General features: G+C 37.4%; 2 protein-coding genes across 4 annotated transcripts; both read right to left on the reverse strand.

Moving 5' to 3' along the window:
- Positions 1-25,700: 25,700 nt before the first annotated feature.
- Positions 25,701-29,834, reverse strand: LOC107769194 (transmembrane 9 superfamily member 3-like). Its single transcript, XM_016588395.2, has 7 exons — positions 29,549-29,834; positions 29,074-29,114; positions 27,884-28,475; positions 27,637-27,774; positions 27,386-27,542; positions 26,665-27,149; positions 25,701-26,166 (listed from the first exon to the last, which is right to left on the reverse strand). The coding sequence occupies exons 1-7, from the start codon at positions 29,704-29,706 to the stop codon at positions 25,941-25,943; spliced, it is 1,797 nt and encodes a 598-aa protein (XP_016443881.2). The 5' UTR covers positions 29,707-29,834; the 3' UTR covers positions 25,701-25,940.
- A 14,135-nt stretch (positions 29,835-43,969) lies between these two features.
- On the reverse strand, positions 43,970-49,309 carry LOC107790777 (protein KINASE OF THE OUTER CHLOROPLAST MEMBRANE 1-like). Of its 3 annotated transcripts, none has more exons than XM_075221771.1 (6): positions 49,072-49,309; positions 48,521-48,575; positions 46,231-46,611; positions 46,045-46,136; positions 45,483-45,956; positions 43,970-45,086 (listed from the first exon to the last, which is right to left on the reverse strand). In XM_075221771.1, the coding sequence occupies exons 3-6, from the start codon at positions 46,600-46,602 to the stop codon at positions 44,126-44,128; spliced, it is 1,899 nt and encodes a 632-aa protein (XP_075077872.1). In that variant the 5' UTR covers positions 46,603-46,611; positions 48,521-48,575; positions 49,072-49,309; the 3' UTR covers positions 43,970-44,125. The 3 variants fall into 3 exon arrangements, with proteins under 3 accessions (XP_075077872.1, XP_075077873.1, XP_075077871.1); XM_075221772.1 differs by having other exon boundaries at positions 48,541-48,575; positions 49,072-49,228; XM_075221770.1 differs by lacking the exon at positions 48,521-48,575 and having other exon boundaries at positions 49,072-49,291.
- Positions 49,310-72,089: the final 22,780 nt, after the last annotated feature.

Consider the following 72,089-nt stretch of genomic DNA (forward strand, 5'->3'; position numbering starts at 1 on the left):
GAGCGAGAACTTGGTCCTTTAGAATTTGTTTTTATTTTTTAAGTGATATTTTTCATGCATTTTTACTTACTTCTAGGTCTTTGCTGTCAAACTAAAGAGAGGCATATTTATTTATGAATTGTTCCTTTTAAGCACAACTACTATAATATACATCAATTTCTTTTTAGAATTAGTTGTAATGACTCGACCGGTCATTTTGAGCTCTAATATATTTTTTAGCTATTTGAAACCGTAAGTATCTTCACTTTATGTAGTTGGTTTTGATTTTTGAGAAGTCCGGAGTTTATTTGAAAGAATAATTCTCAATTCGCAAGCTTTAAGTTTGAAGAGTTGATCAAGGTTGGACCTTTGAGTAAATGATCTCGGAATCAAGATTTCAAGCTTCATATAGGTTTGTAAGGTGATTTTGGACTTGGTCATATATTCGGATTGTATATCGGGTGGTCAGGGAGTGATTCGGCGCTTATTATCAAAATTTTGTATTTTGGAAGGTTTTGAACTAGCTAAATTTAACTTAGTGTGGACTTTGGTATTATCGAACTTCGGTTAGTATTCTGGGACCTTGTATAGGTTTACTTATTTGATTAAAACTTGTGTTTGAAGTTTGGTCGTGATCTGGAATATCTAAGTGTGATTCGAATGCATTCGGCGAAGTTTGAAGGTTTGAAAGTTAAAAGAAAGATTCTGATCGTCGATTCATAGTTTTGATGTTATTGTTGGCGTTTCGAGCCTTTGGATAAGTTTGGATAAGGTATGGAGACTGGTTGAAATTATTGGATGGGGTTCTGGGGCTTCGGGTGTGTTTCGCGGTGATTTCGAACCAACTTGGTGTGTTTTGCTTCTCCTGCTTGCGGGTGCTGGAGTTGTGCTTCGCGAACGCGGTAGAGTCACGTGTTTGCGATGAAGGAATTATGGGCTGCTACTTTGTGCATCGCGATCGCAACAATGGAGTCGCGAACTCAGAGAAATAACCATAGGCCAGAGATTTTTCCCTACACGAACACGACATAAGGGTCGCAAACATAAGGAATAAGGGACTGGGCAGATTGCCCTTCGCGAACGTGGAAAGGAGACCGTGAACGCAAAAGAAGGGTTCGTGGCTGAGGATGCTTGGTCATCGCAAACACGAGGGGTTATACGTGAAGACGTAGCAATAGGCAGGTAGGCCTCCGCGAACGCGGCCAGTGGCCCGCGAATGCGATGAAGGGCCTGGCAGAAGCTTATATTAGTGAGCTCGGGGGTGAGCTCATTTTATTTAATTTCTCTCTTGTTGAGGAAATTTGGGGCGATTTTGAAAAGGCGTTTTTATCACCCATAATAAGGTAAGTGATTCTCACTTGATATGAGTTAAATATATGGATTTAAACTTGAAACTGGTAGAAATTGTGAAAGTTTTGAAGAAAACCTATAAACGATATTTTTGAGTTTTGACCATGAAATTGGACATATAATTGGGAATAAATTATACATTTGAGTTCGTGGTATTATGGGCGGTATTTATCTTCAAGAAATTTTTGAATCTGGGGGTGTGGGCCGAAGGGTTGACTTTTCATGTGGAGTTGGAAGTTATTTTTAATTGTTAAATTACGAGTCTTCGGGTATATTTTGATTGGTTTGTACGTTCTTTGACTAGTTTCGGATTGTTTGGCATTGGTTTGAGGTGTTAGAGAGGCGTTGGAGCCTGTTATCGGATTTTGGAGTGAGATAAGTTTCTTATCTAACCTTGTAAGATGGAATTTACACTGTAGGTGCTATATTTGTTATGTTTTACGTGATATGGGCGCTTCGCATGTACGAGGCAACGAGTGCCAGTGCATATGCTAGATTCTTGATTATGTCCGAGTAGACATACACTTACACCATGTTTTAATTTTACTACTTGAGTTATTCTTACATGTTTAAATGCTTTAATTTATTCTTTAGCCTTAGACCAGAATTGCGTAAGGTATTGAACTTTGTTATTCGCTTTACTTGATTAGCCGTGGGAATTATACTTTTGTTACAGATTTCTCCCGCATGGTAAGTATTGTTCTGAAAGTTTCTTGAATTTTATAACTCACACATATATTCATGAGTTGAGCCAGTGACCCGTCAAAGTCTCACTATTCCTATGGGATTGGGCAGAATGCCTTAGTAGTACTATTATGGATCGGGTTGTACAACCTGAGCAGTATTATGAGATGCATCAATGGATCGGGTCGTATGACCTCGGTAGTGTACACTATTTTATGGATCGGGCCGAACGACCTACGCAGAATCGTGCATAATATTCGATAGGGAGTCAGCGCACCTATGAGTCTTCCTGACTTGAGATTTGACATCTTATTTGTTATTGACCATTATGTATTCCATTCGAGGTAGTATCCAGTATTTGAGGATTTTGCATTTACTCTTCTGTCGAGGATAGTGTTATGCACATATATATGTTTCGTTACTTTTGTCTGATATAATATCGACCCCTCGTTACTACTTCTTCGAGGTTAGGATAGATACTTATTAGGTACGCGTTGATTTACGTCATACTACACTTCTACAATAATTGTACAGGTATTGAGACAGGTACATTTGGTGGTCATCTTGGCGCATTGGCGCAGCTGTTGAGGAGACTTTGTGGTGAGCTGAAATCCATGTTACAATCCGCAGTACATGGAGTCCCCGTCTTATTCATTTACTATATACTGTCTATTTTATATTCCAAATAGATGTTATCGTAGTATTGTACTTCCTAGTAGATGCCCATGCACTTGGGACACCGGAGGATTTAGATTTTAGTTCTTAGTTGTATATCTGTGATGATATTTAAATTTATATTTTGACCACATTTGAACAATTAATATTATATCAATACTTTTTGATAGAAATAGAGAAATCCCTCTTATTTATTTCATCACTTGTTAAAAATATGGTATGGACTATCGATTGGCATGTTAATAAGTTATTGGCTTGCCTAATGGCAGTTTGGGCACTATCAAGGCCTGTGGTAAGATTTGGGTCGTGACAGTTTGGTATCAGCGTACTAGGCTCACTTGGGTCTCACGAGTCATGGCCAAGTTTAGTAGAGTCTTGCTGATCGGTACGGAGACATCTGTAATTATCTTTGAGAGGCTACAAAGCTGTTAGGAGAACTTCCCTTTCTTGATTCACTGTCATGCGATTTGATTTTCGGTTGAAGCTTATGTCTTCATTTAATTCCTACTCATTCGTACCTGATGTCGAGCATCCGACATTAGTTGTGCACCGGCAAGTTATCGTGATAATAAAGATGTGGTGCAGGATGTTTTTCCATATGTACTCAGGCATACGACTATAGTCACCATGTGGAGGGATGTTCACTCATTTTAGCCCAGTGTTGGTGTTGCCCACAGGTTCAGAGCTATACATAATGTCTTGTGATGTTTCTCGTATTGTTATCGCATGATATTTGTATAAATAGTAGGGTGTTTACTTATGTGTTACGGTAGTGAATGTTTCAAGAGGAGGATTTTTCAGTTCATGATTGGAAGATATGGTATTTAATTTTAGTGCAGGTGAGGCAATTGGGCTATAGATGTTCAGGCTTTGATTGACGGAGTTAGCGAGATGTGATATTTCTGAACCTGGTGGAATTCTTGTTTGTGTTGTGGTATCGTCGTCCTTATTTGAGCGCACTAATCCTCGTCGGTATGGTGATTTTCATTTGTTTGCCTTTGGGGATACGGTGTTGCGATGTGGTACGTAAGAAGTGGTTATTGGAGATAACAGTGTGTTGTGACTTTGGGGTCGAATCGGTGTTTTCAATGTTGATGGTTCTAGGGAGGTGATCCTTGAGAAGGCTTAGAGTTGATGGAATTCTACTTGTTCGAGTGCCACAAAGATAGATCGTGATTTAGGGCGGCCTTATTGGTGGTGGAGGATAAGGAATGACATAGTGGGATATGTCTCACGGTGGTTGAATTGTTAGCAAGCCAAATATGAGCAGTAGAGATCGAGTTGTTTACTCCGGGAGATGGATAGACCGGAGTGGGGGTAGTAGAGTATCGTATGGATTTTATGGTAGGGTAGTCGCATGCTTTAACAAGGCTTAGTGTGATTTGGGTTAGGTAGACAAATGACTAAGTCTGTGTATTTCATTTGAGATGGTGGCTTCTATACTTAAGATGTTTGAATATGACGAGAAGAGTTTGCTTGGAATGTAGAGAAATGTGAATGCTTGATTATTGTTTTAGGATGCACTATAGCTTTGAGTTTTAAATGTATTCTTGGACCTTCAGTTGATGTTAATGGAATGAACGGACTCTACAGCTAGTGGACGAGTGTGGACTCATGAGGGTTAACCGATTTCATAGTGGATGTAACTAAGGCAATGTCGTTGGGGGATGTCGATATGGGGTTACACAGGTGGGCTATCTTCTGTGAGAAGGTTAGGGGTTGCATGATTTCTAAAGAAGTTCCTATGAAGAGTTCTACTTTCTATCCAACGAGAGGCATGTACTACAATGTGGACTTTGATCGCTTGAGGAAGATGGTGCGACTGTCATGAGGGTGAGTGTGCATTCGGGGCTGATAATTCAGGATGTGTTATGATTAGTGAAAAAGAGCTTGTGAGAAATTTGGCTGAGTAATGGTGTGAGATCATGGTAGCTAGGAGGAGAAGACATTGTGGGTCCTTGGATTTTGCGATTGTGACTTAAAGCCAAGTGGGGGAGCCTACCGTCGATGATTGAGTTATGCAGTCATATGTCTTTACAGTTTTTGGTTATCGGTACGTTGGTGAATTGGTTATGACCTGAGGAGTATGACATCAGGGTTGTTCGAGCAAGGAATTTGATGGACATGTGCTACATTTCACCTTATCAATTTATGTGAAGGTCGTGGAATGACTTAGATTTTATACTTCATGTGAATGTGATGTGCAAGGGAAAGGATTCATTCGGTTGGTTCTTTGGAGTATTTGTGTGCTAACAGAGCACTTATTGTTTGGTTTTATATATTCGGGACTAGATTAGAGTGGGTGACTCTAAATAATGGTTCTAGTTAGTCCAAGATTTAAAGAGAGGTGCCTAAGGATTTTTGGGTTCATTCTATGGCTAATGATTGAGTATTACAGCGGATTGTGAGAGAGACTTGGAGTAATTAGATATTGTCACCGGGTTCGCGGTGCGGTGTTAGGGAGATAGAAGAAATAGCTTCAGATTTTCAGAAGGTCACCTATGAACGGGTGTAGTAGTTGGAGGTACTATTGAGTGCATGAGAGGGTATAAAATAGCTTACGAGTATTGAGACGACGTGGTCTTGTGATTTGGGGTCACTCGGGATGAGTGTTTATTGAGGTCCATTGTGTGCTGGAAGAGAGAGGTAATATTTTGAAGTCAAGAGAAATTTGAGGAAGTTGGGTCAGTTTAGTAGTGGCTTGGATCAACATGGTAGGAGAAATGATCGATTCCTTCGATATATTAAGGCTATACAGGTGTTGTGGAAAGAACTTGTCGGTTTGGTAGTATGCTTGATTTGGTAGATTTAGAAGACTCAGTTTTGATGGCTTGGTTATGTGCAATGGGTCCCGAAGAAGTTATGATAGTTTCGACCATGACTTAAGGTTTGGGTCTTCTGTGATTATTGAAAGTCGGTTGCGTGTTGCGATTTTTCTCTCGGGATGAGTCAAGCGGAAGGCTTCTAGTCGATGAGGTGCTTATTCTACTTATGGCTCAGGAGTTATGATGAAATTATTGTACTCACGCATAACAGAATGATAGGTGCACTGAGTCGTATGAAATTGGGATTTGAGGGGTAAAGTTTGCGGTTCAATTTTGATAGGAATGTCACGAGCTCTGATGATCAGGAGAGATTTCAGATGTTTAGAGTATACTGGAACTACTTTACTATCGCCTGATAATTGTATTCTACGGAAGAGGCATTGTGTATTGATTTGTGAATTCTTGATTAGCACTACAAAAATAGCATGGTTGGTAGCCATGGATGTATAGATTTTGTTACTTAGTGCTGAAGGTTATGGGAGTATCTCTTATGGGATGATTGTGTAGGTGTGATGTGTCACTCATTTAAGTGGGAGAGATTGAGATCAGGTATGGAGATTCTGGTACTATCATATATTGGAGAGTTTATGTCTGAGAGACGCACTATTCCTTTGGTTGCGGACTGTGGAAGTTTGTTCGGGATTTGAAGGTTGATTATATGTGCCATGGATAGGGTCATTGTGGATCTTGAAAGGATATTTACCTATTTTGAGATGTTTGGAATCGGTTTAGAGAACCATTTTTGGCCCAATGTGAATGTATATTCTACACCATATCAAATATGTTTATTCAGCACAACAATTATCTATGGATGAGACTTCGGGCGTGGTGGATGTTACTCCTGTTATCATCTATTTCGTATGTTACTCTTTATGTTAGGTGGGTTATGAGGCGGCGTGATTATTCACATGTGTGTTGTGGTCCTATGAAGACTTTGTGGTGTCATATGAGCGAGATCGCTCTCGAGATGATGGTTTATTTATGGCACCTTAGTCGTGCTTGGTTTTTTTGTAAGCGCATTATGCTATCCGTCTCCCTAGGGTTATATTTATGAACTTGGCGTGCTTGTGGTTGATATACCTGTATCTAGTGAGTTGAGCACTTTGGCTCGATAGGTATTCCGAGGCAAATTAATATGTTTGGATCGGGTGGCACGCTGCCACGGGTATGATGTTTGGATTGGGTTGCAGGCCACAACGATATCATGTATGGATCGCGTTGCACGCCACAACGGTGAGATGTTGGGTACGATCCCCTATACTTATTTTGTATGTTTTTCTTCTCTTCTATGGGTTAGATTCATGGAATTTGTTTGGTTATTTTATTCTCTATGTGGGCCGGATAGTTCTATACTAGGGTTTCCTTCCTTATTAGTCATATTCGAGTCAGTGCTTGTTTGGCGCACAGATTGCGTCATATGAGATTTTGAGTGATATTTGTTGTGGCATGACGGCCAAGCAGCTTGTACTGGGTGAGACGAGGTTATTGGACCTAGAATCAATGCAATCAAATTTGTAAAATATACGTTTGGAGGGAGAATGTCGATAATGAGTTTAGAATACGGCAATGGTTCTTGTCGAATGGAAGAACCCCATGATTTATTAAATTGATGGGTGATTATGAGATTCTGAACATCTCTTTCATCGTTGCACTATGGCGAGGTTTGGAATGGGAGTTTTATGTGTCATGAGGTATATTATCGTTAGTGAGTTCCGAAATTTGCAACTATTATGGTTGGAAGATATTACTATAGGCATATGAGCTACGCGGTACATTGTGTAGTTACAACTTAAGTGTATGATTATGCTTTGGCACAGCTTGTTGAAGTTGATACAGTGTATGTATGCTAGAATCAGACCTTATAGGAAGTTTCAAAATATGAATTTTGTTTCTAAGGCTTGTGGGCTAACGTAGCAGGAAGGATCTTCAGTCTGGTTGAGCTAATGTGCTCACATGGATTGTGGTGGTACGGGTAGGTGCACAGGGAGTTATACAGTGATTTGTCAACTTTGGAACGGTTCTTGTCAGGTTCGAGGACAAACGTATGTTTAAGTGGGAGAGAATGTAACGACCCGGCCAGTTGTTTTGAGCTCTAGTATGTCATTTGGCGATTTGAGACCTCGAGTAGCTTCACTTTACGTATTATGAGTTTTACGTGTAGTCTGTATTAATTTTCAAGAAGTTTGGAATTGATTTGGAAGAATAATTCTCAATTTACAAGTTTTAAGTTGGAAGAGTTGTCCAAGGTTGGACCTTTGAGTAAACGACCTCGGAATCTGGATTTGAAGGTTCTTATAGGTATGTAAGGTGATTTCGAACTTGTGCGTATGTTCGGGTTGTGTAATGGGTGGTCCGGGAGTGATTCGACGCTTATTATCGGAAGTTTACATTTTTGGAAAGTTTTGAATTAGCTAAGCTTGACTTAGAGTTGACTTTGGTATTATCAAACTTCGGGTGGTGTTTCAGGACATTGGATAGGTTCACTTATTTGATTGGAATTTGTTTGTGAAGTTTGGTCGTGATCCAAAATGTCTAAGTGTGATTCGGACGCGTTCGGCAAGGTTTGAAAGTTAAAAGAAGGATTTTGATCATCGATTCGTGGTTTTAATGTTATTCTTGGCGTTTTGAGCCTTTGGATAAGTTTTGATAAGGTATGGGGACTGGTTGGTAGTATTGGATGGTGTTCTGGGGGCCTCGGGTGTGTTTTGTGGTAGTTTCGGACCAAGTTGGTGTGTTTTGCTGCTCCTGCTTGCTGGTGCCGGTGTTGTGCTTCACGAACATGGTGGGAGTCACGTGTTTGCGATGAAGTAATTGTGAGCTTCTACTTTGTGCATCGAGATCGCGACAATGTAGTCGCGAAAGCGGAGAAGGAACTGGGGGGCAGAGATTTTTGCCCTACGCGAACGCGACATAGGGGTCGCGAACGCGAGGAATAAGGGGTTGGGTCGATTGCACTTCGCGAACGCAGAAAGGAGACAGCGAGCTCGAAATAGGGGTTCATGGCTGAGGATTTTTGGTCATCGCGAACGCAAAGGGTTTCTCGTGAACACAGAGCAGTGGGCAGGAAGGCCTCCACGAACGCGGCCAGTGACCGGCGAACACGATAAAGGGCCTGGAAGAAGCTTATATCAGTGAGCTCGGGGTGAGCTTATTCAATTTCTCTCTTGTTAAGGTGATTTGGAGCAATTCTGAAGGGGCATTTTCATCACCCATCACAAGGTAAGTTATTTCCACTTGTTGTGAGCTAAATATATGGAATACATATGCATTTAAACATGGAAATTGGTAGGAATTGTGATATTTTGAAGAAAACCTAGAAAGAATATTTTTGAGTTTTGACCACGAAATTGGACATAGAATTGGGAATAAATTATATATTATAGTCCGTGGTGTTATGGGTGATATTTATCTTCGAGAATTTTTGGAATGCGGGCGTGTGGGCCTGGGAGTTGACTTTGTTGACTTTTCGTGTGGAGTTGGAAATTATTTGTAATTATTAAATTACGAGTCTTTGGGTATATTTTGATTGGTTTGTATGTTCTTTCACTAGTGTAGGATCGTTTGGCATTGGTTTGAGGTGTTAGAGAGGCATTGGAGCCGGTTACTGGGTTTCATAGCGAGGTAAGTCTCTTGTCTAATCTTGTAAGAGGGAATTTATCTCGTAAGTGCTATATTTATTATGTGCTACGTGATATGGGAGCTACGCACATATGAGGTGATGAGTGTCTGAGCGTATGCTAGATTCTTGATTATGTCCGGGTAGACGTACACGCATACCATATTGTAATTGTACTACTTGAGTTATTCTTGCATGTTAAAATATTTTAATTTATACTTTAGCCTGAGACTAAACTTGCGTAAGGCATTGAACTTTGCTATTCAAGATACTTGACACGCTAATTGATTAGCCGCGGGAATTATACTTTTGTTACAGATTTCTCCTGCGTTGTACAAATATTTTCGAAAGTTTCTTGAATTTCATAAATCACACATATATTCGTGAGTTGGGCTAGTGACCCGTTAAAGTCTCATTATTCATATAGGATTGGGTTGAACGCCTCAGTAGTACTATTATGGATTGGGTCGTACGACCTGGGCAGTATTATGAGATGCACTCACGGATCGGATCGGATCGGACCGTACAACCTCGGCAGTGTATACTATTTTATAGATCGTGCTGAACGACCTCGGCAGAATCATGTGTAATATTCAATAGGGAGTGAGTGTACCTATGATTCTTCCTGGCTTGATATTTGACATCTTATTTGTTATTGACCATAATGTATTCCATTCGAGGTAGTATCCAGTATTTGAGGACTTCACATTTACTCTTCTGTCGAGGATCGTGCTACGCACATATATCTACTTCGTTGCTTTTGCCTACTATATCTCATACATGTTTACTTTTATTGTACTTTGATTATTGGACCACTAGTAAGTGTTGACGTCGACCCCTCAATACTACATCTTCGAGGTTAGGCTAGATACTTACTGGGTATGCGTGAATTTACGTACTCATACCATACTTCTGCACTAATTGTGCAGGTACTGAGATAGGTACATTTGGTGGTCATCTTCACGCATAGGTGCAGCTGTTGAGGAGACTTTGTGGTGAGCTGCATTCTATGCTGATCCAACCCACATATTTAAGGATTTTCGGATTTGTGTATGGATAGGACTTAGGGCTGGAATTGGATGGTGTCGCGACTTGCGAAATTTCCATATCATTATTGATTCTACATTACGATATTAGAAAGGTGAAAGAAACAGCTTCAGATTCATTAAAGGTTCATCCAGTGCAGGTATTTTCATGTTAAGGTACTCTTGGTTTTAGTAGTCTACGTGACTTGGTTGATTTAGAAGGATTAGTCCTAATGGCTTGGTTATCTACGAATGGGTTTCGAAGAGTTCGTGAAAGTTTTGACCATGGCTCAGGGCTGAAGTCTTCTACGGGTATAGAAGGTGTGATGTGTGTGGTGGTGTCCTCCTGGATCGAGTTAAATAGAAGGTTCTTGGCTGATGGGGTATTCATCCTGCTCTCATTCAAAGTTAATTATGAGATTTTTGTATTTTCGCAAGTTAGCATTATAGTTGCGGTGCGCAATGTGGGATTGAAAGTTGTGAGCACAAGGTTGCCATTTAGTTTTAAAGGAAAGGTCATGAGTTCTAGATGATATGGATGATTTTAGATGTTTAAGAGAATGTTGGCACCATTTGGTATCGCATTAGAAGGGTGTATATAATAGGAGACGCGTTGTGTGTTGATTTGTGGATGCTTGACTAGTTTTACGGTGATTACCTGGTTTTGGGATGCCGAGGTTCAGGTTTTGGTTACGTGATGCAGAAGGTTTATATGAGTATTGTTTGTGAGATGATTGTGTACAGGTGATGTGTTAGTTATTTGAGTAGTGGAGTTGGGATCGGATATGGTGATTCCGGTATTCATGAGGCTTAGAGACTGGATGTTCTCGTGGGCAGACTATTCCTTGGTTGCGAACTGTGAAGATATGTTGAGAATTGGATAGCTGATGGTATATGTTATGGATAGATTTTTATGAGCTTTTGAAAGGTTATTTACCTAATTGGGGATGATCGGAATTGGTTTGGCGGCTATTTGTAAGCCTAATACGAATGTGTATTCTATATCAAATCGGGTTTGCCTATTCTTACACAATTGCTACCATAGGTATATTATCGGGCAAAATGGATGTTATTTGTGCCCTAGTCTATGTTATGTGTTTCTCTCTCATGCTATTATGGGTTGTGAGGCTACTTGATTATTCGCATGCATGTTGTAATTCCGTTTAGGCCTTATGGTGATATAAAGATAAGATGGCTTTTGTGATGTTGATTTGCTTATTGCACCTTAGTTGTGTTTGTTTTTTTCCGTATTGTATTATGTATATTCATCCCCCCACAATTATACATGTGCACTCTATCATATTGGATGTTGACGTGCATGTGCTTAGTGAGCACGAGCATTATGGCTCGATGGGTATCCCTATGTAGATTGATATGTTTGGGATCGGGTTGTGCGCCACAACAGAGTTATGTGGGATACCTTTCCTTGTGTTTATTTTGTGTGTTTTGTTTTCCCTTCATGGGATGAGTTCATAAAATTATGGTTTTGTTATTATATCAATTGCACTTGTTGGATAGTCCTCGTACCTTATTTTCCTTCCACTTTTGAATATATCTCAGTTATTGCTTGTTTGGTGTACGGACCATGTTGTGTGAGGTTCCATGTGCCTTTTTGTGTGACTTGTCGATTGGGCTGCTTGTATGGGTGAGATAAGGTTTTTCCCGCTTAGAATTTGGTAATAGTCCTTGTCGGATGAGAGATCTCCTCGAGTTGTTGATTTTATTGGTGGTTACGAGTTTCTGCATATTTTTTATCATTAGCAGTGTTGCAAAGGTCCGGAACGAGGTTTATTTGATATGAAGTATATTACTGGTACTAGGTGTGGTAATGAACAGTTACTGTGGTCGGAAGGTTACTGTTGTGAGTACATGAGTTATGGGTACATCTTGTGGTTTGATCTTAGCAGTGTATTGATGGCTTGATATAGCTTGATGAAACTGATATAGTGTATATGTACAAGGATCGGAACTTATAGGGGATTTTGGATGTTCGGCTTTAGTTCTACACCCTGTGGGCTAAGGTCGAAGAAAACATCTTCAGTCGGGATCGTGTTTATAGACTTATATGGACCAAGGTCTCATGGGATCACTCATGAATATAGGTATGATGAGTTTATTCAGCTATTTGACGGCTTTGGAACGACTATTGGCACGTTCGAGAACGAATGTATGTTTAAGTGGGGGAGAATATAGACCCGACCGGTCGTTTTGAGTACTAGTTTCCTTTTCTGTGTTCCAAGACCTCTCGTAGCTTTATTTGATGACTTATGACTTGCGTGTGTGGTCCTTGTCATTTTTCGAAAAACTTATATGTAAAATTTTGAAGAAAATGTGATTTTTGACTTTAAAAATAACAAAAGTTGACCATAGTCAACATTTTTGGTAAACGACCACGGAACAATATTTTGACGATTCTGGTAGGTTCGTATAATATTTTTGGACTGGTCAAATATTTGGTTGGGGTCCCGGGTGACCCGGGCGTATTTCGGCACATTATGTGAAAAGTTTGAAAAATGAGTCATTAATTTAAAAATTCTTGAGTTTTAATGGTCGATTCTTGATATTTGATGTTATTGATGATTTGAGTTAGCGAGCGAGTTCGTATGATATTATTACACTTGTGTGCATATTCGATTTGGAGTCCAAGGGGCTTGGTTGAGTTTCGGATGTGTTACAGGTTGATTTTGGATGGTTGAGGAATGCTGGTGCATCAGGTCTGCAGATCTCGTATTTGCGAGGACTTGATCGCAAATGCGAGCCCCGCATTTACTTGACAATTCTCGCATTAGCGATACTGGGAAGGGGCAGGAGACATCACAAATGCAAAGTCTGAAACCCATTTGTCATAGGTGGGTTGATCGCATTTGCGAATCTTTTATTGCATTTGTGACACTGGCCAGATTGGGGAAGCTTCGCAAAAGCGAAGCTTGGACCGCATTTACGAAGGTGGGAACTTCGCAAATGCGAGGTATTTTTGCATTTCTGATATTTGTGATGCTCAGACATTGTTTGCAATTGCGAACAGTGATTCGCTTTTGAGATTGTCGTGTTCGCAATTGCGACATCTCCATCTAGGTAAAATGCTTGAATTTCAGGACTTAGCCTATTTTTCACCATTTTTAAACCCTAAACTCCATAGAGGCGATTTTTGTGAAGAGCCATTTCTTCCCAAATTTATTGGTAAGCAACTTTAACTTGTTTTCAATCAATTTCAATTACTTTTTCATGAATTTTATCATCAAATCTATGAATTTCAAAGTAGAAATTAGGGATTTTGGGTAGAATTTAAAATTTTTGTAAAATTGAGACTTAGACCTCAAATTGAGGTCGAATTTTGAAATAAATTACATATCTGGGCTCGGGGAGAATGGGTAATCAAAATTTGATCTGAATCTCGAATTTCGACCACGTGGGACCGGGTTGACTTTTTGTTGGCTTTTTCAATTATGATCAAAGTCGAACCTTTTTCATTTGTGTGTAGTTTCTAAAGCTTGTTTTTAATTATTTGAATGATATTTGGCTAGATTTGATTGGTTTGGAGGCTTGTTCTAAAGGAAAGATCGTGTTGGGATGTTGATTGTGTTCCTGAAGGAGGTAAGTGTCTTGCCTAGCATTTCTTAGGGATGTTTTCCTACTAAATAATATTATTTACTACATGCGGGGTGATGCATATATGAGGTGATGAGCGTATATGCATGTTCTAGGGTGTCCATGCTCGGGATGGTAAATTATATGATTCTTTGTGCTTTATTAAACTTGGGGATGCCTCTATTTATGCTTCATTTGATTCTATGACTGATAACTCTACTTATATGTGTTAGAGATCATGTTAGGATGTATGGCATCTTAAAAGGATTTCACGCGCAATTTTTTAGACTGGTTTACATACTTAACTTGATCGTAGTATCAGGTGATTTACTTGTTAGATGCCTTAACCTGCTATATGTCTTCACTTACTACATGCTTTCACTTACTATATATTTTTACTTACCATATGCCTTCACTTATTATATGCCTTTACTTGTTACATGCATCTACTTGCTACATGATTTCACATGTTGAATGCCCTCATTTGATCCATGTTCTTACTTGACAAATTTCTTTACTCATTTCATGTCCTACTCTCCTTTGCTTAATCGGATTGGGTGACTTTTAGAATGGTTGTGTATTATGCTTTGTGGAAGCCTTGTCATTATATATGATAGACTAGCTTTTGATACTAGACTGCCCATCTTACTCTATTTGAGTTGTATTACCTAGTTGAATATCATATGTTCATTTTCTTAATGTTACGTTATGAACTTTTCTCGCGTTTGGTTGTTATTGTTGTTGTTGTTGTTATGATTTCATATAATATTACTATATATTGGGATAGGGTTGCACGTCGCAACAGTATTTATAGATATTGGGATCGGGTTGCACGCTGCAACAGTGTTTATTGATATTGAGATCGGGTTGCACGTTGCAACAGTGTTTATTGATATTGAGATCGAGTTGCACGCCGCAACAATAATCATTGATATTGGGATCGGGTTGCACGCCACAACAGTATTTGTTAGTGATGTTTGGTTATGATGCGCGTACTTCATGATTATTATTTCCTTGGTAAGAAATGGTTATGAGGTTACGTATTATTTACAATGGCTGTTAACTTGCTCCATAGCTCTCCAGTTGATGCTCTCTCTATTATTTGACATATCTCTTGCCTTATTTTTCCTTCTTATCATCTGCACAGGTACATATTAAGTGAGTGTCTTTTGACTTAAAACCTTGTCACTACTTTACCGAGGTTAATCAAGATACTTACTCAGTACATGGGGTCGGTTGTACTCATACTATACTTCTGTACCTTGCGTGCAGATCATGGAGTTTCGTAGCTGTGGAAGACGAAGCCTTGCTTTGAAGATGTTCTATTATTTCCGATTCAAGCTACCTTTTGTTCATAGTAGATTAGGATTTAAATTATGTTTATGTAAATTTCAAATGGATATTGTATTTATTCTTCATATCAGCTTTGTAAATCTAAATAATAGTGGCTCATGACTTGTACTACAAGTCCTTAGGATAGTTGTACTGAATTTTTTCGCAGTTCTGTTAATAATATTGATGATTCCTTGTTATAGCTTTTTGTTATACTGTTTGGAGTACTTAGCAGGTTGGGTTAGGTGCCATGACACTAACACAAAATTAGTGGATGATTCCAAGGCTCGAACTCATGACCTATATTCGTACGGAGATAATTTTATTATTACTCCAAGGCTCCCTCCAAGTTGGTCTTTTGGCATAAATTGATCAAATCCCCACTTGAACCCAATTAAAAATTTAGTCAAATTAATAATCAAAAGCTAATTATGTCACATATATTGGATAAGGAAAGATCTTTGGGTTAAGTCCCTATCATTCATTATCGGGAAAAAAAATCAGCATTTACAAAAAAATTGAATGAAGTAGAAACGTGACTCTGATAATGTAAGCTTTTAGATGAAATTATCATAAAATTCACATTCTAAAGAAAAATTAAAAATAGTAATTACAAAGTAAAAAATATTTGAAGAATTATTAAAAGAAGTTGTCCAGAGTAGGATTTTATTGGATTTGTTATTGTTGTTATTATTAGAAGAAATTGCCTGCTTCATAATACAGTAAACCAAACTGAGAAAAGAAAAATTGAAAATGACCTTCTCGCAAATACAAAGTGCAAGTTTTAGATTAAGTAGCAACCAATGACAAATTCTGCAACTTCCAAAGATGTGAATCATGATTTAAAAGGGGGAACAAAAAGTACGTACTCTCAAATACTCCAATGCATTAGATTAGGCCAGCTACTAATGACAAATGCTTCAACTTCCTATAATTAGATGTCAATTATGAACTATGTCTAGTTTTGGATTAGTTCAACTAATAATTACAAATTCTTCAGCATAACTTCGTAAGATGTGAATTATGCAGTTTAGTTTAAAATTGTGAATTTAAATTTGAAGAGGAGGATGAATCGGTCTCGTTAACTTATGGTTGAAAAATCGCCTTTGTATAGATTTTTTTGGTATCACATGAAAATCCCTTTGAATTGTTTTTATACCAATGGCTATGTTGTCGTGAAAATAGAACGGGCTTATCATTTTTCGTACTGGTAATTGAAAAATAGCCAGCGTTTATAAAGTCATTGAAAAATAGTCACTATTTTGCTGCAACACGAAAAGTTCCAGCATAATATACTGGAGATTGGTGCACCGGTGTATGAATTTTCAGCATATTATGCTAGACTCCAACACACGAAAAGTTCCAGCATAATATACTGGAGATTGGAGCACCTGTGTATGAACTTCCAGCATATTATGTTGGACCAGTATATTATACTGGAAATCCAGTATATTATGCTGGAATTCTAGTATATAGTACTGGAACTCCAATATAATATGTTGGAAGTCAAATATATTATGCTGGAACTCCAGTATATTATGCTGGAATATTTTTCGGATTTTGAATAGTATTTTCGTTCAGTTTTATCTTTACATAAAAAGTGATTAAATTTCGATTATTTTTAAAAGTGTGACTATTTTTTAATTACCACTTCGCTGAAATCTTCAAAGAGTATTACCTCGCCAAAGACAACATCGGGTGGAACTTTTGCTGAAATCTTCAAAGAGTATTACCTCACCAAAGTCAACATCGGATGGAACTCCTCTCCATTTTTAGGGTGTGTTTGGTATGAAAGAAAATGTTTTCATAGAAAATATTTTTCTAGAAAATATTTTTATGAAAAATGAGTGGTTTTATCACTTAATTTTTCATGTTTGGTTGGTTAATGGAAAACTTTTTTCAGGAAATATTTTTTAGTGTTTGGTTAAAGAGTAGAAAATATTTTTTTATGCTTACTCTCCTCACTCTCCCCTCCCTTCCCCCAAGTCCCTATGTTTCTTTGCTCCCCCCTTCCCCCTCCCCCTCCCCCTCTCCCTAAATAGCCAACGCTTTTAGGACTCTATTTTCTTCAAAAATTTAATTATTCTTCTAAAAATTCACACAAACCTAAAGGAACTAATGTGCTGCTTTATTTTTTTACGCAAAAATAACATTAAAATTTGTGCTCCATAACTAAAAAGAAAATAATCTTTTTTGGTTGAAAAAGAAAATACTCTTTCTAAAACATAAAAAGAAAGTACTTATTTTGTTGAAATGAAAAGAAAATACTTTTTCTACATCATGAAAAAAAAAATTGTTGAAATGAAAGAAAATACTGTTTTTTACATGAAAAGAAAGTATTATTTTTGTTAAAATAAAAAAAATACTTTTTTATATCATGAAAAAAAATACTCATTTGTTGAAATGAAAAAAAATCTATCTATATCTTTACATGAAAAGAAAGTATTATTTTTGTTAAAATGAAAAAAATATTTTTTTATATCATGAAAAGAAAATACTCATTTGTTGAAATGAAAAAAAAATCTATCTATAACATGAAAAGAAAGTATTATTAATAATATTTTTATTTAGGGTGAGGGTGGGGCGGAGGGTTGGGGTGGATAGGTGGGTGTGTGGGTTTGGGGTGGGTGAGTGGGGGAGGGAGGGAGGGGTGTAGGGTGGGTTGGTAGGGAATAGGGTGGGGAAGGTTGAGAAGGAGTTTCGGAAAATGTTTTCCCTTCTCTTGATAGGGAAAACATTTTCCTCCAATTGGAGAAAAATGACTTCATGAGAAATATTTTTCAAAATATTTAAGCCAACCAAACATGAAAAAATTGAAAAATAAAAATATTTTCATTCGTACCAAACACACCCTTAATGCTCTTCATTTTACCAAGTTCCTATTGTTTTGTCATAATTAAAAATTAAAGATTGATGGTGTGTTTGGTACGAACGAAAATATTTTCCTAGAAAAAGAGTGGTTTTATTCCTTATTTTTCCTTGTTTGGTTGGTGAGTAAAAAAAAACTTTCGAAAAATATTTTCTAGTATTTGTTTAGGTAAAAATAGCACGGGCTAGCAAGATTTCGGACTTGTAATTCAAAAATAGCCAACATTTGCAAAGTCATTAAAAAATAGTCACTATTTTGCTGCAATACGGACAGGTCCAGCATAATATACTGAAGATTAGTGCACCTGTGTATGAACTTCCAGCATATTATGCTGGAACTCCAACACGCGGAAAGTTTCAGTATAATATACTAGAGATAGGAGCACATGTGTAAGAATTTTCAGCATATTATGTTGGTCTGGTATATTATACTGGAACTCCAGTATATTATGCTGGAATATTTTTCGGATTATCAACAGTATTTTCGTTCAGATTTATCTTTACATGAAAAGTGGCTAAATTTCGATTACTTTTGAAACTGTGGCTATTTTTCAATTATCACTTGTAAATCTGGCTATTTTTTAATTTCTCCCTTTGTTTAGAGCGTAGAAAATATTTTTTAATAAAATAATTTTTTATACTACTTTCCTTATCTCCCCCTCCCAAATCCCCATGTTTCTTATGCTCCCCCTGCCCCCCCCCTCCCCCCAAACCCTAAATACCCAACGTTTTGAGGACTCTATTTTCATCAAGAGTTTAATTATTCTTTTAAAAATTCATACAAACCTAAAGGGAGTAATGTACTTCTTTACTTTTTCACATAAAAATAACGTTGAAATTTGTGCTACATAACTAAAAAGAAAATACTATTTTTTTTGGTTGAAAAAGAAAGTACTCTTTCTACAATATGAAAAAATATTCATTTTGTTAAAACGAGAGAAAATATTTTTTCTAAACCATGAAAAGAAAATACTCATTTTGTTGAAATGAAAGAAAATATTTTTTACTACATCATTTTGTTGAAATGAAAGAAAATACTTTTTCTACATCATAAAAAGAAAGTATTTTTTTGTTGAAATGAAAGAAAATACTCATTTTGTTGAAATAAAAAAAAAATAAACTTTTTACTACATCATTTTGTTGAAATGAAAAAAAATACTTTTTCTACATCATTAAAAGAAAGTATCTTTTTTGTTGAAATGAATGAAAATATTTTTTTACATTATAAAAAAAATACTTATTTGTTGAAATTTTAAAAAAAAGCACTCTATCTACAACATGAAAAGAAAGTATTCTTAATAATATTTCTATTTAGGGTGGAGGTAGGCCAGGGTTGGGGGAGTGTGGGTGGGTATGGTGGGGTGGGAGTAGGGGTGGGGTGGGTGTGTGGGGGGGGGGAGTTGGTAGGGCATGTGAAATAGGGGTGGGAAGGTGAAGAAGAGTTTTGGAAAATGTTTTCCTTTTTTTTTTACAGGGAAAATATTGAGTTCACGAGGAAAATATTTTTCAAAATATTTAAGCCAACCTAACATTGGAATATTAGAAAATATTTTTCGAAACATATTTTTCTTCGTACCAAACACACCCTGAGATTTAATTATTCAAAACAAGCTCCTAACCATAGTTAGAGAAATTATTATTCCCTTTATTTGCTTTCAAAACTTTTGGCAATCCCATAATTCTAGCTAGAATATTACGTGTCCATATACATTTAAGAAAATTCTCTTTTTTCCTACTTTATTACGAGTCTTTTTTCTTTTTGGAACAGATTTTCTCTGTCTCAAATTCATAGTTTTTGTATTTTGAGTTAATCTTTTCTTGGTTCTTTGTTGTGTTCCTTTTTTTTTAATGTGCTTTGTACTTTTTTTTCTTTTTTTTCCCTGAACAATTGACAAGTCAATAAATGGTCCATTGTAATTCTAACATCATACAAATTTTTTATTTAAATTTTATAAATATTCTTTTTTATTCCTTCTAAAATTTTAATATCGTATGTTGATTCAATTTGATCTTTCTATTCCCTCTAAGCATTAGATGTATATTATCTCACTTTTGATAGGAATGCTGTTGGGTTTTTTTAAAGCTATTTTAGCTTAAAAGAGGGTGAATGGGAGAAATGGAGGGAAAATGAAAAATATGAGTTTCCCTCCTTGACAAAGGGACATTGTCTCATATTGGAGGAGGAAAAGACTTTTGATGGGTATATATACAATTGTTCTTCTTCTAGCTCTTAAAAAGTTAAGAAGATTCTAGCTCTTAAAGAGTTAAGAAGAAGGCAAGCCTCACGCCGCCGTCGTCGCTCGCTCGGCTACGGCTTCCGGATCCGGATCCGGATCCGGAGTGGGTTCGGATTAAATTCTGTTTATTTTACATTTCTATTTATATGTTATTATATCTTCTCCAGAATTATTTAACAAATACAGTTTAGTAACAAGCTTAAGGAACTTAATATTTTCTGTATTTGTGTTATACTCACTGTTCTGGAGACTAAAACCTTTGTGGTTTTCTACTCCATTCGAGATTAAAATTTACGTGATTTTAACGTTTGTTTGTGTCATTCTTTTACAGAAATGACGAATGACAATGGGAACCAAACTGTTCCTATGGTGACTGCCAATGCATCGACAAGCCGAACAACACCGGCATTTGCACTGCAGAAAAACCCGAAAAAATTTTCGGGATTGATTTCAAGCGGTGGCAGCAGAAGATATTCTTCTACTTGACGACTTTAAGTCTACAGAAGTTCATTAAGGAAGATGTTCCTGTTCTGCCCGATGAAACTCCATACAATGAACGCTTTCTCGTGACTGAGGCGTGGAAGCATTCTGATTTTCTATGCAAGAACTATATTCTTAGCGTACTGGAGGACGATCTGTATAACGTCTACAGTAATGTGGAGACGTCAAAAGAATTGTGGATTGCGCTTGAAAGAAAATATAAAGCGGAATATGCCGGGTTAAAGAAATTCATTGCCGCTAAATTTTTGGACTATAAAATGGTAGATAGCAAGTCTGTTATTACCCAAGTCCAGGAATTACAAGTGATTATTCACGATCTCCTTTCTGAAGGTATAAGTCAAATTCATACTGATGTTGAAAGTATTAATTATATTATTTTTACTAACAGAATTTTCATTGAAGGTCTTGTCATCAATGAAACATTCCAAGTTGCACCGAAGATTGAAAAGTTGCCTCTTTTGTGGAAGGACTTCAAAAATTACTTGAAACACTAACGCAGGGAGATATCGCTTGAAAATCTCATTGTTCAGTTAAGAATCGAAGAGGACAACAAAGCTGCTAAAAAGAAAGGTCGTGGAAACTCAACAATAATGGGAGCAAACATTGTTGAGGATGCTCCTCAAAATAATAGAAAGAGGAAGAAGGCTTCTGGACCGAAAAGCAACCCAAGCAAGAAGCGGTTCAACGGAAATTGCTACAACTGTGGGAAAGCTGGACACAAATCTGCAGATTGTCGTCCTCCAAAGAAAGACAAGAAGAAGGGTCAAGAAAACATGGTTGAAAAGCACGAAGATGTTGATGACTTGTGTGCTATGCTTTCTGAATGCAACCTGGTGGAAAATTCTAAGGAGTGGTGGATTGATTCTGGAGCCACTCGCCATGTTTGTGCTGTTAGAAAAGCGTTTGCTACATATACTCCAGTTGGACCCGAAGAGACGCTTTCTATGGGAAATTCTGCAACTGCCAAAATTAAAGGATGTGGCAAGATATTTCTGAAAATGACTTCTGGCAAGGTGGTGAATCTCAACAACGTCCTTCATGTTTCCGAGATTAGGAAGAACTTAGTTTCTGCTAGACTTCTCGTTAAGAACGGGTTTAAGTGTATTTTTGTATCTGATAAGGTTGTAATAAGTAAGAATGAGATATTCGTAGGAAAAGGTTACCTTACTGAGGGCCTTTTCAAACTGAATGTAATGGCCGTTGAGAATAATAAAACTTCATCTTCTTCTTACTTACTTGAGTCAAATAAATTATGGCATATACGTTTGGGACATGTCAATTATAAAACCTTGCAAAAAATGATTAATTTGGAAGTATTGCCGAAGTTTGAATGTGACAAATCAAAATGTCAAATATGTGTGGAATCTAAGTATGTTAAACATCTTTATAAGTCAGTTGAAAGGAATTCAAATCCTTTAGACTTAATTCATACAGATATTTGCGACATGAAGTCAATATTATCTCGCGGTGGAAAGAAATATTTCATAACTTTTATTGACGACAGTACTCGATATTGCTATGTTTACTTACTTAATAGTAAAGATGAAGCAATAGATCATTCAAGCAATACAAAAATAAAGTTGAAACACAACTTAACAAGAAAATCAAAATGATAAGAAGTGATAGGGGTGGTGAATATGAATCTCCTTTTGAAGAAATATTCTAAACAATGGCCCCTTACATGCCCCAATCCAATGGAATTGCGGAAAGAAAGAATCGTTCATTAAAGGAGATGATGAACGCATTATTGATAAGTTCTGGTTTCCACAGAACTTGTGGGAGGAAGCCATTCTTACGGCTAACCGGATACTAAATCGAGTACCCCATAGCAAAACGCAATCGATTCCATATGAAAAATGAAAAGGAAGGAAGCCCAACTTGAATTATTTCAAAGTGTGGGGGTGTTTGGCAAAAGTGCAAGTTCCTAAACCCAAATGGGTAAAAATAGGACCGAAAACCGTTGATTGGATTTTCATAGGATATGCGACCAATAGTAAAGCATATCGATTTCTAGTTCATAAATCAGAAAATCCCGACATTTATAATAATACGGTTATAAAATAAGATAATGCTGAGTTATTTGAAAATATATATCCGTATAAAAAGAAATGTGAGTCGATTGGTGAAAGATCTAAATAACCTCGGAAAGAAACAAAAGAAAGTACATTTAATCAGGAGGATCCAAGACGTAGTAAACGACAAAGAACGTCTACTTCATTTGGACCAGATTTTGTGACTTTCTTATTGGAAAATGAGCCTCGAATATTTAAAGAAGCTATGTCTTCTTCGGAATCATTATTTTGGAAAGAGGCAGTCAATAGTGAAATAGAATCCATATTGAATAACCATACATGAGAATTAGTTGATCTTTCTCTTGGAAATAAATCATTGGGTTCTAAATAGATTTTTAAGAGGAAAATGAAAGATGATGGCACTATTGATAAATATAAGGTAAGACTTGTGGTTAAAGGGTATAGACAACGAGAAGGTCTTGACTATTTTGATACATACTCTCCAGTTACAAGAATTACGTCCATACGAATGTTAGTAGCACTAGCTGCAGTTTATGGTCTTGAAATTCATCAAATGGACGTAAGACGTCCTTCTTAAATGGTTCCAGGTAGAGAAAAAAAGGTATGTAGACTTGTGAAGTCCCTTTACGGACTAAAACAAGCACCCAAACAATGGCATAAAAAATTTGACCAAACAATGTTGTCAAATGGTTTTAAGATAAATGAATGTGATAAATGTGTGTACATTAAAAATGTTCCAAAACACATAGTCTTTGTTTACTTATATGTGGATGATATGCTGATAATGAGTAATGACATTGCCAACATAAATGCTACAAAGCGTATGCTAACTAGTAAGTTTGATATAAAGGACTTGGGAGTTGCTGATTTAATTTTGGGTATTAAGATCCATAAGACTCCTCAAGGTATGGCATTGTCACAATCTCATTATATTAAGACAGTACTTGAAAAATTCAAGCACTTAGATTTTAAAGTTGCAAAGACTCCAATTGACGTGAATCTTGTACTAGCAAAGAACAAAGACCAAAGCATATCACAATTGGATTATGCTCGTGTGTTGGGATGTTTAATGTATATCATGAACTGTACACGACCAGATATAGCTTGTGCTATAAGTAAATTGAGTCGATACACGAGTAATCCAGGTCAATCTCATTGGATGGCAATGAAACGAGTTTTGGGATATTTAAACCATACCCAGGACTTTGCTTTGCATTACAATAAATATCATGCGGTGATTAAGAGATACTGTGATGCAAATTGGATCACCGGTTCAACTGATTTTAAGTCCACAAGTGGATATGTATTCACTATTGGTAGAGGAGCGGTATCTTGGAAGTCGTCCAAACAAACTTGTATTGCCCGCTCTACAATGGAGGCTGAGTTCATAGCTTTAGATAAAGCCGGTGAAGAAGCTGAACGGCTCCGGAATTTCTTGGAAGACATTATATTTTGGCCCAAACCATTGGCACCAATATGCATACATTGTGATAATCAAGCGGCAATTGGAAGGGCTGAGAGCGTTATGTATAACGGTAAATTTCGTCATATACGACGAAGACATAAAACCGTTAGGCAATTACTCTCTAGAGGAATTATCACGATTGACTACGTAAAGTCAAGTGATAATGTGTCGGATCCACTTACAAAAGTCCTAACTAGAGAGGTAGTTGAGAAATCATTGAGGAGAATGGGACTATGGCCGAGAACAAGTCATTGTGGCGGTAACTCTACCTAGAAGATTGGAGATCCCAAGATCTAGGTTCAAGGAGATCAAACAAAGTCATTAATGACGGTTTAACATTGTCAACTAAAGTTTTAGTCCATTCTCGTAATGAGATAATGTTAAGTACCAAGGATAAAGCATTAAAGCTTTTTAATGATTTCTAAATTTGATACGGGGTATATCAAAATAGTGTATCTACGGGAAAACACGTTTAGGAATCACCTATGTAAGTGTGAAGTGTTAGCCGCTTCAAGGAAAATTTTGTAAGGCCAGTTCTGTACACACTTATGAAACAAGGCGGTGTCCATAGCTGAAACGAACACAACAATGAGAACCAAAGACGGTTAATGGTTGATTGTGTGACTTATGGTTGTCTAAGTATACAACAAAGTTCGACGGTTCAAAGATATCAAATCTACCGATTGACCGAGTATATCAGACATAAGTTCACTACGAAAAGTTCAAAGGGAAACCTACTTATCGAGATACGATTAATCCTTGTTTGCGAATCACACAGCTTTTCATACATATTTCTGTGATATAGCCATTCCCCATTCTTGTGGGGGAATGTTGGATTTTTTAAGCTATTTTAGCTTAAAATAGGGTGAATGGGAGAAATGGCAGGAAAATGAAATATTTGAGTTTTCCTCCTTGACAAAGGGACATTGTCCCATATTGGAGGAGGAAAAGACTTTTGATGGGTATATATATAATTGCTCTTCTTCTAGCTCTTAAAGAGTTAAGAAGAAGGCAAGCCTCGCGCCGTCGTCGTCGCTCGACTTGGCTTCGGCTTCGATCAATTGATTGATTAATATTTTGAACCAAATTTATTTGTTAATAGTAAATATTAACGTAATATTATTAAATTAATATTAAATCCAAATTATCTCCTTTGCCCGTCCGTTTTGTGTAACGAAAAACTAATTTCTCTGCCCGTCCGTTTTTCGTAACGGAAAAGTAATTCCCTCTGCGTTTGAATTCCCGTTTTAATTTGCATAAATGGCCATTTACGTTATGGAAACACTGGGGTTTGAAGTGCTGATACACTAGTGTGTAATTCGTTCTATCTTGGGAGGAAATAATCCACAACCTCGAGTATTAGGAGAGGATTAAGTTTCTTAAGAAAACACTGTAAATTTAGGAGGCTCGGATTAAATTCTATTTATTTTACATTTCTGTTTATATGTTATTATATCTTCTCCAAAATTATTTAACAAATACAGTTTAGTAACAAATGCAAAGAAAGAAAAACTCGTACCCAAAAGTGTGATTTGATCCACGTACTTCGACCCCTGCTATTCTTCTCGGGACAAAGCAGTACTGAACAAAATGTATCTAGAGGACAATTTCACAAAGAAATGGTCTGAATCAAAGTTCCTACTGCATACTTAAAGCACTTCCTACCAAATTAGTCCTCTCCTTTAACCAATCTTTTACAAAAGCTTAAGGTATAGCCAAATCAAAGTGGTGTAAACAAATACTACATAGTCTGTATTGCTGTTTACTCACACTTGATAGATCGATAGATGTGACGAACAAAGAGCAAGGATGAGCGGAAACCAACAGTTCCTAACATGAGGAAGAAACCATAGCAGATGCAAGCCATGTATCCAAAGAAAAATGAGATTTGCATGAATCCAGACATGTCGGATCTCGCGTAGTAGTAGTAGTAGTACAAGCAATAGCCATAGATAAAGATGCTAGTTGATCCACCACAGAGAAATGACCTGCACCATACCAAGAAAGCTTAATATATGAAATTAGATCTAAACAATGATTCACAGAGTTAAATAAGTGAAATGAACTTCATTTGGTCGTAACTCTGGAAAGCAGTAAAGGGTGACAGATTCATTTCTTTAGATTAGGATTAGCAATAGGCTAAAATATTGCACTTCTGTACATGGATTTTGATGGCTGTTGATCTTATTACCAAATTCCAAATTCCAATGAACAAAAATTTAAATCAATACAAACCAAAGGGAAAGAGCCACGATCATATACATCAGGATTATTAAATTATAGAGACATTTGCATAGCAAGTAGTCAGCAAAAACTTTTAATTAGCTATATTGAATTTTTCTTACAAGATACAAGAGAAGGAATAAAAGACAGGTGCAAGGTGCATCAGAAAAACTGAGAAAACTAGCAATCAAGAAAGTAACATGGAACGATTATAAGCCAAACCAAGAATATGAAATGTAAACGAAAAGAAAGAAGCTTCGAACCTCCACCACCATTTATGATCTTCTGCAGCAAGTTGGAAATAAGTCAATGCAACAGTGATGAAAGCGGTCACTATAAGCAGAAGAATGAAGACTATAAACAATATGGTGTAGATGGTGTAGATTTTTTGACCCCATACACTTTCAAATATGTAATAGAGTTCAATGTAGATGGCACTAAATGGTAAAAATCCCGCCATTGCCATCTGAGGGACAGTACCACGGTACCATGCGAGTAATGGGATTTCTCTTGGATATTTTGTGGTGCGGCATGGAGCTTGGAAACCAGTTCTGCTATTCTTGCCAGCAATTCCTCCCAATACAAGCAGTGGCGATGTCATGAATATCCACATAAGTACTATTACCATAATTGTGCCAAATGGTAGAGCAGCAGTTGAACTATAGCTAACTGCAACAGAATTGAGGAAGCAGAACATTAGCGCTAAAGGCCCACAGAAGAGACTCCCGGTCAAGACCAAATTCCTTACCTGTTAAGGCAAGAGTATTTACAAATATTAGCTAATCAATATTTGACTTACAACTCAATAAGACCACTTAGTTCCAGTGAAATGGCGACACCTATAGCTACAATGAGACAATAAGTTAATCTATCTTTTTTGTAAGTTCTTGAATGAAAAGATTATTTGAGATAAAAACTGATTTACTTAGTTGCAGCGGAATGGAGACAATGCCTTAGAAACTATGGGAATGTTACAGCACTTACCCAGTTAGTTCCTTCATGCTGGCAATAGAAAGAGGTAGCTGTGTATCCGGTGACGCCAGAAGTGAGTGCATATATAACCAGAAGGGCAGTGAATAGAGCTCCTCTATTGTAGGGATAAAACACCCCTACAAGTGCCAGAAGGAATACAAAAACTGTCCTGTATAATAATGAAAACACAATGTTTCTCTAAGATTCAAAAACATAATGCTACAGTTTCTTGTATTAGACATTAATTTTGGGAGGATACTGACAGAGTAAAGAGCTGAGTGCCACAACCAAGTGCTGCAGCAAACAATGACTTGTGTTTTGGGAACCTAAAGACATCACCATGTATGTACTTCCATCCCGTCTCCTCGTGATCATTAACTGCTTCTTCATCATGTGCATACCTTTTGATGCATGACCAATTAAATGAGTTACTTCTAGAGAAAATCAGCTAGATTCTTTTCTTCTTCTTCTTTTTCAAATGGAGTGACAACTTTCTTAAAAGCCACTTACTTGATAAAGTCATTCTTAAGTACTCGCATAAGAATCGTGGCAAGGAAACCAGTTAAGAGGAGGACTATGACACAAGAATTTATGATGGAAAACCAGTGGATCTCCAAGTGATGTGGTAGAGAAGTCTGCAAGAATTTATCCATCCGATTCTCAAATAGAATATCTGTTTGCTTCCATTTCGCAGTGTATGTAAACTCAGCATCGACTTCCTTATCTTCTGTTAGGTCCAAAACAGAATGTGGATCCGTTCTTGCTGTGATCTCAATAACATGATCCTTGTTATAATGGATATCGAAATGTATATGTTTGTACAGGAAGTACTTATAATCTTTTGGATCTTCTGTTTCTTCTCTATTCTCAACTCTTCCAATAAGACCCCATATGGGCAAGTCATCATAGTACATTTCGAAGTAATAGTCTTTATCAACTGCTTTTCGAAACTGAGCTACTTCTTCCTTTGTTAGCTTCTTCCTACAAAGAATTTCAGAGTCTTTCTCTACTAAGAAATCGAGCACATAAGGACCACTTATGAGCCGATCCCCATTTAAGACTTCACCTAGAGCTTCTTTCTTCTCTTCCAATTTCACTTTATCTGCATATTCAGTACATAAATATTAACAATAAGCTACAGACTTTTAATTCCTTGGCATACCTGCGTAACATGCTACTCGAACTTAAGTAACATAGGTTTAATGTTTTTAAACATACCTTTATCAAACTTTGAATGTGTATCTTTTGCTTAGAAGAACAAGATTGGAACTATAGCCTAACCCCCAACCTTTCTCCCAAACTAAAAAAACTAAAGACAAAATAGGCAAATACAGAAGGAAAAAGAAACAGAAAAATTCTATATTTTAAAAGAAAGAAATGCACAAAAAGGATTTGCAGAACTAGTGCAGCTTTCTGTTTTTACTTGACAAATCAAATCACCTTTTAGACATTGCTTTACTCAGATTTTACATGATTGACAAATCAATTAGCCTAGTCTGAAACTTAAATCAGTTAAATGTTTAAATTCAGTTGAGCCTATATTCATGATTAATATCTAGTCTTCCATTTTTTCTAAATTTTCCCTTCTCTCCCTTTTCAGTAGTATCTTATTAAGCCAAATTATATCTCATGAATAAATTAGTAAGTCAGCAAGAAGAGAACAGGCAATAAATACAATGCGTCAAAAGTGTAGAATGAACCTGGTATACAAAATGGTAGATCATAATATCGGTAGGATTCACTGTAAAACAAGAAAACAACAAGGAACGTAACTATGAGTAAATTATAGAAACCATCAAGAACAACTACAAACCTAGTGTAATCTCACATGTGGGGTCTGGAGAGGGTGATGTGTACGCAGACCTTATCCTTAACTTGTGAATATAGAGAGGTGTTTTCGATAGACCCTCGGTCAAGGAACAGTGAAATAAAGTAACAAAATTATAGGAGACTATGACTCTTCACAATTCTCTACGCGGTGTTCCGAATTGGTGATTATCTTGTTTCGATCATCAAGTGCCCTTACTAAATATTTAAAGTGAAATTGGAAAATGATAAATTTATGTTCAATAATCTAATCTACACTAACTACACAAACAAAAAGAGAGATAAAAAAGAACTCAACAACACAAATAAGAGGAAATAAAATGTGTGAATATGAGTATATATATGTACCTGGGATTGTGGAAAGGACCAACCTTATTAGCATAAAGAGGGACTGGATCTCCCCGTTTATAGCGATGATCATCAGAGGCATCTTGGCTGATAAAGAGGCGGTAAACTACGAAAAGGCTGACCATGCAAATGGAAACAATAGCACGCACTTTCTTCATATATCCAGAAAACAATTATTAAGAAGAAGATGAAGAATTTTGTGCGTTATTGATGGAGAAAGGAAGAGGGAAGGAAGTGAAGAAGAGAAACTAGAGATCTACGTGTGCATGATGGTTTAGTCGACTCGTGATCAGATCTCCACGCTCTATTATGTAATACTGTCTTGAAAATGCAACACTTCGTAGACAACACGTGTGGTAATGGGTACAAACAATGAGGCATAACGTACAAGATACTTTTACTTGTAAAAGTTTTGAACTGATATGAGCATACCCATAAAACTAAGGCTAATTAGTGTCAACTACTTCAATTGAATTATAGATCTATTTTTAGCTAAATTTGTATAAGTCCTAAGAGATTGTAGATTTTTCGAGATAACTTACTTCCATGTTATTTTAGGATATGTCATTTTCTACTTTTTAACACCTTTGACAATCATATTATGGTTTCCTACCTATGGACAATGCACTTTAATGGCTATCTAAGACATGATTCAGCCAATCGTTTCAAGCAATATTCTTTTATCATCTATATGTGTCGCTTACTTTTTAATTCTAATATTTTCAATTCGAATCTTGCATGTTTATACATCCATCTTAACTTCTTGTGATATTCATTATTGTTGGGAATAAATTCCCTACGGAAATAATATTCACAGTAATAAAAGCGGAATAATAGCGTAGCATCGAGATACAGTAATTAATAAGAATAAAAGAGTGACAACGACACCAAAATTTTTATGTGAAAAATCCTTTTGAATAAGGGAAAAACCATGGCCCTGAGAGGAGCAACTGATATCACTATAGCAAGAAATTTTACACTTTATAGGTCCGAGTAAAATACTCCAAAGACCACTATAACACTCAAAAGAAATAACCCTTTTTTGACATTCTCACCTCACTACAATATCACACACTCTCTATTTTTCTCACAGACTATTTTCTTATATCCTGTCTGTGAAACCTCACTCTTTCTTTCTCTCTTTGTTGGTGTATTTTATAATGAGAGCAAGACACCTATTTATAGTGTTTAGGATTGCTTCATTGATGTCATCAATGATCTCATGAGTTTGGCAAGAGTCAAATATTCAATGTGAAACCAAAGAAATATTTGCCATAAAAGCTTCCTTAATATTCTTTTAGTTGCCTTGACATTTCAAAGTCAAAAGGAAGATGTCTTCCTTATACATGGGATGGACCCATCAAATCACCCCCTCCAGTCTCATGCACCTAAAGGAGGTAACTCCAATTTTTCATATAGAGTTCATGCCGACAAGTTCTTTGCATAGCTCGAACTTGTCTCTTGGTACCACCTTGGTCAGCATATCCGAAGGATTCTCACTTATATGGATTTTTTTGACCTGTATAGATCCATCATCTATTCTTTCTCGAATCCAGTGATATCTCATGTCGATATGCTTAGTTCTTGCGTGATACATGGTGCTTTTGCTCAGGTCTATTGCACTTTGACTGTCACAATAGACGACATACTCCTTTTGATGCAATCCAAGCTCTTGAATGAACCGTTTCAGCCAAACCATCTCCTTCCCAGCTTCAGTAGCGGCAATATACTCAACTTCTGTTGTAGAGAGTGCAACACACTTCTACAACTTCGATTGCCATGATATAGCTCCCCCTGAAAAAGTGAACAGGTATCATGTAGTAGATTTACAATTATCAAGATCACCTGCCATATCAGCATCCGTGTAAGCATGAGGGCTAATGAACTGCGTTCACGTGGAGATTTCCATGTTCGTATAGGGTTAAATTCTGGGGCAGCAAAGTTGTACTTCGCGATCGCGAGGCTATTTCCACGATCGCGATTAAGGAATCACTGGGCAGTATTAAACATTTCAAAAATGAGCGTTTGGCCATTTTTATCAAAACTTGAGTTTGGGAGCTCGAATTTGGACGAGATTTTGGGGGATTTTTTTAGAGACATCGATTGGGTAATGATTCTACACTTGATTTTGGTATCACACTGGTCAGCATATTCGAAGGATTCTCACTTGTATGGATTTTTTTGACCTATATAGATCCATCTTCTATTTTTTCTCGAATCCAGTGATTTCTCATGTCGATATGCATCGTCCTTGCATTGTACATGGTGCTTTTCCTCAGGTCTATTGCACTTTGACTGTCACAATAGACGACATACTCCTTTTGATGCAATCCAAGCTCTTGAAGGAACTGTTTCAGCCAAACCATCTCCTTCCCAGCTTCAGTAGCGGTAATATACTCAACTTCAGTTGTAGAGAGTGCAACACACTTTTACAACTTTGACTGCCATGATATAGCTCCCCCTGAAAAAGTGAACAGGTATCCTGTAGTAGATTTATGATTATCAAGATCACCTGCCATATCAGCATCCGCGTATCCCCTCAAGAGTGGATCAGATCCTCCAAAACACAAGCAATCTCCTACAGTACCTCTTAGGTACCTGAGTATCCACTTGACTGCTTCCCAATATTCTTTTCTAGGATTTTCAAGGAATCTGTTAACAACACCAACTGCATGAGCAATATCAGGTCTGGTGCATACATTACATACATCAAGCTTCCGACTGCTGAAGAATAAGGAACTCTAGCCATGTTCCCTTTCTCATCCACTATTGTAGAACACATCTTCTTACTCAACTTTAGATGACTAGCAAGAGGTGTGCTGACTGCTTAGCATTCTTCATGTTGAAGCATTCTAGTACAGGTTCAATGTTTTTCTCCTTAGACAGCCACAACTTTCTGCTTGTTCGCTCTCGAACTATCTTCATACCCAAAATTTGTTGTGATGGGCCCAAATCCTTCATATCAAATGACTTGGACTGATCTCCCTTCAACTTTGCGATCAGCCCCTTGTCTTTTCCTACAATTAACATGTCATCCACATACAACAACAATATAATAAAGTTAATTTCAGAAAAAATTTTGAAGTATACACATGGATCACAATATGCCTTTGTGTAAGTTTGACTTTTCGTGAATGAGTCAAACTTCTTGTACCACTGCCTTGGTGCCTGCTTCAACCCATAAAGACTCTTATTCAGTTTGCACACCATGTGTTTCCTTTCATCTACTTCAAATCTTTCTAGATACTCCATATATGTCTCCTCTTCCAAATCTCCATGAAGAAATGCAGTTTTCACATCCAACTGCTCCACTTCAAGATCTAGGCTAGCTGCTAAGCTTAAGATTGTTCAAATAAAAGTCATTTTGACAACAGGTGAGAAAATTTTGTCAAAATCAATACCTTTTTTCTATTCGAAGCCTTTAACCACCAATCGAGCTTTGTATCTGACCAGCTTGCCATTTCCATCTTTCTTGAGTTTAAAGACCCACTTACATTTGAGTGGTCTTTTACCCTTTGAAAGTTCAACCAGCTTGTACGTGCCATTTTTCTACAAAGGTTCCATCTCCTCTTGCATGACTTTCATCCACTGGTTCTTTTCTGAATGAGACAACACCTCTTTAAGACTTTCTAGCTCCCATTCATCACTGATGAGGACATACTCTGTGGAAGGATACTTGCATGACTCTACCCTTGGCTTCTCTGAGCTCCTCAGAGGTTGAGGTTGTTCTTATTCCTGAGTGGGGTACTCCACTTGTTCGACATCATCATCAAGTTGCTCCCTCTGCTCGGCAACCTCGCCTGTCCTACTTTATGAACTTGTGGGATTGTTAGAAGTAGAAGGAATAGTAACAAGGTTAGGAATTATACCATTATTAGCCTTTTCTAGCATATCATCAGCAGTTCCAACTTCACTTTCTCGGAAGACTACATCTCTGCTTCTGATGACCTTCTTCTTTACAGGATCCCACAATCTGTATCTGAACTTTTCATCTCCATATTCTATGAATATACAGGGAACAGATTTATCATCCATCCTTGTTCTCTGCTCCTTAGGTACATGTGCAAAATCTCTGCAACCGAACACCTTCAGATGCGAGTAGGACACCTCCTTGTTTGTCCAAACTCTCTCCGGGATGTCAAACGCCAGCGGAACTGATGGACTCCTATTGATCAGGTAATATGATGTCTGAACTGCTTCAGCCCAGAATGACTTAGGTAGTTTAGCCATTCTAAGCATGCTTCTCACCTTCTCCACAATGGTACGGTTCATCCTTTCGGCTACACCATTATGTTGTGGAGTTTCAGGAACTGTCTTTTCATGTCTGATCCCATGGCTCGAATAGTACTCTTCAAATTCCTTTGAAGTGTACTCACCTCCATTGTCACTTCGGAGACGCTTTAGTTTTTGTCCTGTCTCCCTTTCCACCATAGCATGAAACTTCTGGAAAACTTGAAATACCTGATCTTTGGCTTTCAAAATATAAACCCATCATTTTCGTGAAGCATCATCAATAAAAGTAACAAAATATTTGTTACCGCCCATCGATTCAATTTCCATTGGACCACAAATATCAGAATATACCAAATCAAGTATATTCAATTTTCTTTCAGATGGTGTCTGAAATGAGACTCTATGTTGCTTACCAAATAAATAATAGTCACAAAGTTTTACCGTTGTACCTTTGGCATAAGAAATGAGTGATTTCTTGGCAAGAATCTATAATCCCTTCTCGCTCATGTGACCCATTCTTTTGTGCCACAAATCTGCAGAAATCTCATCTTGTGCCGCGTTCAATTCACCTTGGCATATTTCTGCATTTGTCATGTACAATGTACCACGAGCAACTCCCTTTGCAATCACCAATGATCCCTTGGTGAGTCTCCACTTTTGATTTGCAAAATAGTTCTCGTATCCATCCCGGTCTAAAGTAATTCTCGAGATCAAGTTCATCCGCAAATCAGGTACATGTCGCACGTCTTTTAGAACCAATGTGCATCCGACATTTGTCTTGATACAAATGTCACCGATCCCCGCAATCTTTGAGTAACTTGTGTTACCCATTCTCACAGTTTCGAAATCACCTGCTACATATCTGCAAAAAATATCTCTTACCGGTGTGGCATGGTAATATGTTGTTGTATCAACCACCCATTCCGAATCTGGACCTGATAAGTGCATGCATTCCTCTTCCTCATTTATAAAGAGGACAACATTATCATTATTTTGTACCATGGCGGTTGTGTTGTCGTCATTCTTCTGTCCACTCGTTTCACCTTTACCCTTCCTTGGATTTGGTCAATCTCTTTTGAAGTGACCTGGTTGATCACAATTATAGCAATTTCTGGCTTTTGGTTTGGATCGGTTCTTAGACTTCCCACGAGCTCTGGATCTACCATAGTCTCTCAAACTCCTTTGAAAACTCCTGCCTCTGCCTTCTGTGATGAGAGCATTACCTTGATTTTCAGGCTTCTTTCTTATCTTCTCATTGAGTAGAAGAGCCGATGTGACATCTTTCAACTCAATAGTACTCTTACCATGAAGGATGGTTGTTGCTAAATTATCGTATAAAGATGGTAACGAGTTCAATAGCAAGATGGCTTTGTCTTCTTCCTCGATTTTCACTCCGAGATTGGCGAGCTATGTGATTAGTCCATTAAACACATTTAAATGTGACAAAAAAATCTTACCTTCACCCATGTGTAGGGCGTATAGCTGCTTCTTCAGGTATAATTTATTTGTCAGCATTTTGGACATGTATAGGCTTTCCAACCTTGTCCAAATGTCACATACAGTGTTTTCATCAATGACATTATTTACCACATCATCTGATAAGTGCAACCTGATTGACACTAGCACCTCTTTCATCCAAGTCAGCCCAATCCTCACCTTTTATGGTATCAGGCTTTTTGGCATCAGCATCTAGTACTTTGTGTAAATCTTGTTGGATGAGCAGATCCCTCATCCTTCTTTGCCATGTTGAGAAACCGCTATCTCCGTTAAATTTTTCTACCTCGTATTTTACTCCGAACATTTTTATTTTCACCGAGTATAGTGCTACCGATAGTGAATAGTACTTTTGTGAACGAGCAGAATATGTACTCTGATATCAGTTGTTGGGAATAAATCCCCTACAAAAATAATATTCACAGTAATAAAAGCGGAATAATAACGTAGTACCGAGATACAGTAATTAACAAGAATAAAAAAAGTAATAACGACACCAAGATTTTTACGTAGAAACCCCTTTTGAATAAGGGAAAAACCATGGCCCTGAGAGTAGCAACCGATATCACTATAGCAAGGAATTTTACACTAGCAAGACACCTATTTATAGTGTTTAGGATTGCTTCATTGATGTCATCATTTATCTCATGAGTTTGGCAAAAGTCAAATATTCAATGTGAAATTAAAGAAATATTTGCCATAAAAGTTTTCTTACTATTTTTTTAGTTACTTTGACATTTCAAAGCACGAAGATGTCTTCCTTATACATGGGATGGACCCATCAATTATGTGGATATATTGGTCAATAAAGGCTCAATACTCACTCTCATATAATATAATATTAACAACCTTACAACCGTTCTATTGAACTTGCATTTGACTTTGGTAGGTATCTTCTTATCGCGTAATAGTACAACAGTACTCCAATAGCGCTTCTCCAATTTAGCTATCCTATTTTCACTCTATGTCTTACATGTAGACTTATCATACCATTCTTCTGTAGCACCGAGCCTAGATCATTTGAATTGTAGATTTGGACACAACAATTCCCTCTAATATCCTCAGTTTCACTCTTCTAATGGTGGTTATACTTGTCGTGCATATATATATATATATGTTATCTTACTTCTATTTGTCTTAAAATCCTTACTCTTTAAAGTTTCTCTCCATAAGCCAAAATTTCGTTGATAACTTTGCTAGTCCCGTCAACTTATTCATTATTATCGTCACCCAAATGGCATACATCATGGAACCTCATCATGTATAATGTCGCTAACTCATCCATAACTAAAAGTAAACAAATAGTATAGTCTCAATGCAAATCACTGGTGTAAACTCATAGTTATGGGGAAAAAAACATTGTATCTTCTATGCACCCATGTTCTCACACTTTCACGACTTATTCGTGCATATCCTTTCTGGCATTTCAATATTCATTATGGAATTCCTCTCTTCTTCAAAAGCCACCAGAAGACTTTCTTGGCGCTCTGCCATACATTTTCTCTCTGTCTATCAGTCAATGAATATTGATCACGGCCAACTCTAGTTCTAAAAAGAAAAAGTGGTCGATGCAAATATAATCCGGTCTAAAAGTCCAGAGTCGAATCCCACAGAGAACTAAGGTTTCGCTATAATTGTTAAGTATCACTAAGAAGACAAGTTCGAATAATTTTTAAGTTATAAATATAAAGATTCTTATGTTAAACTAATTAACTAACAAATTAAAGTAGTGAATTAACAACTAGAGATACGAGGGGAGAAAAGATTAAGGAGGTCTAGAGTTATAATTTTTTCAATTGTTGGAATCCTTCCCGCTATGTCTTGTATAATTTCGCCTAAGTATTCTCTACCGATTGTGAGTACTTTGGGTGTCGTAGCTCTCTCTCGAGCAACTACCACAATTTACTAGACGTATTCTCTCGAACTACGCTAGCTGGCACTAATTCACTGCTCACTACGATCGCACCAAGGTTTCGTTATCTCTAATCCCGCCTTTAAACCCTCAGTATTGATCTCTCACATACGTTAGGAGTGATGTTGTTCAACAACTACCTAAATGCATACTCTCTCTCGAAAAATATACACACTAAATAGGCACAGTCAATTGATGGTCATTCAATCAATAATAATAAACACATAGTTGAACAAGTAGAGAAATCCAACGACTCAATTATATAAAAACATAATAAGAATTCATCCTACAAAAGGTTCCATCAAAACCCTAGATAAAAAATTAGCTATTTATAATAGTATGCAAAAGTACAATACTAGAATTCCTAACCAATAATGAAAATAGGAAGAAGAAAGTGAAAAACTCGTAGAAGAATTCTTCGCCTTGCTCCTAGCGTGTTCTTGCCTCCTTAAGTCGAATCCTCTCTCCAAAAACGTCTTCTTTAGGTCGAATTTGCTCTAAATATGTCCTCCCCTTCTCTTAGACATGTTTAGGGAGTATTTATAGGGTAGGATTGAAGTCCTTGAGTCCAAATCCGGGTTGGAGACTTTTAACCCACGGCTTTCAATTATTGGACTATAGACCTCGCGAAGCGAGGCTTATAGCGCGGTCAAACTGGCTATAGACCTCGCGAGGCCCGGTCTGTAGCGCGGTCAAGATGGCTATAGACCTCGTGAAACTTGGTCTGTAGCGTGGTCAAGCTGGCTATAGACCTCGCGAAGCCTGGTCTGTAGCACGGTTTGGGTACTTCGCATTTTTGTGCACTTTTATTGCATTTTCGTCCTCTTTTTGTGCAACCTTCACTCGTCTTTGTCTTCCGATGCTCGTACACATAAAATAACATAATTTAGCTCAAACGTCACACAATTAACCACTAAACTAACAACATGTAAGGCAAGTAATTTACTAAAGTATAGAATTTTGGCCTAACATCACCACCCCACACTTAAACGTTGCTCGTCCTCGAGTCAACCACCAATTCCTAGAGCACCTTATTTTTGTTTTGCACATCCGAAGCGCACCATACCTATGACTATGGTTGATAGCAACAATTAAATTTTAGCATATGCCTTCAACACACACTTCCCTTTACTCCATGTCATACTTCAAAAATTTATTCAACAACAAGACAACATGCTTATAGCAATGCTAACCTCACAAACCAACTCAATATCACAATGCATTCATGGCTTGAACACTTAGCATCATAGAGAAATCTAATAACGTCACTTATCCCTTTGCGAAATTATGTGCCCTCACAACAAGAACAAGAGAGTAAGATGAATCCACACATTCGAATGAAATGCTCAAATATATTTTAAGGACTCAGATAAATCAAAAAAATTCCTCACTCTCACAAAGAAGTCACAAGCATGCACAAAGTACCATAAGTTTTCCCATTATGTAAACCTTCACTAATGTAGGCTTGCTCAATCTAAAATCAATTAGGACTTTTTCATGGTTGTAATGTGGGCTAAGAGACGGTAGGATAAATTTAGGAATAGTGATTAACCCTCCTAAGCACTTTAACACATCACAAACTTAACTTTAAGCGCATTTTTCTTCAACACAACTTCACTTTTACAAACAATATCACCCCTAGAAATATTTTCTCTGTCTTTAAGCACTACTTTAATTCATACCCACTAGCAAAAACAAGATATTCTTATTTTCTTTTGCTACATATTTTTTCTTCTTTGCAACAATACTTTTTTTCTTTTTTTTTTCTTTTCTATCATTCCTGATAGTGGTGTATTCCTTACAATACAAGTGCATATTTTTTTCTTTTATTGATTCCACTCAAAAGCCATCCAAGTTCCCTCCTTACTTCTTTTAGCGCTCATTTTACAATTAAAGTATTTTAAGAGGTAAAATGATCAAAACAATAATAATTAAGAACAAAGGGATATAGGCTTGTAACGTGGTTGTCAAATAAAGGTTTATAGGCTCAAAAGATTTGACTAGGGATAATTTTTATTTGTGTAAGCATTAAGCTCAAACAAATCAAAGAAAGCCTAAAATTATTTTTTAAACCGAGCAAAACCTAAAATTTTGCTTCAACTCACATGCCGGGCAAGTTCTAGACTCTAATGCAATAACACGGACTATACAATTTTTTATCACACATGGCACATGATTCACTAAGTACGGTTCCATTCATATTCTCAAACAATTATAAGTATTTACGGAGCCACAAAATATTATTAAGTATTAAGCACAAAGTGAACACAAGCCAAGAAAATGAGACATAGGCGTCTTATAGACATGCTATCTAACTCAATAAGGCCTCATAAGCAATTTCAAACTATAGGGAAGGCAATACATATGCTAGAACCTAAATATGCTACTATCAAACAAGTAAAAGACGCCTAGAAATCTCATCTTCCTTCTTTTTTTTCCTAAATCTTATTCTACTCTAAAAATAAAAAACTATGACCTAGTTCAAACTACATCCCATGGAAAAGAACCGAGGCACAAAGAAAAACCACAGAGGATTATTACTACCTACAAAAATAAAAGAAAATTTTTTGGATTTTTCTATTTTTTTAATTTTTTTTGTGTTTTTGGTTAGACTTTAAACCCTCAAGAAAACTGTCTAATAGATCAATCGTCGGGAAAAGTTTAATTTTTTCTATTTTTCTATAAAAAATTATTCAATTAAACTAACACAACTAAAATAGCATAGAAAGTCACCTAGACAATCTCCTCACCCCACACTTAAAATTGTGCATTGTCTCCGTTGCACACCATAACTAGTAAGAGGGTAAAAGAAACTCCTTGGAAGGCCAAAAGGCCAAAGCACTAACAGCTCATGGGGTACTCAAACTTCTCCCGGGTATTTTTCTTTGTACGGGCACCTTACACTTAGTTTCAACCATCTGGTTTGTTGTTGCATCCTTCCAATAGCTTTGCTTTCCATGCTCCTAGAAAATCAAAAATCGACACTACAAAAATAATACAAATAAAAAATAAAAAAAATTAAAAATAAAAGAAAGAAGTAAAGTTGGGTTGCCTTTCAACAAGCGTCTGATTTAACGTCGCGGCACGACATGGATTATTATTATTTTTCCTCCACTTCGAGCTTATGAATTGAACACCAAGTTTTGCTTCAAGCTTATGATTATGCTCCTGGGGTGGTGGAACGAATCTAACTGGCCCAAGAAAATAATATAGTATTCTGTATTTCTTGGCCTTTAGATGAGGTGTGTAATCCCGACTTTCTGGCAAGAAGAATTCCAGAATGTAGGCACCTTGTTCCTCATTCCTTGGCTCCTCAAGTGGCTCGGATGACTCTATTTCTATATCATCATCCAAACACAATGTGAAAAAAATGCTTGGAGTGTGGATCAATGCGCTCAACTATATGAACTTTACGAGTGTCAACATCCTCAACACCAATGACACTAGAGTCAACTAAATATGTATCCTCAATGTTCTTGGTTGACTCTAGTATCTCTTCTACAACATCGGCATCCTCAAATTCTAGTTTGATTGATTGTTGGTGTTATACTATGGACCCTTCTATTGGCACCTCAATTTCTGTCTCTAATGCATACTGCTCCTGGCTACTATTCATAATATTATCTTGTTAAGCATTTAAAGCCTCAACCAATTGCCTCACGTGTGCCTCCAGGTTAAGAATAGTTTCCTCTTGCCTTTGGATAGTATCCCATTGCCTTTGGTTAGTATCCCCTAGCCTTTATATTTGCAATTGTTTCTCATTACTTCGTTCCATTAAGCACTTTAACATATCTTTGATCTCTTTCAGGTCATCATTCCTGGGTTCTTTGTTCCTATTAACTTCACCAGAAAAAGAAGAACCATCAAAGTAAGGGGTTGGGGGAAGATAAGAAATATAAGCATAACCATGAAAGTGACCATATTGACCACCATACATATCACACACATTCCACACATAAGATTGAGTTGGTGCACATAACTCACTCGCGGGAATATTTGGATAATTTTTTCACATGTGATTTCCTTCACAATATGTATGAGGATCAACAGTAGAATTACCAATACCTAAACTCCCATAATTTTAAGATGTCATGTTTATCAAATGAACAAGTAAAACAAAAATAAAAAATAAAAATCAAATACAAAATAAATAAAAGTTCAAACTTGAAACCTAGCAATATGTACATCTACAGCTACACCGTTATTCCTCGGTAATGGCGCCAAAATTTGATCACGCACAACTCTAGTCCTAAAAAGAATAAGCGGTCACTGCAAATATAATCCGGTCTAAAAGTTCGGAGTCGAATCCCACAGAGAACTAAGACTTCGCTATAATTATTAAGTATCACTAAGAAGACAAGTTCGAATAATTCCTAAGTTATAAATATAAAGATTCTTATGTTAAACTAATTAACTAACAAATTAAAATAGTGAATTAACAACTAGAGATACGAGGAGAGAAAAGATTAAGGAGGTCTAGAGTTATGATTTTTCCAATTGTCGGAATTCTTCCCGCTATATCTTGTATAATTTTGCCTAAGTATTCTCTACAGATCGTGAGTACTTTGGGTGTCATAGCTCTCTCTCGAGCAACTACCATAATTTACTAGACGTATTCTCTCGAGCTACACTAGCTGGCACTAATTCACCGCTCATTACGATCGCACCAAGGTTTCGTTATCTCTAATCACGCCTTTAAACCCTCTGTATTGATCACTCACATATGTTAGGAGTGATGTTGTTCAACAACTACCTAAATGCGTACTCTCTATCGAGAAATATACACACTAAATAGGCACAGTCAATTGATGGCCATTCAATCAATAGCAATAAACACGTAGTTGAACAAGTAGAGAAATCTAACAACTCAATTATATAAAAACGTAATAAGAATTCATCCTACAAAGGGTTCCATCAAAACCCTAGATAACAAATTAGCTATCCATAATAGTATGCAAAAGTACAATACTAGAATTCATAACCAATAATGGAAATAGGAAGAAGGAAGTGAAAAACTCGTAGAAGAATTCTTCGCCTTGCTCCTAGCGTGTTCTTGCCTCCTTAAGTCGAATCCTCTCTCCAAAAACGTCTTCTTTAGGTCTGAATTTGCTCTAAAAACGTCCTCCCCTTCTCTTAGACATGTTTAGGGAGTATTTATAGGTTAGGGTTGAAGTCCTTGAGTCCAAATCTGGGTTGGAGACTTTTAACCCACGACATTTAATTGCCGGGCTATAGACCTCGCTAAGCCAGGCGTATAGCGCGGTCAACCTGGCTATAGACCTCGCGAGGCCCGGTCTGTAGCGCGGTCAACCTGGCTATAGACCTCGCGAAGCCTGGTCTGTAGTGCGGTCAAGCTGGCTATAAACATCGCGAAGCCTGGTCTGTAGCACGGTTTGGGTACTTGGCATTTTTGTGCATTTTTCTTGCATTTTCGTCCTCTTTTTATGCAACATTCACTCGTCTTTGTATTCCGGTGCTCCTACACGTAAAACAACATAATTTAGCTCAAACGTCGCACAATTAACCACTAAACTAACAACATGTAAGGCGAGTAATGTACTAGAAGTATAACATTTTGGCCTAACATCAAATATCATGTGTAGACCCTTTTATTTCCTCTCCCTGTAAATCTTCATCAATCTTTTTAGCAAGAGTATATATGGCCATTACTGTAGATCTACAAAGCTTAGTTTTATAAAAAAAGAAAAATAATCTCGGCCAAAAAATTATATCCATTCTTCCTAATCTTTCGTCTAAGCAGGGCCCTAAATGACACTGTAACATCCACTGAAGGATTCAAGTTAAAATGACAATGAATTTCATCCACCCATGCTTGAACACATATCCACATTATTATTACAGTATAAGATTTTAAGTTCTATGCACCAATTATGTAAAAGATATTTACACGATCGAATCACTTAAACGGTAATTGAACTTAACTTTATTTAGTAACATCAACTGATAACCTATAATAAAGAGCAAATGACCTGATATAATAAGTTAAATTACACTAGTCGCGTCGAGATTTATATATATATCTTAAATCCATAATATAAGACATCATTCTCATTAGATTAGTTATCCTATCAGAATGCATCACATCATCTCCAACATGATCAAATTTGGCGTGTAAGTTTGTTATTTACACACACCAATAAGAACGAAGTACTATCACATATACTATTCAAGTTATAGGAAGAATCACTCTTTTACTCTATTATCACTTGTTAGTGGTCCTGTGCCTTTATTCTTATCTTTGATTTCCGTTAGAAGTGGCAATTTATGTCTTTAATTTGTAACCGTGCACCAAATTGGGTGAATGGCGACTAAACAATAAATGAATCAAAAATTGGTATGCTGTGTTAAAATAAGCAACCCAATGGACGGGCTTTTTTTTAACTCATTTGTTTACCTTTCATTTTGACCTGATGGTGACATTTTTAAAGAGAATATTAAGCTTTTGACAGATGCAGGAGATGCTTATAGCATGTTTGGCCCTCGCTCTGACTCACACTATTATTGATGTAAAAAATAATTACACAAACCGTCCACGTATATTATAATTATAAGTAGTTCTCTGTAACATTAATCAGTAACATGATTCAAAAAGTGATGACTAACTTTGCAATCAGAAATTAAACTATTATAAAAAGCTTGTCAGTACAATATAACTTAAATTCAAGTGAGTATTATTCGACAATCTTAACTTGGATACCTTGTTTCCTTTTTAATTACATCAGAGACTTGCATTCATTGCGAACAGGTTCATACGGCTAGCATTTCAGAGATCTTCAGAGGTTGTATTTACAAAACATGTAACATCACAAATTCACATAAAATACAAATTTTAGCGCCATATAATACAATGTTTTGCGCTACTGTACTTTCGAAATAAACTACAAATTTACACGATTTCCACCAATAACAAGTAGAGATTATCTAGCAGTAGCAGAGGCAGCACCTTCTTTAAAGAGGATATTTGCAAGATTTGGCCGAAGCCAGGCCGACTTGCCACCAATTTCACCATCTTGAGTACGACCATCACCGGAGGTCTGGCAATTCTTTGGGTCCTTCAGCTTAGATTTAATACATTTTCCTACAGATACACCAAGCTTTACTGCTGTAAATAGGCTAAATGCAACAGAAAGTGGTCGAATAGCCCAGTGAAAATCCTCAAGATGCTGATACTTTTCGATAATGCTAGGACATGTATCAAAAGACACTTGAATCACCTCATCTGGATTAGCCAAGAAAGTATTAGGTTCACCACCAAACATCATCCGTCCTGGAAATTGAACAACAAGACAACCATTTGGAAGTATCTGTAATATTCTCCCGGTAGCCCATCTCCCTCCCCTTTTCTGAGGCCATTCGAACCGGGGAGTTTCAACATTTGATTTCAACTGCACAAACTGTCCCAAAAAATATGGGACCACCTTTTGGACTTCAGAAGAATGTCCTGTCCATAAAGTTTCTAAGCCTAAAAAAGCAACACTTGCATTTCCATCACGCTGCACAGAGTGCAGGACGCCCAAAGAAGAGTGCTGCTTAGTTTCATTGACCAAGCACACCCAATCCCCAGCTGCCAAACCACATGTAACCCTCTCTATGGTTGATGTATTTACCCTCAGAGGGCTCGGCAAATTAGGGACTCGCACCAGCACAAATCCATCTCGATCAGTATCTTTCTCAAGACCAACAACATTTCCTTCCAACACAGCCAACTCTTGAGACTTTCCAGAGTTCAACAATTTTCTCGAGCGAATAGTATCTCCCACTTGAAGAAGATCTTTTGAAAGGTACCATGTGGTAAAGCCACTGGTTTTGGTTTTGTCAACAGACAGAGTCCCTCCTATGTCGCTCCACTCTCCTTCACTATAAACAGCATTCTGCGAGCTGCCAATCGAGGAGCAATTAGATTTCTGTGAACTTTACATTACCGTACAAAGAAAACATATTCATCTATTCTTCCACTAGTCATTGTGTTAGGCATCAATAATCAAGTCGAAATAAGATAGAAGAGAAATATTTGAACTTAAACTTTTTGTTTTCTAATATGAAAAATGTAAAAATCAGATGTAAGCAGGTGAGGGATAGGTGGAGAACAGCACTGATTGGCTAAAGCTAACGAAGTAGTAAAATTTAAAGGATTATGACACTCAATAGGCATCTAAGATTGCAATCTAAAGAGAAAGGATTATGACACTCAATAGGCATCTAAGACTGCAAACTAAGGAATACGGCAGCTGGGGGAGAAACAAGAAGGGGGAGGGAGGTGGTGGAGAGAGAGACCTTTCAAATGTTTGCAAAATGTCCACCATCAGAGGTCGATTGCGGAGATCATACTCAAAACAACCATTGAGAACATTCTCAATGGCAGTGGGGAGGCCACTAGGAAGTTGTGGCTTTTCTTGGTTTATCACCACTGAACGATATATATCTTGGACTGATTTACCAAACCAGGGCTGAACACCACTCAACATCTCAATAATGCTGCATCCAAATCCCCAAGCATCAGTCTCGCAAGATATTGGGCCTCTAACCTCAGGTTCCCACTGTTCCGGAGCCATGTAGTTTGGAGTTCCAAGCCTTAATGCTAGATCTGAATCAGGTGGTTGAACTCCAAGAAGAAGATACGGAATCCCAAAGTCTCCAAGGAACACTTCGTCATGTTCATTCAGAAGAAAATTAGTTGGCTTAAGGTTCAGAACCAAGACATTCATTGAATGCAACTCTTGTATTCCTTTAGCCAATTCAATACCATATCTGTAAGCAATTGGCACTCTGTATTAGCAAGAGCCATGTTTCATAATGAAAAAAATTTACCTTCCTAATAAATGTTCAAGTCAACGACCTGAGAACATCAAGTAACTGAAGCTTCCCTCCTTTCAGCCGAGCTATTTTGTCACCAACTGACCCCTCATAGGATCTCATAGCTATACAGATCTATCCACCGAAACAATATTAAGAGAGTTAAGACAATAAACCAATTCTAAGGTCCAATATAGACCTAACAGAAATGATGCAGATAGACTTTCACCTTTCCAGATATTACAGAGATACCATGCAACCAGCAAACACCTTGGAGTTGTTTAGATTTCAAATTTACCCATAACTCCTCAAACTTACTTAAGAAGGCCTTTACTTGATCCTCATTTATAGGATGTAACATCTTTATAGCTACTTCATGATTCTCATCGTAATCAGTAGCTGACTGATGATGAGTGGCTGACCAAACATCACCAAAGTATCCACGCCCAATCCTGTGTCTAAGTTTGATTGATGCAGGATCAATACAAGGACCAGATGGGGTAGTCGCAGCAACAACAGTTCTAAGATGATCAGGATCTCCGTCATAAAGCTCATAATCGAAAGAGGTTGCCAAAGGAGATACTTTGACATCTTTAGCCATTTTCTCCAGCTAAGAAGGTAAAGACAAAAAACAGAAAAAGTGCATGAGATCAAAAACCACAACTTGGACTGCATGTTATAGAAACTTCCACCAGTACACAACATCAGATTTGTCATAACTGAACTATTAATTCCTCAAGCAACATTTCTAAGACAATGGGAATCGAGAATTTTTTGAAGGAAGAATAGTTTACCCTATGATGCTCTTCAAAAATGCAGTGAAGTTCTATAATTCAACATAGATTTAGGATCCTGGTATGTTTAATATTGACTCATCTAAGCTTATCAGTATAGCAGGGATGTCAAAAAGAATCTTGATGTGACTAGAAAGCTTCTGTAATAACGCTTTTACAGATGACTTCAGTGGTGAAATAGTCAACAAACAATAGTATCAATTTAAGAATAGACTTAGGCTCTATAGATGTAATCAAGAGCTATTTTCGCTGACTCTCCAAAATGACGCCGCACCCGTGTCGGATCCTCCAAAAATGCACTACTTTTGGAGGATCCGATACACACCCGGCAACATTTTCGGAGAGTCCGAGCAACATAGATTAAGAGAGCTAATAGTGGCAAATTTCTTCCATAAAACATATGTAACTGCAAAGTTCTAAGTTCAGCATGCCCATCGTCTTTAGATGCTCCTGTCATAACTTCCCTGAGGACAAGTTATATAAAGATTTTGGAGGTCAAATCCCAAAAGTTTTTCTAGTCACTCTTTCACTGATACAATGGAAGCCATGCACTCTAATCTAATTTGTGGGTCCAGATAAAACTAATATCCTAAAAACCTGCTTTTTTATTTAACCCCATAATTGTAGTTTAGGTATTTGTATAACTGGTTCAGGTTTTTGACAAAGTAGTTGGATTATCAAAGTACTTGTTCATGCTTGCCACCATAAAGGCATAAAGTACTAAAAAACAATGCACACAGAGAAGGAAAATAAAATCAGGTTACCTTAAAGGTATGCTTTAGGAAATTTCTTTAAATTCCCATCGTAAATTGTTGCCTAGCAACTAAATAGACATGTAAATGCAAACAGTATAAAATTGGAGGCCTCTCAAGTACCTGTGTAGATGCAATCAACACATTACGCAGCTAAACAGGCCTAGTCACCAAATCTATAAACCAAAAAGTATGCTATTCCATGAATCATTGAAGCAAACTCAAAGTCGCCATCATGTGGGGTTTTTTGATACGACACGAGACACCTATGTGATTTATTGTAGGGATCCTACAGAGATAAGCAGAACCTCCATTGAAAAGCGAAAAAGAAGAAATTATTTTTTGCTAAGGTACGATTTTAACGAACAATAATTCCGTGTGTAAGTTAAGATTTTATTAATACTCAGTATCAAGAAGAAAAGAACAGTTGAGCTAGACGAGGGATAACAGTTGAACAACCAAACATGTCCACTTTCAAAACCGTGCCCATCTAAAAAGTGTGTAGACTCTCAAAGTGCTATAAAACAACCAAAACTTAAACCAAACTATGTTTTCCTGAAATTTTATTCTAACCCTCTCGCTTAATCGAGAAATGTTCTCTCTCAAATGGAAATTAAGAAATGCAGCAAAGTTTTTTAAGCTCTTCTGCTAGCTAAAGTGTGTCAATATAAGGTAGACCATCCAAAACCAAAATTTCTTACTGCCCTCCTCACTCTCTACTCCAATTTTCCAAATGCACCAAACAGGGGCAGAGTTTAAATCTTCTCCGATTTCTGTCCCCCCTCCCCCACCACACACACCCCCAAACACAAAATTCTAAAGTCAAGCGCTATCCGCTAAGGACAGGAAGAAATCTTGACAGCTATATGCCTTAAACAAGCATAAGCCCAAGACATATTGCTCCCCAAAAGACATCCTTCTCCACATAAAGCTACCATTTAAGTATACTGATGAAAATAAAACTGGTTCTTACTTGATGATTTGAAGACCAACCTTATAAGAGGTGGATGTACTAGGCTACGTCTCACCTGTTGATGACAAAACAGATTATGATTTTAAGAACTATTTAATTTATGCGTGAAAACTAATCAACGACACAAAGTAGCGGATAGCTGAAAACCAAAACATGTAGAAGATTGCTAGGATAGCATATGGAATGATGGGGAAAATTATTAGTGCTTGTACTTCTCCAATAACCTTAGCAGCTTCTCTATTCAATATTTGACTAGTAGAATAACAACTTTCACAATCTCATGATTTCATGTCAATCAGTGAGTATTAAGGGGATTAGAAAATCAAAAGTCAAACTACCTAGCATAAAGGAATGGCAAATTCAGCAAATCATACATAAACCTATAAACCTGTGCATAGAAATAATAATTAATGTTTGTTTAAAGTTAACTTTTTAATCGGGAATTGAAAAATCAAGAATCAAAACTACCCAGTAAAGAAAATCGGCAATATTAGCAAATTATCAAGAACATGTGTGCAGACATGCTAAATTACTGGGGAAAAAATGCTTACTTGAAGTGCTAAGTTAAGAGAAACTAGTAACCACGGACAACTCTAGCTTGTAGAAACGTGAAAGAGCAGAAGTGGCGCAGCCATAGACTTGGAGTACGAAGCAGAGGAAGGAGGTCAATAGTGGGAAAATGGAAGACGACACAGAGGAAGCAAACAAAGGAAAAGTAGCTGTGGAAGCATTTTTCACTTCTTTCTGCTGTTCGTCTGCCTGTCCTTTCACGACGTTAATCACGGTGCTAGATTTTTCTTGTCCCTTTCGTTAACTTTTCTTCCTTTTTTTTTTTTTTAAATTTTTGGCCAAATAGGTGTACGGTCCTTAAACTTCTACCGTTTCATTTTGACATTTTAACTTATCGTTTTTCCTATTAAATACTTTAATATTATATAAAGTGGATCTATTGAACGCTTTACTCATAACCAGTAAAAATAATAAGGTGTGTGTAATTCACACATGAATGACTTAGCAAAATGACAAATAAGAGGGAGACATATGGCATTTGGGCCCAAATAATCAAAAAGAAATTTTGAAGACAAAAAAGATTTATTTTATACATAAATTTCCCCAATAATTCCATCGCTTCTCCGCATTACCCCACCGATTCTATTGCCTCCCACCAATAGCCGCCATGAACACTATCTTCTCCGGTTAAACCGAGAAGCAAAATGATCATACTGTTAATCTCATATCCTAAAACTTCAACCTAAAAGAAACTTCCAAGCATTCAAACATGGCGTGTGAAGAATCCGAGATCCAATCTATTGAACGAATATCAAGAGGAAGAAGACAACAATTAAGGTAAAATTTCTCCAAAAAAACGCAAAGCTCGAGCCAAAAACGCCACCGTCAAGAGGCGATTGCAGCTGTCGTCACCACTGTTGTCTCGGGCTTCACGGTGCAGTTCATTTTGACTATCTCAGGTCATCTGCTCACAATTTAACTAATGAATTTCACGGTGCAGTTTATTTTTTTTCATTAAAATTAGTAAAATGGGCATTTAATCTGTAGTCGTCGATGCTGAATTTCACAGTGTTTTCATGGCGTGAAGGAGTTTTCTGGTAGGTGTGAGAAAATGATGGTGGGGATGGTGGCTCGGAGAAGAGGAGGAATAAGAATGTAAAACTATGCTTTTCTTAAATAAAACAAAAGAAAAAAATATATGATTTTAGTATTACTTCACGCGTCTAAAGAGAGGTGAGACACACTCTTTTTGCCACATCATCAGACGTGTTCAATAGGCATAATTTATATGATGTTGAAGTATTTAATAGGTACAAGCTTTAGTTAAGGTATTAAAATAGAAATTTAGAGCCAAGTTTAAGGGGTTGTCTAGGTATTTGGCCTTTAATGTTTAACACAAGAGGGGCTTTTGCATCTATACCCGGTTTTGGGGTCACAATTGAAGTTATATCCATTTTGTAAAATATTTTGCAAGCCTACCTACTTTACAATCAATTTCAGACTTATCGTGTCTGAAGTTTAAAAAAATAATCCAAAGTGCAATACACTTAAGGTCAATTAAGTCTAAAGTGCAAAAATTATACTTAAGATGCACTTAAGGCCAAATAAGTCTGAAGTGCAATAAATATTTTCATACATTTAAGGTCAGAAAGATCTGAAGTTAAAAAATTACACTTCAGATGCACTTAAGGCCAAATAGGTCGGAAGTACAACCAATAGTTTCATGCACTTAAGGCCAAAAAGTGAAGTGAAGAAATTGTACTTCGATACACATAAGGCCAAATAGGTCTGAAGTACAAATAATGGTTTCATGCACTTAAGGCCAATAAGTCTAAAATAAAAAAAAAATTGCACTTCAGATGCACTTATGGCCAAATAGGTCTAAAGTGCAACTAACGTTTTCATACACTTAAGGCCAAATAGGCCTGAAATGCAAATTGCCCAGAAACAGAAATTTATTTTTCGAATTTTAACAATCCAATATAGGATTTAACACCTAAATCTACTCCAAATGAGCTCAAATTTGAAATATGACCTCCAAATATCATCAAGAACGAAATCCCAATCATTAATTTGTCGAAACAATAATAAATCTAACGAACCCATTTTGCAACTACTAAGAAGAAGAAGAAGAAGAAGAAGAAGAAGAAGAAGAAGAAGAAGAAGAAACCCTAAGCAATAGTAAAAAATAAAGCGCCACAATAGCTCACCATTGTAAAACATCATAAACTACCTTAAAATATGTACACAACACCATATAAAATCATTGTTACAAGAAGAAGAAGAAGAAGAAGAAGAAGAAGAAGAACAAGAACAAGAACAAGAAGAAGAGGAGAAAGAGGAGAAAAAGGACTAAAGTTGTTTAAACTTTGGGTACTAGTTAAAAAAAATTAAAAGTAGGCACGGGTTAAATGGGGACGACCAAATAGGGCGTTGTCATGATCCCAATTTTTCTGCTTAGGATGTCGTGATGGCACCTAGTCTCTAAGACTAGGTAAGCCTAACATACATGAAATATTAACTGAGAATTTATAAATAAATAAATAAAAAAAAACCTTCAAATAACTCAACCACTATCATATAAAGAAACTCCGTAACTCAACAGAAACACAACTTTCCAAAATCCGGCGAATACAAGTCACAAGCTTTATAAGATGGTACTGAACATCTCTATACATCAGTGTCTATAAAAAGGATAAGAAAAAAATAGACTAGATAGAAGGTAACGCCGAGGCCTGCAGACGCCGGCAGCTATACCTTGAAGTCTTCAAACTGGGCTCGTCTCTCTGGTGCCTGGACTGGTAGGGGGTAACTGGATCTGCCCAAAAAGATATGCAGAAGCGTAGCATGAGTACACCATAATGGTACCCAGTAAGTGCCAAGCCTAACCTCGGTAGAGTAGTGACGAGGCCAGGTCAAATCCCTCCTGGAATAAATAAGAAGCTGGACAAGTATATAACAGTGAGGTAATAATAGCAATTGAAATGATACAATAAAGAAGTACACCAAGATTAGCTACACTGAACCAAATCAAACAATATATCACGGAAGGAAAATAAGGAATGCTATGACATAGAAGAAAGAAACAAAATACAAGTGAAGTAATAGAAAAATATCAACAAGAATCGCTATCGAGGTACCGCATCGTAGTCTCAAATCACAAAATATTTCACAATCTTTTCTTATATCACCGCGGGAGCCTTGCATTTAGTTTTAAAAATTATTTTTTCCGAAATAGCTTCCCGCATTTTAGCCTACCTTATCACACCGTTTGGCTTCAAGTAGTTCCCCTACTAGCAACACACGTATCAAGCGCACCTTATCTCACCCATGCGTTTCAACCCCAAATCTTTATACCACCGCATGGATATCAATATCACAACGTATCACAAATCGCACCTCAAATGCCCAATATCACAACTTGCCAAGAAACCAACAACAATAGTGTTTTCATAATAATTAGCCCATGGCTCAACCACAATATGCACAAGAGTCTCATAATAACAACCGGAAGTAAAAAACTCAACAAGAATAGTATTTCACAACTTTACAACTTTGCCTCAATGTAAATCAAGGCCTTTATAACACAATACCAATTTTAACAATAAGATATTCCAAAAATAACAACTTCAAGTAAAGAACTCAACGATTAAGTAATGAATAGGAATAGAGGAAACAATACTTCAACTAAACATGTAAGGGCAATTAACAAGTAAGGGACAAGACAAGTATATCATGTGAATATAGACTAATGATGATTATTATAAAATGGTAAGGTAACTCAAGTAAGGCATGAAAGAAATTTACATAGCTAAAACCGGTAAATTTTCGTATTTAGCTCATGTACACACTCGTCACCTTGCATACACGTCTTTCACATATCATAATTAACACAATCCAACACCATTCCTAAGGGGTAATTTCCCTACACAAAGCTAGGCAAGACACTTACCTCAAGGCCTGGAGTACAATCCTCAAATGCTGCTTATCATCCTCCCAGCTCCAGGAGTACACCAAGATGTCGTCAATAAACACAATGACGAATGAGTCAAGATAGGGCTGAAATATACTGATCATCAAGTGCATGAATGATGCTGGGGCATTGGTCAGCCCTAATGATATCACAAGAAACTTGTAATGACCATACCGAGTCCTGAAGGCAAGCTTCGAAATATCCCGATCCCAAATCTTCAACTGATGATAGCCTGACCGCAAATTAATTTTTGAGAACACTCTCGCACCCTGTAGCTGATCAAATAGTTCATCAATGCGTGGAAATGGATAAATATTCTTCACTTTAACCTTATTCAACTATCGATAATTAATACACATGCACACAGAACTATCCTTCTTCTTTACAAACAAGATCGGAGCACCCCCAAGGTAACACACTAGGCCAAATGAAGCTCTTATGAAGAAACTCTTACAACTGCTTCTTTAACTCCTTCAGCTCCGCTTGGGCCATACGATATGGTGGAATAGAAATAGAATGAGTGCCCGACAATAAATCTGTCATGCCCCAAACTCAGAGAGCGTGACCAGCGCTCAACCGAATAAACCCGACTGAGCAATCCTGTTAGATTTCATTCTATACAAATTCAACCATGAATAAAGAGGAGATGTACTCCATTAATCAAATACTAATAATATTTCATTAACAACTCCCATTTCATTTCCATTAGCATCTTCATTCATAATTTCCAAAATATTACAAGTTTATAGATATAATGAAAAACATGTCTGCCAAATACTTATATTTCTAGTTCAATTCCCAACATCGACTACCACCCATAACCTGTCTACAGAGCCTCTAAGTACAACAGAAGTGAAGAATAGAAGTGTCGGTGATAAGGCCCCGGCTATACCTCATAGTACAAAATACAACGTCAGATGACATAAAGCCTGGAATAGAGTAGGGATCACCAAAACCTGCTGAATAAAGAGTGACTACTAATGAGGACCAAAGCTGCCCCGCTGATGAACCACCTGCATCCATTGAAGATGCAGCGCTCCGGCAAAAGGGACGTTAGTACATATGGAATAGTACTAGTATGTAAAGCTAACTGTCCTCGTTCAAAATAGAATGCCAACATAAAAGAAAAACCATGGAAACAACCATCAACAATCAATGATATCCAATTTCCAAGTTAAAACACAATAATTTCTAAAATACGAAGATAATATTATTTTTGGTTGGGAGATCTTTAGCACCGATATACCACTGTTCACAATATCACCTTTTACAATACCATTATTCACAATACCAATACCACCGTACCTTTAGCATGGAGTCTGATCACGTCCCGATCGGCTAGGCCATCACATCCGAGACATCAACCACAATTACAATTTCAATTATAATTTCCAGCACAATCACCACCATGTGTGCGGCATGGTATCCGATCACGACCCGATCGGCTAGGCCATCTCACCACAATGTCGTGTAGATCGACATCATCCATTTCTATCAATCATCTCATCCCAATTAAGGAGAATAATTTTATCACATCAATCTCATCCCAAATAAGAGGAATGATCACAATCCACTCCTACACTGGCACGTGTAGTTTCGGGGTTAGGTTATTTCAACCTACCCTTTCTCGCTGGCTATCGATACTCCCAAAAATATTATTGATTTACTTACAAAGGAAACAACAATACAAATGCATTTACCTCATAATCTTTCATACCGTAAATAGCCTCATTGGCACTTTCAACATCATTATTTCATTGGCTCTCTTGGCCATACATATAATTCTTCATTCATGGAAAAATGGCCGTATTTCATATTCTACACTTTTATTTCTTCCTTTTCATGGATCATCATCATAAATATCAACAAATTGAATATTCCGGAAATCACAACTTTAGGTTCATTAGTAATGAAGGCTTTAAATACAATGGATTATTTTTCTAAGAAATAGAGTAAAATGATTGGAAATCGAAGCACAAGTTAAAATCATAAACAAGTAACACATCATTTATTCTTGAAATACTTTTTTCCCAAAAAGGGCAATTTACAATTTCAACTCACGAATATGTAAGAACACAAAACACATCGAAACTACTTACAAAGCATAGCATTAGTTAAAGCAGCCACATATGGGCATCACTTGAGTTCATAAGCTTTTAGAAAATTCTATTTTCGAAGTCAATTTCGGAACAGTTGAATCAAAGTTCATTTCATAATCTTTCTCACATCATCTCAATTCATTGGCACCACTATCCACAAGTAAAATTTTCATTCTTGGCACGGTGGCCACAATTTATATCACCAACTCACTTTTTTCACTTTCGAGCATCTTTATACATTATCAACAATAAGGCATTTCCAATCAAGACTTTAGGTACACATATAAGCAATTAAGAGTCTTAAGCACATCGAGTTTTTCTCCCATAATTTGGCATGATAACTTTCATTTGAAACACTACTCAAAGACATAACATTTTAATACACATATCATTTTTGAACACATTACCAAAGGATAATGTAATGAGATAGGAACACTAGGAACACATTTTGAATACATAATTCTCGACACTTTGCTTACTCAGGACAATCAAATTTATAGGGAATAACTCGAAACATGAGAATAAGGAACTTGAGCCAACCATACTTGAAACTTACGGGAACATCATGGAATTCAATTCTAAAAGAGTAATTTAGCCAACATACCTCACTTTGAGCTTTTCTTAAATTACTACAACATTCCAAAAATTCTATCAATCTCAATCTATTTTGAGACGTAACAAAATTTAACACAAATTAAGAAGATATTCATGGTTTCAGCTCATTTGAGCATTTTATCAAACACTAGGTATGCAAATTTGACTACAAAGTTCTTCTACAATATTTCCTTCACTCCTCAACCTAATATTTACTTATTTTAGCACAACAATCTTCTCACAAATCTTATTGGTACAAGCATGTATAATTAATATTCTTACACCCAAGAATCATATTCCCAATCACTCATGTTTTACCCTAAACTCGAAATTGAAGACTAGGGGTTTAAATCTTACCTCTTGAGTGAAGATTTTGTGAGGTTTCCTTGTTGGATTTCAAGTCTTGAACAAGATCTTGATGAACAAAATACTTTATCTACTTCCTCTCTCTTTAGAATACTCTCACTTCTCTCTAAACATATCAGGTTTTTGCCTTCAAAATGAGCCCCAGAGGCTATTTATCAAATTAGGGTCAGGTTATAAAAATCCAAAAATTGCACAGTCGCGCCGCATGGGGCGCCGCGAGGCATGCAGCGGTAGTGAAAAATATGCCTAGAAATGAAATTCTGAAGTGTTCTGGAAATCCCCACAGGCGCGCCGCATGGGGCGGCGCAGTAGTGTGACCTTCTGCCAGCTTTTGGTAATTTGGTCATAACTTCTTGTAGGAGTGTCCAAATGAAGAACGGTTTGAAGAGTTAGAAACTAGACTCGAATATCTTTCATTTGATAGGTTTTTCATCGCATAAATCCTTATATATATATATATATATATATATATATATATATATATATATATATATATATATATATATATATATATGCTCATCCAAAGTTTGATCTTACGCGTACTCATTTGGAACTTTAGTCTATCATGTAATTTTCCAATTTGACTTAGACTTAGGCCTCTCCTTAGACCCCACATCACTTATAATATTCCTCGTACACTTATTATCATATCTAATTGATATCCATCATATTAATAGTCCTAGTCTGCACATAAAAAAATATAATTAGCACACATCAACTTTCTTAATAGCGCTTAAGTACTTCAAAATTTTCCGGGGTGCTACATTCTCCCCCACTTAGGATCATTCATCCTCGAATGAGAAGTAGAGTCCGCCCCTAAATACATAACATAACTTATCTCTTCTTTCTCACAACTCAATCTCCCAAATATTTCAGAAATTTCGGCATCGTTTCCTTTGTAATTGGGCCTATCCACATGCCATAGAATCACCAAACCACCCTAACATTACATTCATATCTCAACAAAGCATCGTAATATATATCAACAACACTGATCTCAACATTATAGGTGTTACATCTTCAAAATAATGGTATCTGAACATGAGCTACACATATTTAAATCATAACACATAGGAATTACCTTTCGATCCACAATTATTTGACTATACAACCAAATGAGAACATTTTCTTTCCTTAACATGTTCGGCCTTCGAGGTGGACTCCTCGACTCACAGACTTCACCATAACACATTCAAGGAGGCAATCTCAACTCCTAGACTTACCTAACAAGGATGACAATTAAGTACCTCTCATAGGCCAATTATCCATTTACTTCACCTCCACTAGCTTTCACCGGAACGGTAGACCAAGAATTCCAACTACCTTCTTAGACACAGTCACATGAAACACCAGGTACATAGAGGAAAATAATAGGAAAATATCATACTCATAGTTTGGCATATTTTCTTCAGGATTTCATAAGACCTAATGTGACTACACATACTTTACCCTTATTAAAAATGCACATAACATCCTCATGGAGAAAATATTGAGAATAACCCAAATACTTTCTTCAACTCTAAATCTCTACGCTGAAGACCCAAACTAAACCTTTGGAGACCTCCAACAATTTCTCTAAGACGGTCTAGCATGAATATGAAAATAAAATTTCCTATCCCATATATTTGATCACGGGATGATACTTCTTCTTTGACATGTGACATATGGGAGGCATAATCGGAAGGATAAAGACATTCGTGTCAGTTATTCTTGGAAGACTATGAGTCATGAAAAGGACAACAACAATTATTTCATTCCATATGTGCCTTGTTCGGCAATAGTAAGCCTCAAAGAGAAATAACCAAGTACGTGACACCGGTCGCCTCTTGGAATGTAGGGAAAATCAGTTTAACTCAAAATGAGAATATTCTGGTACCCTGAAGGTGATATGGGTTTCGAAATACATGTAGTCGAATTACGCTCTTAACATTAAGTGACACAAAGAATAGATATACCACAAGCCCATGAGTTTGAAAAAGGAGTTGAACACTTGCGAGATTATTATCATTCTGACAGCTCATCCCTTGCCAATAGTTGATCCTATATGAGAGGACTAGAGATACGACAAACTTTTTTTTCAAATCAATATGCTCATGATATGTGCCAAAATCTGGAAGCATCTAATTTCAACCTTTCATGAGTGAAACCACATAGCTAGGAAATAAAAATATTTGGGATGAAATCATGTATTGGTTAGAGAAAATGAACACTTTGCTATGAGCTAGACATGTTTCTAACACAACAACTCTTAAGCTGCCATATCAGGCCACTTCATGGGCAACTACAATACTAGTTACAAGGTGAGCTACTTACTGAGGCATAATCTAGGTGGACATGAAAGTCATACTGAGATGGGCGAACAAAAAGATCTTCCTGCGACGAATTTATGAAAATATCAAATTTGCCAGAAACTTGTATGCTGACAAGTGACCCCTTTCAATCGATAGGTAGACATATGATAGGTGCTGAGATATGCTCTCATGTTACTAGGCAGTGAAAAGGATTCATGATACTATTCATAAAGGAATAAAGTGAATGTTCCAATCATAGGAGCCACATACACCGGAAAGAAAAAGAGTGGCTCAAGAAGGATCTCAACACTAGGCTACTTTACATTAGATTTGATACCACATAGGTAAATATTATGATGGTGCGTGCATAGGCACAAGTGAGCGGATGTTATCCATTCGATTCAAAAGGTTCTGTAAGAAATTCATCAGGTATAGTCTCTAGTTGAGAATTTAGGAAAGCAAGTGGGAAGTATTAATCCTAAAGTTATAACTCAATTCAATGACATAATTATAGAGCTCAATTCCACAAGAGGTTGTAAATAAGCGAATTTGTGATAGAGTGGATTCACGAATAATGCGTCTCATTCAAAAAGTAATTATATGCAATGTTTTGTGATTCAACGTCTTGTTAAGACCATGTTTATGAGGGGATCTCCAACATGGATACACATATACAACAAGGAAAAATAATGCGGTGTTCATAATGATGTACTAAGGAGTGACTTACATGATGATTTTAGATTGACATGGCAATACCTTAATTGATGCCCCTCGACTCCACATCCATAACATACATTGGTACCATAGTGGCATACCCCTGAATGATATCTCCTACATTTCACACAACAAGGATGAGGTCCGTTAAACTGACTCGCCCCACTGACCTAATATTTACCCCTTTTGCATACATAAAAAACATTCCCCTTATCCTTATTTCAAGCCTTCATGGCGGGAGTAACAATCTCTATACCGGTTTGCTATGTGGTCCTTTGAAATTGCTCAATCCTGCAACCCCTAACACTCTCCTGAGCATACTTACAACACGACATCAAATGATCCTTCCCAAACCTTGGGCATACCGTGATGGGTGTACCCAACCTAGGGCATTTGTTCATCTTGTGCCCCCTCTTTCCACAACCATAACATATTACAAGAGTCATTCAACACGTCCCCAAATAGCGTTTCTTAAAAATCAAATATCCCGACTTATTCGTACAAACAACCCTATTTTGTTTCTTAGGTGCTCTTACAACATGATCTGGTGGCACGATAACATTAATATGGACAAGGACACTTCCCTAAGCTACCGGTTCTTTCATTCCCTCATCGTTGACTCGAACCTGTGGGTTACTCATATGGATAATGAGACATGACGAGAAAATTAGCTCCCTATCTTGAGTTCTATCGCACGATCTGGAGTATCAAAGAAGTGTGAAATTAATAAATGTCCAAGTAGCCTCCTCATTATAGATGTGGCGACAACACACCGATAATAAGGACTCTACTAGACACGGCTCTGCGGACACTTTAAAACATTAGGCTCTGATACCAAATTTTCCACGCCCCAAACTCGAGGAGCGCGGCCGTCGTTCAACCGAGTAAACCCGGCTAAGCAAGCCTGTTAGATTTCATTCTACCCAAATTCAACCATGAATAAAGAGGAGATGTACTCCATTAATCAAACACTAATAAGATTTCATTAACAACTCCCATTTCATTTTCATTAGCAACTTCATTCATAATTTTCAAAATATTACAAGTTTATAGATATAATAAAAAATATGTTTTCCAACTACCAACATTTCTAGTGCAATTTCCAACATCCACTACCACCCAACACCTGTCTACGAAGCCTCTAAGTACAGCACAAGTGAAGAATGGAAGTGTCGGCGACAAGGCCCCGGCTATACCTCATAGTACAAAATACAATGTCAGATGACATAAAGCCCGGAATAGAGTAGGGCTCACCAAAACCTGCTGAATAAAGAGTGACTGCTAATGAGCACCAAAGATTCCCCGGTGATTAGGGATGTGCATTTGGATTGGATATCCGAAATCTGAACCGATCCGCTCAACTTTCGATTTTAGATTTTGGATTTCGGATATTTGGATCAGATTCAGATTTTGTTTATTAAAATTTTGGATTTTCGGATTGGATTCGGATTGGTATAGTTTTAACCCAATCCGATCCGAAATTCGAAATTATTAGGGCAAGTATAAATACTAATTTTAATTTTAGGGTTAGGTTTGGTCTTATTTCATTTTCTCTTCTCTTCTCTCATTCACTGTGTTCCGACTCCGAAACTGTTGCTCATTTCTAGAGACGGCTACTCGCTTCTTTTGTCTCTTCTCTGTATTCTGACTTCCGACTATCGACGGCGACCGGACGACGGTAAGACTCACTCCTTCTCCTCTTGTCAATTATCATTGTATATTGGTTTATTACTATGAAGTGAACCAAGGCCAATGTTTTCTTATTGTTTATTGTATATGTCTGTAAATTTTCAACATGTAAGTGTTTGCAACAGCGATGGGGGTCTCAAATTTCCTCGTATTATCTTTTCTGCACCAAATCTGATTTGGTTAAAGACAAGCCATCCACGTTAGATTTGGGGGGATTTACAAGGAAAATATGTTTGCCATCCACCAAATCTGTTTGCCTAACCAATACCAAGAATGGAAAACGCAAAAAAAAAAAGAATAAAAAAAATAGTCTTTAATAATACGTACAATCCGATCCGAAAATCTGAAATATTAACTGATCCGAACTTTAAAATTCAATCCAATCCGATATTAATCCAGATCGGATTCGGATTGTATTTTGTAGAATCCGAAATTCAAAATGTGCTAAATCTGATCTGATCCGATCCATGCACAGCCCTACCGGTGATGAACCACCTGCATCAATTGAAGATGAAGCGCCCCCGATAAAAGGGACGTTAGTACATATGGAATAGTAAAAGTATGTAAAGCTAACTGTCCTCTTTCAAAATAGAATGCCAACATAAAAGGGAAAAGCATGGAAACAACAATCAACAATCAATGATATCCAATTTCCAAGTTAAAACATAATAATTACCAAAATATGAAGATAATATTATTTTTGGTTGGAAGATCTTTAGAACAGATATACCATTGTTCACAATATCTCATTTTACAATACCACCGTACTTTTAGTGCGGAGTCCGATCACGACCCGATCGGCTAGGCTATCTCATCCGAGACATCAACCACAATCACAATTTCAATTATAATTTCCAGCACAATCACCACCATGTGTGCGGCATGGTGTCCGATCACGACCCGATCGGCTAGGCCATCTCACCATAATACTGTGTTGATCGACATCATCCATTTCTATCAATCATCTCATCCCAATTAAGGGGAATAATTTTATCACATTAATCTCATCCTAAATAAGGGGAATGATCACAATTCACTCCTACACCGGCACATGTAGTTTCGGGGTTAGGTTATTTCAACCTACCCTTCCTCGGTGACTATCGATACTCCCAAAAATATAATTGATTTTCTTACAAAGGAAACAACAATACAAATGCATTTACCTCATAACCTTTCATACCGTATATAGCCTCATTGACACTTTCAACAACTTTCAATATCATTATTTCATTGGATCTCTTGGCCATACATATGATTCTTCATTCATGGCACAATGGCTGTATTTCATATTCCACACTTTCAGTTCTTCCCTTTCATGGATCATAATCATAAATATCAACAAATAGAATATTCTGGAAATCACTACTTTAGGTTCATTAGTAATGAAGCCTTTAAACACAATGGATTTCTTTCCGAGAAATGAAGTAAAATGATTGGGAATCGAAGCAAAAGTTAAAATCATAAACAAGTAACACATCATTTATTTTTGAAATACTTTTCCCCAAAAAGGGCAATACATAATTTCAACTCACAAATATGTTAGAACGCAAAACACATCAAAACTACTTACAAAGAATAGCATTAGTTAAAACATCCACATATGGGCATCACTTGAGTTCATAAGCTTTTAGACAATTTTTCGAAGTCAATTTCGGAACAGTTGAATCAAATCTCATTTCATAAACTTTCTCACATCATCTCAATTCATTGGCACCACTAGCCACAAGTAAAATTTTCATTCTTGACACGGTGGCCACAATTTATATCACCAACTCACTTTTTTCACTTTCGAGCATCTTTATACATTATCAACAACAAGGCATTTCCAATCAAGACTGTAGGTACACATATGAGAAATTAAGAGTCTTAAGCACATCGAGTTTTTCTCCCACAATTTGGCATGATAACTTCCATTTGAAATACTACTCAAAGCCATAACATTTTAATACACATATCGTTTTTTAACACATTCCCGAAGGATAACATAATGAGATAGGAACACTAGGAACACATTTTAAATACATAATTCTCGACACTTTTCTTACTCGGGACAATCAAATTTATAGGGAATAACTCGAAATATGAGAATAAGGAACTTGAGCCAACCATACTTGAAACTTACGGGAATATCATGGAATTCAATTCTAAAAGAGTAGTTTAGCCAACATACCTCACTTTGATCTTTTCTTAAATTACTACAACGTTTCAAAAATCCTAGCAATCCCAATCTATTTTGAGACATAACAAAATTGAACACAAATTAGGAAGATATTCATGGTTTCAGCTCATTTGAGCATTTTTATCAAACACTATTTGCAAATTTGACTATAAGGTTCTTCTACAATATTTTCTTCACTCCTCAACCTAATCTTTACTTATTTTAGCCCAAAAATCTTACCACAAACCTTATTGGTACAAGCATGTATAATTAATACTCTTACATCTAAGAATCATACTCCCAATCACTCATCTTTTACCCCAAAATCAAAATTGAAGACTAGGGGTTTGAATCTTACCTCTTGAGTGAATATCTTGTGAGATTTCCTTGTTGGATTTCAAGGCTTGAACAAGATCTTGATGAACAAAACACTTCATCTACTTCCTCTCTCTAGAACACTCTCACTTCTCTCTAAAATTATTAGTTTTTTGCCTTCAAAATGAGCCCCAAAGGCTATTTATCAAAATAGGGTCGGGTTATAAAAACCCAAAAATTGCACAGTCGCGTCGCATGGGGCGCTACGGGGCACGACGAGGCAGTGAAAAATTTGCCTAGAAACGAAATTTTGAAGTTTTCTGGAAATCCCCATAGGCGCACCGCATGGGGCGGCGTGACAGTGTCACCTTCTGCCAGCTTTTGGTAATTTTGTCATAACGTCTTGTAGGAGTGTCCAAATGACGAACGATTTTAAGCGTTAGAAACTAGACTCGAAGATATTACATTTGATAGGTTGTTCTATATATATATATATATATATATATATATATATATATATATATATATATATATATATATATATATATATATATATATATATATTTATTTATTTAGATATGCTCGTCCAAAGTTTGGTCTTGTGCGTACTCATTTGGAACTTTAGTCTTTCATGTAATTTTCCAACTTGACTTAGACTTAGGCCTCTCCTTAGACCCCACATCACTTATAATATGCCTCGTACACTTATTATCATATCCAATTGATGTCCATCATATTAATAGTCCTCGTTTGCATACAAAATAATATAATTAGCACACATCAACTTTCTTAATAGCGCTTAAGTACTTGAAAATTTTCCGGGATGCTACAAAATCAATACCAAAATCGATATCCCCATCGGACGGCATGCCCGGAACATCCACTGGAAATATATATGGATAGTCTCTCACTACCGGAACTGACTCAACGGTAGGATTATCTACACTGACATCTCTCACAAAGGCTAGATATGCCTTACACCCCATCCCAACCATCCGTTGTGCCTTAAGGAAGGACACCTCCCAGCTAGGAACATAGTCCAAAGTAACCCCCCCTTCCAACCGTGGAAAACTTGGCATAGACAACGTCACTATATTGGCGTGACAATCAAGAATAGATGATAGGGTGACAACCTGTCCATGCCCAAAATAACATCAAAATCTACCATACTGAGCAACAATAGGTCACCTCTGGTCGCAAAACCACCAAGAATGACTAAACACGACCGATACCCACGGAATCTCCCACGGGCGTGAATACATAAACAGGAGAACTCAAGGAATCACGGGATATACCCAAATATGGAGAAAAGTAAGATGATACATAGGAATAAGTGGAGCATGGATCAAATAAGACTGATGCATCTCTATGAAAAACCAGAACAATACATGTGATAACTAAGTCGGATGCAACTGCCTCCGTCCTAGTCGGAAGAGCATAATATCTGGCCTGGTCTCCCCCTAGGACGATCCCTACCCCACCCGACCTCCACCTCTAGCTGGATGTGAAGGTGGAGTGGCAACTGGTGTGGTAACAACGGCCTGAGAAGCCCGAGGACGCTGTGGATTACGTGGAGGTTCACCCCTCTTGAGTCTGGAGCAGTCTCTCACCATATGACGAGTGTCACCACACTCAAAATAAGGTCTCGATTGAGACTGGATCGGGCCTGGTCGGCTGGACTAACTGCTGAAAGCACCCTGTGCAAGAGGTGCACTAGACATTGGCGGTGCATAATGGGCAATCTGAGACCTAGGAGTGGCTGGAATATCGCTGGAAGCTAGAAGTGCTGAATGAACAGGACGACTCACATAGACTCTACCATGACAGGCTGCAATTGGGGCACGGGCACCACTATATGTGCCAAAATACCTAGGCCTCTTGTCCTCTCTCTCTCATATCTCTCCCGGCCCCACATACCCTCCAATCTACAAGCGATATCCACAACCTTCTCGTATGGGGTATCCGTCTCCAACTCTCGAGCCATGCTAAATCTAATACCATGGTTAAGCCTCTCGATAAATCGACGGACTCGCTCTCTGACTGTGGAGACTAAGGTTGGTGCATGTCTGGACAACTCGCTGAACCTGACAGCATACTCTGATACGATCATAGCATCCTGGCGCAACTGCTCAAACTTCGCGCTACATGCATCACGAAGGCTCTAGGGAACAAACTATCTCATAAACATCTTTGAGAACTGAGCCCGTGTGAGTGAAGCTACCTCGGTCGGGCTACCCAACTTGTACGCTCGTCTCCACTGATAAGCCGCTCCCTTAAGCTGGAACGTAGTGAAAGCAACCCCACTCGACTCTATAATACCCATAGTACGGAGGATACGATGGCACTTCTGAAGTGCGTGTTTGATCAACATATCCAGCTACGCGTGTCTTCACCATCTGTGAGATAATAGAAAGACAGAGATTTAGAATTTCGAAGTCAATAAATTTGCACGATAAGGAATCAAAGAAGTGAAGATTTTCCTAACAGTTCCATAGACTTCCGAAGATAAGTACAAACGTCTTTGTACTGATCCGCGAAACTCTACTAAACCTGTTTGTGACTCATAACACCTATGAACCTAGAACTCTGATACCAACTTGTCACGTTCTCAATTTCCCTCCGTAGAGATATCGTGATGGCACCTAGTCTCTAAGACTAGGTAAGCCTAACATACATGCAATATTCACTGAGAATTTATAAAGAACCTTCAAATAACTCAACCACTATCATATAAAGAAACTCTGCAACTCAATAGAAACAGAACTTCCCAAAATTCGGCGAATACAAGTCATAAGCTCTATAAGATGGTACTGAACATCCCTATACATCAGTGTCTATAAAAGGATAAGAAAGAAAATAGACTAGATAGAGGGTGACTCTGAGGCATGCGGACGCCGGAAGCTATACCTTGAAGTCTCCGAACTGGGCTCGTCTCACTGGTGCATGGACTACTACGGGGTACTGGATCTGCACAAAAAGATATGCAGAAGCGTAGTATGAGTACACCACAACGGTACCCAATAAGTGCCAAGCCTAACTTCGGTAGAGTAGTGACGAGGTCAGGTCAAATCCCTACTGGGATAAATAAGAAGCTGGACATGTATATAACAGTGAAGTAATGATAACAATAGAAATGAGACAATAAAGAAGTACACCAAGATTAGCTACACTGAACTAAATCAAATAATGTATCATGGAAGGAAAATAAGGAATGCTATGACACGGAACACAGCAACAAAACACAAGTGAAGCAATAGAAAAGTATCAACAAGAATCACTACCGAGGTACCGCCTCGTAGTCTCAAATCACAAAATATTTCACAATCTTTACTTATATCACCGTGGGAGCCTTGCATTTTGTTTTGAAAATTATTTTTTCCGAAATAGCTTCCCGTATTTTAGCCTACCTTATCACATCGCGTGGCTTCAAGTAGTTCCCCTACTAGAAATACGCGTATCAAGCGCACCTTATCTCATTGCATGCGTTTTGACCCCAAATATTTATATCACCACATGCGTATCAATATCACAACGTATCACAAATCGCACCTCAAATGCCCAATATCACAACTTGCCAAGAAACCAACAACAATAGTGTTTTCATAATAATTAGCCCATGGCTCAACCACAATATGCACAAGAGTCTCACAATAACAACCGGAAGTAAAAAGCTCAACAAGAATAGTATTTCACAACTTTAGTACTTTGTCTCAATGTAAATCACGACCTTTATAACTCAATACCAATTTCAACAACAAGATATTCCAAAAGGAATAACTTCAAGTAAAGAACCCAACATTTAAGTAATGAATAAGGAATAGAGAAAATAATACTTCAACTAAACATGTACGGGCAATTAGCAAGTCAGAGCTAAGACAAGTAGAGCATGTGAAGATAGACTAATGATGATGATTATAACATGGTAAGATAACTCAATTAAGGCATGAAAGGAATCTACATAGCTAAAACCGATAAATTTTTACATTTAGCCTGTGTACACACCCGTCACCTTGCGTACACGGCTTTCACATATCACAATTAACACAAACCAACACCAATCCTAAGGGGTAATTCCCCCACACAAAGTTAAACAAGACACTTACCTCAAAAGACGCTAACTCAATCCACTAGTAAGCCTTTCCCTCGATTATCCAACTCCGAACGGCTCGAATCTAGCCAAAACAACTTCATACCATAAATATAAACTTTAGGAAACTATTCCGAAAAATAAAATTACGATCTTTAAATAGCTCAAAAGTCAACCCCAGGCTCGCGTCGCAGAACCCGACCAAAATTATAAAATTGGAACACCCATTCGATAACGAGTTCAATCATACAAGAATTACTAAAATCCGATCTCAAATCACCTTTCAAATTCCCAAAATTTAGTCTATGAAGTTTTCATAATTGTTCCCCAAATTTCTAACTCAAATCACTAATTAAATATGAAAATAACAATAGATTCGTGTAATATAACCACAACCGAGTTAGAAACTCTTACCTCGATGAATTTCTTGAAAATCTCTCGAAACATCGCCACAAACCGAGCTCTCTAGGTCCAAAAATGAATAATGAAATCAAACCCTCAAACTTAGCCCTTTTCTGCCTAGTGATTCCGTATCTGCGGTCACTCAGTCGCATCTGCAATGCCGCACCTGCGGAAAAACCATCTCGAGTGCAGCTCCAGCTTAAGTCACAAATTTTCGCTTATGTGGACAATATGCGCTTATGCGCATGTGCTTCTGCCGACGCTATCCGCTTCTGCAATCCCAGACCTCCCTGGCCATATCCGCTTCTGCGATGCATTTTACGCATCAGCGAGTCCGCTTCTGCGGAACATGGACCGCACCTGCGGTCCCAGTTGGTCATGACAATATTTGCTTCTGCGGTTCGAGGGCCGCTCCTGTGGCAACGCACCTGCGACCCAAAATGCGCAGGTGCGATTGCACCAGTCACACCAAAACTTCAACAATGCATAAGGTCCAAAATTATTCCAGATTCAATCTGAATCACGTCCAAGCCTCCCGGGACCCCGTCCGAATATACCAACAAGTTCTAAAATACATAACGGCCCTACTCGAGGCCAAAAATCACATCAAACAATATCAATTCTACGAATTGCAACCCAATTCAAGCCTATTGAAACTATGAACTTCCGAATTCCAAAACTAATGCTGATTTATACCAAAATAATTCCGATTGATTTCAAATTTTGCACATAAGTCATAAATGACATGACATACCTATTATAACTTCCGAAATCGGAATCCGACCCCGATATCAATAAAGTCAACTCTCGGTCAAACTTTCCAACCTTCCAAACCTTCAACTTTCTAACTTTCGCCAATTCAAGCTGAAGCGACCTACGGACCTCCAAATCAACATCCGGGCACGCTCTCTAAGTCCAAAATCATCATACAGAGCTATTGGAACCGTTAAAACTACATTCCGGAGTCATCTACAGAAAAGTCAAACTACGGCCAACTCTTTCAACTTAAGCCTCTAACTTAGGGACTAAGTGTCCCATTTCTCTCCGAAACTCACTCACAACCAAAAAATCAAACATCCCGGCAAGTCACATAACCATAATACAACATAGAGGAGGCAATATATAAGGGATCGAGGCTAAAATACTCAAAACAGTCGGTCGGGTCATTACAAGCGCCCGTGCAATTTTTACAAAACTATTGTCGCTTCCAAATATATTGTTATTTGTAACTCGCGCCTTCTTTTTATTTGTTTGGAACAAACGGGATGCACTTACTTCTTTTTGGTCAGTCAGCTTTATAAATGTATTAGCGAGATAGCTATTGTTGCATTTAAATTAGAGTAAATTGATGTATATATCCAGGGCAGATGAAGCATATTAGTATTGAATGTATCTGAACGTGATACGTTAAAGGTGAGATATAAATTGGTGTTAAACATCTATTAAAATTATAATAATAGTATATATAAACTCATAACTTTATTAATACTACATAGATCTAATGCTAAAAATATTAAAGGGAATCCATATAATTTAAATTCTAAATCTGTTTCTATTTTTGCCCCAACTAAAACATAAAACAAATACATCAATCGGTATTGGAGTTTGAAACTTTGACAAGTAGAACATTAAGCTAGATTTAAAAACTTTTATAAGTTCAAAACCCAGCAACAATTTATGGAGATCAAAATTTTATAAGTTTAAACCCCTATGAACTATTCATGAAGTTCAAACATTTATGTTTACTCGAAAAATTGGATAGAGTTAAATTTGTGTATGGTTCTAAGGATATGTGATATAATTTGATATAAATCATATAGAAAAATAGAAATGCGTGTATTCTTGACTATGAGAATGAGAATAGTGATAAGAAGAACGAATAAGATAAAGGTAAATAAACACAAGGGGATATCTTTCAATATGAGAAGAAAATATTTTGTTACCGTCCGTCCCCCTCCTCTGTGCTTACAATGATTCCCCCTTTATAGTAGAGGGATCTTACTTTATTTATAATAAAAAAATATATATAGTGGAGAATCCATGATGAATTGTCTCTTCCTCGATTCCTGTCAAGATTCTCTCCCCTAGTGCGATTGCAACGACTCATGTCTCCGAGCTCGATATTGGGTCGAGCCCTCGACCTTGAGTTCGAGTTCGACATTCGGGGTAGTGCCAATCAGTCTGTGCATCACTGACAACCTTCTCATTGCCTTGCGGTTCGATTTGGTCATGGGCTTGATATTGATACCGAGTCGATTCCTCGATCGGTCTTGGAGCTCGAGGCTTGTTTGTACTATCCTCGGAACTCGTATCGAGCTCTCACTTCAATCGCTTACCATTCGAACTCGATCAAACGTACGGAGGCCGAAATTTATTTCGACTGTATATAGATAGTCCCCTCGTTTCTCAGAAAATGATGTGGCGAGAAACGATACGATTTCCTAATAGCTCGATCCGATATATACTGACGTTTACATCGATCTCGACCATGACGTATATGATAGCTGTCCCATCTATTCGGTTTTACCAGGGCATTTAATATGTCAGACGGTGGTCGGTCACCTCTGATATTGAACCGTTATTGCTTCAATCTATAAATAGCCTTTCCTTCCATCATTCATACTTTACGTCTTCAATCTTCCAATTTTTCTAAGTTCCTTTTCGTCTCTTCTGAGTTTTCTGCCTGTAAATCTGTGAGTTTTACTGCAAACTCTTTCTTAAAACACCAAATACTTTCGTTCTTTGTTCATAAAATTTTAAATGGCAAAAACGTCTAAAACTATTCCGCAAAAAAAAGACCGCTTCTTCATCTCAATCTGCTGGTGGCGAGGATGTGGAAGAGCCCCGCCCTGAGGAATTAGTTCTGGTAGAGTGTTTGACTGTAGGTGATTTTAAAATTGAAAAGCCTTCTCTGATACCGGGTCAGTGTGAGCCGATGTCGAGGCATCAATGTTCAATTACCGAAAACGTTCTCGATAAAGTCATACAAGAATGCAACTAGGATAATAAACTCGTAGTAATCCCATTTCTTGATGAATAAATTACTACCCACGTCGAAGGGTTCTTAAGTGTTTCCACTTATCCTTTCACGTTGGGACCTTTAGACCCTGTCATCGTTTCCTTTTGTAAGAGGTACAATATGACCCTCGGCCAAATTCACCCTTCCTTTTAGAGGATAGTGATTCTTCTTCGATTTTTCTCGAGCAAGGTCGAGGGCATATCTTCACCCTCAATCATCTTATGTGCCTTTACAGTCCCCGACTTTATCGATGAGGGTTGATGAAGCTTGCTCGCCGAGAAACCAAAGCGCCATTCTCGAGCATAGACGAGACCCGGGATCGGGGTTGGATGGGCCGTTTTGTTCGAATCAAAACCTCGGACTTGATCCCTACCGATGACTTTCCATTTCCCGAGAAATGGAATATGAGCCGTGAGTGAATGTTTCTCTTTGCCCGTTTTGATTTTGTGATTGCCTTTTATTTTGTTGACCCATTTTCCTTTCCTTATCACATCCGAAGCTCGAATGCCGGAATCGATCCTGGATCTTAGACAATGGGTTGAAAGCCTTGTGTTGCAGAGACCGTACTCCGAGCATGCTTGGGTCGAATTATCAAAGGGTCGATGGGAGGCCCGCAGTCATGGTAAATCTTTTGTCGATTTGTCTCTTCATCGTTTTATATGGTAAATCTCTCTCTTCCCTTTTGTAGGACTCGAGAAAGATGTAGTCATGAGGCCCCCATCTGGTGGTGAAGAAGTTCCTGTCCTAAAGCAGGTAAAAGAAAGGAAGAGAAAAGACGTATCGGGCTCCCCGAGCTCGAAGAAGAAGAAATCGGCTAAGAGATCTCGAAAGCCAAAGGGGGGCTCTGGTGTTATGACTTCGAAAGTGGCCTACCATTTAAGGGACGAGCCCGAAGAAGGAGAGGAGAATTTAGCCTGCCTACGGGCTAATGTTGTGATTCAACAGTATTCCAATTTGGTGGAAGCAAATCAGGGAACCTTGGCCATAATCCCAAAACATGAAGAAGCCGAGATTATCCCTTATCGAACTAAGATGATCGAAAGGGACACCGAGGGTAGATCTTCTCAGGCAGTAGAAGATATTTCAAGGGATGATTTTGGGATAGTTGACCTTGGCGGATCCCCTCAGATTTCAGATGCCATGATTCGAGAGGCCGTCATGTTGGAGGATCGGTCCTATGAGGGTATTCAGGAGTCGACCGATATCCATAGTTTTCTGGAGGGGCTCGAGTCAGGTGCCTCAGAGGAGGTTACCAATTTTGGTGGAATGCCGGTACCCAAAAAAACATCGTGGTCGGGTTCTACCGAGCCCTCATCGATTCATAAACTGGTGGACAGATTTTCGGGCATCGA

This window comes from Nicotiana tabacum, chromosome 9, assembly GCF_000715075.1.
Source record: "Nicotiana tabacum cultivar K326 chromosome 9, ASM71507v2, whole genome shotgun sequence".
NCBI classification, from domain to species: domain Eukaryota; kingdom Viridiplantae; phylum Streptophyta; class Magnoliopsida; order Solanales; family Solanaceae; genus Nicotiana; species Nicotiana tabacum.

Excerpts from the sequence above, each read along its gene's own strand:
- LOC107790777 (XM_075221771.1), bottom strand. The coding sequence starts at position 46,602 with ATGGCTAAAGATGTCAAAGTATCTCCTTTGGCAACCTCTTTCGATTAT. Across the intron at positions 46,137-46,230 it reads TCTCTGTAATATCTGGAAAG|ATCTGTATAGCTATGAGATC; the intron begins GTGAAAGTCTAT and ends TTCGGTGGATAG. Across the intron at positions 45,957-46,044 it reads CAGTTACTTGATGTTCTCAG|ATATGGTATTGAATTGGCTA; the intron begins GTCGTTGACTTG and ends AATTGCTTACAG.
- LOC107769194 (XM_016588395.2), bottom strand. The coding sequence starts at position 29,706 with ATGAAGAAAGTGCGTGCTATTGTTTCCATTTGCATGGTCAGCCTTTTC. Across the intron at positions 27,775-27,883 it reads CTTAAGAATGACTTTATCAA|GTATGCACATGATGAAGAAG; the intron begins GTAAGTGGCTTT and ends ATGCATCAAAAG. Across the intron at positions 27,150-27,385 it reads AGCATGAAGGAACTAACTGG|GTAAGGAATTTGGTCTTGAC; the intron begins GTAAGTGCTGTA and ends TTGCCTTAACAG.